Below are 72,089 nucleotides of genomic sequence, written 5' to 3'. Positions count from 1 at the left end.
CTGTATTATGTTAACATTTAAATGTGCTTCCTTCATAGAATCATCAAAGACAAAATCAACACCAAAAAATGCTGTCAAGCTTGCTGAGCAATCGTGAAATTACATGTGCGTGTATGGAGTGCAGCTCTTACATAACAGGAAATTATCTATCAACTATAACAACAGAATATTGTGGCAAGTGTGGGGATAAAGTGAATATAAACCAGCCTGTGAAGGGAAAAATATATTCATTAAAGAACCAGTGGAACATCTCGGATCAGCAAAGTTCTGACTCACATTGCAAAAGAGACCTTCCTAATTCTCATACTACATCCTTCTCCCTGGGTCACTAAAAATCAAATCGAGTAGATCTTCCAAGGACTTAATAGAGCATCTCATTTCTTTATTTAATAAATAACACTGGATATCTACTAATTATTTCAAGATCTATTAAAAAACAAAGTTTATGCCTTCATAGAATTTGCATTCTAAATACACAAAATGCCTGAAAATGCTATGAAGAAAAAAAAGAGGGGAGAGATAGAATGATGGAGTCAAGGTACATTTTTCGATGGGGTAGCCAAGGAAGATCTCCTTACAAGGGGGAAGTTTGAGGATCAAGGAGAAGGTATAAAATGACTGTCTGGGGAACTGAATTGGTAGAAGCAGGAAGGTTACTGAACAACACTGAGGAACCACCTCAAATCTGTGATCATTTTAAACTGTGACCAGTCAGTATGGCCATGGATTATTCTCTAGCTACACAGAGCTGCTCAGGTACAGGTGGAGAACAGACAGAAAGATGGATTTCATCAGGTTTGGGGCAAGAACTTCAGGAGAAAGAAGCAAGGAAGCTGAGGGTGATTTCTATGACTGATCTTAGAACCTGACACAATGAAATGAGGTTGGGATGGTATGATGGAGAGTGAAAAGGAGATTGGGCAATGGTTTAAAATTCCTGGTGTGGTTGAAGTGAACTTGGAGTATTGCCTAGAGACCTGAGAGATAACTTGAATTCTGTGCCAGAAAAGGCCTTAAGAAAGTCAGAAACTCATGCTAACTAAACACGGCAATAAAGTCTTTCTCCTGAGTGCCTAGTCAAGCTCTCAGGAGAAGCAAGCAAACAAAAGAAACAAAACCAAAAAATAACTGCTTTATCCAGAGAAACCCAACCATGATCATTGCTTTTTGTCTCCTAGTGACTGGTGTTGGTGAGTTTAAAATACATATGTAATAGCCTCACGCTGCTAGAAACTGAAATCAAAACTTTACATTTTGGGCTTCCCTGGTGGCGCAGTGGTTGAGAGTCCGCCTGCCGATGCAGGGGACGCGGCTTCGTGCCCCGCGGTCCGGGAGGATCCCACATGCAGCGGAGCGGCTGGGCCCGTGAGCCATGGCCGCTGAGCCTGCGCGTCTGAAGCCTGTGCTCCGCAACGGGAGAGGCCACAACAGTGAGAGGCCCGCGTACCGCAAAAACAAACATACAAACAAAACAAAACAAAAAAAAACTTTACATTTTGATTGATTTCCAGGTGAAATTCAACAGTGAACCAAACTAAAATATTCCATTTATCTGCATTCTCGACACAGATAATTTTTCTAGGTGAGTTACTTTCTTTTTTTTCCTAATCATGATGGTTGGAACTTATTAACTGGACTAAAAACTCATTGCCTGTTCTACGTTTCAACAGTGAACCAAACTAAAATATTCCATTTATCTGCATTCTCGACACAGATAATTTTTCTAGGTGAGTTACTTTCTTTTTTTTCCTAATCCTGATGGTTGGAACCAGACTAAAAACTCATTGCCTGTTCTACATCACCTACCAAAATCACCTTTTTCTGTGATTATTCGATCCTAACAGTGGCAGTTTGCTTTCTCCCTCCTTTTCCTTCTTGTATATTTTAAGTCCCTTCTCAAGTTTCATGTTTTGAAAGATAATTTCAATGTCTAGATTTTCTCAGCAAGTGGGGGAGTGACTCTGAAACTACTGAATAAAAATTACATATGCTTTCTCGACCTCTAATTACGGTTCTGAATATAAAGATTTATGAAAGTATTCTCAAGTTGAGTGAGATATGTAAGTACATTGTAATGACAGTGAGTCAGCTCACCACATCTCCCCTCGAAAGCTACTTTGAAATTAGACGTTCGTCCAAAAATTGGACGGATGTTCTGCTCATTATGGATGAGACTAACTAAACATATGAGTGCAGGGTTCTATGTACTCCAATCACAGTGGGTTAAGTCTCATCAGAGTATGATATAATTGTAGCCGAGAAAGATGTGCTCTAATCAGTGCGTTATTTCAGGCCTAAAGAAAAACTATGTAACAGAGAGATATACCCTGGAACCCCAGCAGTGACTCTCACCACCACCCAACCGCCTGCCCTGTTGCAATATCTGACAGCAAAACAGTGGAAATTTACCCTGAATTTAAAAGGCAAACACTAAAAGCAAACACACATATAAGATAAAAGAATTAAGGCCCCAACTACCTTGTATACATAGTTGCAGTGGTGGTTTCCTTCACCTTTTATGAGAAGCATCTGTACCCTTGCAGCAACAAAGCTAGTCCTAATGAAGCCTTTTCCATTTTACAAAAGTAAACCTATGCTAGTTTTTATAAAATATTTTTTATGATAAAACAAAACAATGTATAGAAACAATAGAAAATCATATAGTAGGCATCCACTATCCAGACTGACGTGACCTTTTTGTGCTCCTTTATCTCCCTCTCATTCTCCCTCTCTTTCTCTCCCCCGAACCCTGCTACCCTTTCTCTCATCTCTTTTTCCTCTCTCTAACATTGAATCTTGGGACTTCCCTGGTGGTCCAGTGGTTAAGACTTCACCTTCCAATGCAGGGGGTTGCAGATTCGATCCCTGGTCAGGGAGCTAAGATCCCATATGCCTCCCGGCCAAAAAACCAAAACATGAAACAGAATATTGTAACAAACTCAATAAAGACTTTAAAAATGGTCCACATAAAAAAAATCTTAAAAAAGAAAAAATAAAATAAAATCTTCTTCTCTCTCCTTGCAAATATGGCCATCCTCTTTCCCTCTGTTTCCATTTTCCATACTCAGAAATAGTCTCCTCCACCCCAAGGTTGTTATCCATTATTCCTCTGTTATGTTTTTGTTCATTTACTACTTATGGATTCCTCCATAAACAATTCGACCTATTGTTTTGTGTGTTTTTCAAATATGATCAATTATATCAGATTGTATGTATCCTTCTGCAACTTAACATATTATTTTTGAAATACACGTACACATATTATGGAAATATATAAAAGTGCTATGGCCTGAATGTTTATGTCCCTGCAAATTCGTATGTCAAAGTCCTATAGTCCTCAGTGTGATAGTATTTGGAGTCATAGCCTTTGAGAGTTAATTGGATTTATATGAGGTCATGAGAGTGGAGCCCCCATGGCAGGATTAGTGCATTTATAAGGAGAGACCAGGGAGCTTGTCCTCTCTCTTCATCATGTGAGAATACAGCAGGAAGGCAGCTATCTCCAAACTAGGAGGAAGGTTCTCACCAGACCCCAGATTTGCTGGCACCTTGATCTTAGACTTCCCAACCTTCAGAACTGTGAGAGATAAATGTTGTTGTTTCAGCCACCACTAGTATTTTGTTACAGCAGCTTGAACTAAGACAGAGAGGAATACATTTCTATCGAATTCATTCATTTTAACTGCTGTAGTATAATATTCCACCTTACGAACAAATCACCCTGTGTTCACTCATTCCTTTTTGAGAAGGGGTGCCAGGTTTGGCATTCTACTTCTTATGGACAATAATGTTATTTCCACATTTTTACTCTTATAAACAATGTCATAGTAAACATCCCTGAACCCATGAATAAATTGGTTGAAGACAGACACCAGAAAAGAAACTGCTGGGTTGAAGTACATGAATATCCCCCTATATTAAGTATCATTAAATGCTGGATTTAAGTGTATGAACATCTTCTTATACTTGGTATTCTAAAATTGCTCTCCAAAGGGTTTGTAATTGATACTCTAACAGCAACAGCTAAGGGTTCCTGTTTCCCCCCATCTTGACTATTATGGTTATTATTATTAAATTTTCCATTCTGTTGGAAATGAAAGGGTATCTCATAGTTGTTTTACTTTGCGTTCCCTTGGCTGTTAGTGAAGTCCAGCATTACACTTACCTAAGCAATGTATTAAGTAGTTCTATAGAATAGTTACATGGGATGGCACATCAGGATATTATGCTTCTCCTGTTGTTTCATTATGTGAGCACTACGAATGGTTCCGGGTAGAGGAGAGAGGTGGTCATAGTCTCTGAACTCCAAGTCTTAGGGGATGTTGACTAAATGAGAACCTGAAGAAAGGAATGAAAATTTAGTTGTGAAGAGTCCCTCAATTCCCCTAACAACCTCAAAGGGCTTGCATGACCATGTGAATGGTCTTTAATAAATTTAATTTCCAGGTTGTACAGAAGTGAACTATTACAGCTGTCTTGCTTGTACAACAAAGACTAATAATTAACTCATAGCTACATATGGGTGACAATAAGCCTGATGTTACCTAGAGATTCCTGAAGAGGACAATGGGCTTTTACAGTTTATCAAGGCACGGCATAAACTAGGCTGTTGGTCTATATCAGTTACCATCAAGCCCCTGCCTCGGCCTCCAGCTCAATTCTGAAGAATTTCCTTTCTTATTAAAGTCAGCAAGTATGTATGATGTAGGAACATGGAATGGACTCCCCTCTTGCATCAAAGCAAATCTTCTTAGCTTCATATCTTATTTCAGCCACTGCCACAGAAACCAGGCGTGTAACAGAGGGGCAACCTGACCACATCTTACATCAGGCTTGGCGGGGGGGGTTCTTTAGCTTTCATCCAGCCAGGGGCTTCTTTGATACCACGTTGTAGGACACCTGAGGGAACCCACTTCTTACTCATGCACTCGCATCTTGGAATGCAGAGGAGCTGAGGATTTATTGGGCAGCGCTTGACCAATGGGGATGGGATCCAATGGATAAATGCTTCTGTCTTTCTTTCCCCAGGTGAACTCTCTTGACACATACTTTATAAGGATCTAGGAACTAGTCTTATCTTTAAGGTAGATAAACGTTGGGGAATCCAGCAAAGCCAACTATGAAGGTGATGCAAGTGAGATAAGAAGAAAACCAGGAGAGGGAAAGGAATCATTGTGGGAGCAAATTCTTAAGGAGGCAGGAATGAGATGCAGTACATAAGTGGAGGGGATGACTATAGATTGGAACAGGGGAGTGCGTCCATTGTATGACGATAAAAGTTAAAATGTATGAGGTAAATATGGTAGCAGAAGGATAATGCTCTCTTCTGATTCATTAATGCATTCGGGAAAATTTAAAGTATTGTCATCATCTAAGGGTTAGAAGAAGAGGTGAGGTTTTCAAAGTTTGAGAAGAGAAAACATGTGTAATAGTTGATGAGAAACAGAAGTCCTAGAGAGGGAGTGAAGTGATTAGGGAAAGAAGTAGAATTAGTGGCAACATCTACCTTCTTGATATATTTCCCATGCACTATCCAATTTAAAAAAGACATTTTCATAATTATTACAATTTTAAATCCTGCATTCTTAAAACATATTAGGCTACTGCAGTGGTTCTCAAAGTGAGAACCCTGGACCAGCACATCAACATCACCTGGAAACTGGTTAGAAATGAAAATACTGAGGTCTTCCCTAGATCTTCTGAATCTGAAACTGGGGTGGGGTCCAGCAATCTGTGTTTTTAAAAGCCCTCTAAGGGATTCTTATGAGAGCTAAAAGTCAGAATCCACTAGCTACCGTATGTCCTTACTCAATTTACCTTTACACAACTTAACTGTGTATATTTGATTTATAAAAGTATTCTTTTATAATAAAAATGCTACAAGATGAACACAAACTTTCTTTTTAGAGTATGGTAACATCTAGAGCCACCCACTTTCTTTAAATTATAAAGTCAAAATATTTAATAGAACACCAACTATACTACTTTTCAACCAAAGCTATTGTAACTACTATGATTTGAGTTTGAGGCATTCCAAAATCTTATAAAATGTAAAAACATTTTTTCTATATGTGTTAACTGATGTACAGCCTAATTTCCTTATTGCATTTTTAAGAACTGACAGCTGTTGCTTCACATTAGATCACAACATTGGAATTAATTCTGGATGTTAATGAGGCATACATTTGCCCAGATTTTACACTGATATTTTATAATGGAATTGAAATGAATTTATTTTTAAAAATGATGATACTGAACATTTCCTTCTATTATTTGACCTTTTGTTATGCTAAATTACTAACCAATTTATATGTGTTTTCAATGCCATCAATATGCTTAAGAACAAAAACAATTAGGCACATTCTACAAAATAAAAAGAACTGTAAAGTAAATAAGACATTTTTATTACCATTGAAATGCATGTTGAAAAGAATCTTTATTTCAATAGCTTGACACTTAAAGGCATAATAAAGGTGCAGCTCTATTATCAGTAGTTATTGATGAGAAACACAAAAGTATATGAATCTAAAATACCCATTTTATCAATCTCAGTAAAGTGGTTTCAATGTGGGAGTTATTTGGCTACTACATAGATTATCTTGAATATAATATACAGCATACAAAAGATTTCTTCTGCCAAGAACACCTCCCACGGTACACTGTAAGGAAACGCCCCCTGTATTTGGTCAGTAATGAAAAAAACAAAATAGTGCTTGATATCACAACATCATCAATGACCCCCAATTTCTTACCATCTGGGGACTGCTACAACCTAGTCTATCTCCTTCAGTGTCTGATGCCCACTCAGGAATTATTTGCCACACATTTTAGGGAAGTCATCGTCAACATAATCATTGTAAAGATATATTAAATATTGATTTCTGTACAAAATGAATAAAAGAGACATGTTTTTTGTCTTCTTTGAGTAAAACAAAAATGAGGACTTTTCACTGCATTTTGCTGGGCTTTGTTTCATATAATTCCTGTGTTCCCTTCCTCTTTTTTTTTTTTTGTCTAACTGTTTTTATGACATTCTAATATAAAATAAAGTTTAAAAAAGACCAGGATGATCTGACACAATATCTGATTTGCTACAAAATACTCCTGTGGTGGGCATGGAGCAGAAATGGGAGGATATAAATGAAATAAGATTTGACATTTATTGATAACTGTTGAACCTGGATCAATGGGTCCATAGAGGTTCGTTGCTTTTTTCTTACTACTGAATATGTTTGAAAGTTTCCACAAGAAAAAGTGAAAACCAACTTTAATCACATTTAATTTTGTTTGGGAATTAAGAACTTTAATGCAATCTTTGAAATAACTGGAGGCATACTGGAGTGTTGCAAAACAAAGATTGAGAATTAATGTTGAAGCTTGTGGGACAAATTTTCACAGTAAGAATTTTTTAAAATATCTTTCTAGAGATTGATAGGGAAACAGCACCAATTTTCTCATCACTTTCAATTGGTGGTAATTATGAATAATTCCCAAGTCTCTCCAGGGTGTTTCTGGTGTGATTTGACATCTGAACTGAACCCAGTCTCAGATACAGCCAGTTACCATGGAAAATAGCTCAGCTCCAGCCTGAGATTTTGCTGTCTACACAGGCATGTTCTTAGACAAGGCATGGGTGGGTATAAAGCATAGTGGAATGAGATGACAGAATTTTGAGAGAGAAATACACCAACGAGCTCAATAACTGGATGAAATCACAGAGCTTTCACAGGTATCCTACAAAAGCGTACTATACACAGACTTTAGCGACAGCAGGCCTGTGTGTGAATTCCTTGTCTGTCTCTTAGTTTCTGTGTCACCAGGGATAACTTACTTTCCCTCTGAAGCTTTGTCTCTGTTTCTGTTTTTCTTTCATTTGTAAAATGAAGATGATAATACATATCAGAAAAAGGTATTGTAAGGATTCAGTAATATTTGTGCATGTAACATTCCTGAAACATACTAGACAATAAAGCAGATGGTAATGATTCATCCTAACATGTATTACATGCCACTATAACTGAAATCAACTAAGCTCTGATTCCCTGACATTCATGGATGCAAGTGATAGGAAAAGAGACACCCTATTCCCACATATGACTGTGCAAATTCCAACTATCCCTTCAGTGAGACTTTGTTAACCAGAGGTTCAACCAGGCAGGTTCAGACCTGGCCATGGTAACATTGTCTGGAAATGCAGCTTTTGGATGGTTTGGTTAAGTAGAAAGGGGAAAATCCTAATGGGAACACTGGACATCTCTCTAATATTGATAAATCTAGACAGATTAAGGAGGCGCTGGATGGCAGACAACACCTATCTTAGACTGTCATGGAGCTATAAGGCAAATATTTTGTTTTATGGGGTTTTTTTTTTAATACTGAAAGAAGACCTACTTACTTTAGACAATAAGAAAGTAGATGGTAATCTTGGTGTGAATAATTTTTGCTTACACCTTAAGAGTGTCTTGATTGTTGTCTACCCAACACCTAATACTGACATTTAGATCTTATCCATTTATTCATTGATCAAACAATTACTAAGTGTGTACTAAGTTCTAGGTACTGTTCCAGGCGCTGAGGATACAGCAGGGAATGAAGTAAAGTTCCCTCATAGAGCTCATATTCTGGAAGCAAAGGCAAAAAATCAATGTTGGGAGTTTGGTATTAACTACACACACTACTATAATGAAAATAGATAACCAGCAAGGACTTACTGTATAGCCCAGGAAACTCGGCTCAGTATTCTGTAATAACCTAAATGGAAAAAGAATTTGAAAAAGAATAGACACTTGTATGAGTATAACTGAATCACTTTGCTGTACACCTGTAACTAACACCTCACTGTTAATCAACTATACTCCAATATAAAATTTAAAAAATTTTTAAATTAACCATCAGAAAAAAATCAGTGTTTTCTAAATTAATGGGTACTTTAAGAAGCCCCTCCAAAACAGGCTCAAAACTCCGCAGAAAGTAAGTTGGAGCCTGTTCGAGACCCAGCTTTCTGCACTATCACATGAAAAGAATAATCTTTGTCTGAAAGATTATTTTCCAGCAGAATTTTCCCAATGCCTAACTGTATGATTAGATTTTGAGCAGAATTCTCACTTGTTTAGTAAATCAAGATCATGTATTTCAGGTACCTACATAAATAAGTAAACCCCTCGACCACTACCTTTTTTAGTGTAATTCATCTAGATGCCAAAATTTTGCTAAATATAAATTTAGGTTTGTTGCTAAATAAAATGCACATGATCAGAAAAATGTGAGAAAGTTAAAATAGACCTTCTTTTAATTTAAAGGTGATAACTATTTGAAACCAATATTTACATAGTCACTAGTAAATATAAATAATAGTAATTGTTAATATATATGATATTTAATTACCAAGTAATAGGTATTGTTTCAAGCACTATAGATACATAAACTCTCCTAATCCCCACAAAACCCTATGAAGTAAAGACTCCTATTATCTCCATTTTATGGATGAAGAAACTGGGGCACAGATGGGATTAAGTTATGTGCCCGAGCTAAGTAAAGGGATGAATCAGAGTTTGAACCTAAAGTCTGTGCTTATAGTCACATTATGTATCCTCTAAGAAGATAAACAAGTACATTTCAACTGGTACATCCACAGATCACAAAGGAAGTACATTTTAACTTTAATGTGATAACAAAACAAAATATGTTTATATTGGCTTCTCTGACAATGACTCCTTGGTAGATGTTGTTTTACATGTACTCTTAAATTATTTAAGTGGCTTTAGTAAACTGCTTCAGATTTAGAATTTGCCTAATTATTGAGTTTATTTTGAAAATTGATAATGCACTCTAATCTAGAAACTTGTTTTTCTTATTCAGAAAGGAAGAGAAATTTTATTGAGCATGTATTGTGTGTTTACACTAAATTACCTTATCTCATTTAATCCACAAAACAGTACTGAAAAATAGGCACTGTTCCCTGTATTTTATAGAGGAAGAAAATGAGACCCAGAAATATCACAGAACTTGCTCAAGATCATACAACTATTAGTTAAAAGGTCTGAGAGCTAAACATATGTCTTATGCTTTGCCTGAGTTTTTGAATCAAATAAATTTTAAACTTTGGTTATATTTTACTTACATATATTGTATTACAACTACACAACTGTTGCAAATTTTTACCAATACACAGTTACTCAATACTAAGGCATCAGAATTACACAGAAGAAATCTATGATCTTACAATTATGTTACGCTGATTATTTGAATCCTAAAAACATAAAGATGAGAGTTTTGCAATTACATTGTGCATTTGAGGGCGGCCCTTTGTATGATGTTTGACTCCCCAATTTTTAAAAATATGTTCTAGAAAATACTAGAAGTGTTCTAACCTCTCAACATGTTTCCAGTCAGCATGGAAATAATTTGCTAGGAGTTTTGGGGAAATGGTCATTTTCATAATTCAAACACATAACTCAAATACAAACTTCTACATCCCGCTAAATATTGAACAAAATGAATGAATTGATGAAGCTTTTTTCTTCTTTGAAGTCAATAAAACTGGCATCTCCTGACTACCAGTTATATTCCCTAGAAGATTCTAGCATGAATGAAATTAAGCTCAGAGTTAGAAGATTCAGTTTCTCATTTCAGTTCTGCTGCTAGTTGGCTCTATGACTTTGGGAAAATATTTCAGATATCTGGGACTCAGTATTCTCCTCCATAAAAGGAAGGAGTTAAATAGCAGATTTGAGGGTTTCTTTCATTCTATACTGCCTGCAGTTTACTTTAGTTTTCATTTTGGAAAATTATCATGCTCAACTTCCTGTTGAAAATGTATTTGATATAATGTGACCAGATCTACAAAATCTATGTTAGTCTCTCAGATTAGCTTCCTACTCAGTTCTATCAAAATATTACATCTGTAAAAACGTATCCCACAGATATACACTACAAGAACGTATGACGTATATTAGAATGTGCAAAACAAGAACACTGTTTAATTGCCTAAGCTCCATTTGCTCCTTCCCCTCTCCTTCCTTCATCCCTTCCTTCCTTCCTCCCTTCCTCCCTCCCTTCCTTCCTTCCTTCCTTTTTTCTAAAATAGTTAAGTATCTGCTCTGTGGCAGGAACTGAGAAAACCCTGAAAATTTATATATAGTTAAAATTCACCACAGTTTGTGCTTTTATCTGTAGTTCTTTTCCTTCCTGCTAGAATGTAAATTCCAGGAAAGCAGGAATCTTAGTTTTGTTCATCGATGATCACTGGTGATACTTTTATTCTATGCTTTAGTGACATTTCTTAAATAACTGCTCTGAGCTTTCTCTATTAGTCTCCTTGTTCCTGGCAGTTTCAAGGATGATTCACACACACCAATAACTTCAGGGTACCTGGTATTATCCAGAGTCAGAAGTCCTTCCCCATGCTTGCCTTTCACACAGTGAAAATTCTTGGCCATTTATCTCTTTTTTCTTTTCTTCATGAGTTTATCTACCAAATCACCATTTTTCATTAGTTGGTGATTCTTAATGTTTTGAAGGTCATTATTCCTCTGATTAAAATTTGGGGTAATATCCTTTGAAAATGCACATATTCATATACATTCACAAAAATTTGGCATTTGATTTCAGGGGTTTCAGTGAACCCCAAAAGCCTCAGAACCATGGAACCACAGTGTTAGGAAGTTCTGATTTAAAAGTATGGCATGGTATAGGTAAAGACAAATGAAGACAACAGAAAGAGTTTTACACACACACACACACACACACACACACACACACACACACACACACCAGAAATCTACAGTATGTTATTTTCATTTTCTCAAACTTCTACTTCTTCAGTAATGCAAAATTAACCCATGACAAACGTAAAATCACTCAATTCATGGTTCAACTTGTATATCTAAATAGTTTGGAAGCAGTAACTATTAACAATTACAGTAACGTTTATATTCACAGCTGCTCTGATTGATGTGAGATTCATTTGTAGTTGTCCATGTATGAAAGTGATATTGTATAAAGAACTGTTCTCTGTTGTACCAAATCCATTTAGTTTGAAGCTGTTTCCTTCAAAACTCCTTTGTCAGATACTGAAAATGCTTCTAGTGTGATTCAGACTGATACTCCAACTGATATTCCTGATAAGAATTACAATAGGAACAACTTAGTTACAAAACAATAAGGCACTCCTGTTTGTTCAAAGTGCCCTAATGTTTCCATGGTAACTTTCTCTGCTGTTTCCATGTTCAACCTTCCCCACCCACTAATGATACTGTGAAATTTGTTGATTTATTAGTCATCCTCCTTTTCCTTATTTTATTGGCTTTTTTTTTCCTTTTACTCTTCCCTCCTTCCGTGTCTTCCATGTCCTGACCTCATCCTCACATATCTCTTTCCTACTCTGATATGTATTGATATTTGTCCCCCTTCTCAGTCTCTAATATCATTTCTTTTGTTTCTGTTTTGGAAACAGTGTTCAATTTTCTACGATATATATATAGATACAGATTCCAGTAGAAGTCCAATTATTTTCAAACCAGTTTAACTGGCAAAATGACACTTCATTCATGAAGTCAGATTGTCATGTTGCTAGGACAACTGCAAACATGATAAAGCTCAAATCCTTCCTCATGGAACACTACTCATGTTGTCATGACAACCTATAAAACTCAGTTTAAGTGTCATTTCTATACGGAAGATCTGCATATACTTTGGTTAAAATCAGGAACATTTGACAAATTTCTGTAAATTTTTACACTTCAGATTCACTTCAAACTTCCAAACTAAAAGTAATCAAATCTGGTAGCAGTTTAGAATATGAGGATTTTTACCATTCTACAGAGTCAAAAAGTGATATGGAATATATAAAGCAGTGGAAGTTATGACTTATTGTGATCTTTTAAAAGCTACTGGTAACTTGTGAATTGTTTTGCCTGATTAATATTTGAAATTTGGGTGTGTAATGATGAAACCTGTGGGTCCTTACTATCTATATAGTAGTGGAGTAAGTTCTGAATCAGTGGTACCTATTTCTTAAATCCAGTGATCCTTCAAATCATAATACATAATGAACATTAAATGTTAAAAAAAAGGAAGTTTTGATAAGAGTGAAATTTTATTGCTCTGCTAATTGTGTCTCTCTCTTCTAAAAGGTTTCAATGATTCATTGATTCAGAAGGCTTTACATGCCCTTTTTTGTGATCTAAAACCTTTCTTTTCACTTTACTCAATCTTCTATTACTAATATCTACATTGGATACTGAATTGCTGACAGAGTAAAAACTGCATTATAAATCTTTCTACTTAAAAAAAATTTTATTCTCTGTTCTTTATCATCTCTAGAACATATCCCATGTCACATTTCTTTACAAATATATCAATGGTGGCTTTTGACTATTCCCTTTCTTTTTTCCTGTTTTATAAATCTCAAATTAATACCATCTCCAATCCTTTAGCATCATTTCTTTGGCACTGATATGGAAGAATTGTGATTCAAGTAATACTCAGTGAGTTTTCTAATGTCACACTCAACCTTATGCTCTCAAGAGCCTAATTACATGAATTCAGAGCAGAGCTCCTGGGAGAGTTCATGGATGGGCTTCAGAGTGTCCAAAAATGTGCCTAAAATTGTATACAAAGTTTTAAGTGTATGTTCACATGTACATCTTTATGGGAGAAAAGCCCACAACTGGCATAGCATTACAAAAGGAAGTATTACTAAAACTTATTAAGGAACATTACTTTAGGGCATAATATGGCATTGCAAAGTATTCATGATGAAGTGGAATGAGCTGATTTTGAGTCAAAAGAGCTGGTTTTTAAATCCCAAATTTTCCCTACCAGAGTGACACATATGAGAAAACATATAGGGATTATGTATCCTACTATAAATTTTAGAATATACTAATGACTGATAATTCTGGAAAACAGTGAAGTCTATTACAGGAAATTAAAAATTAAATGCAGGTAAAATCATTAATAGTAATGCAGTTTAGAGTCTTTCATTGATGCAAATTAACTTCCATATAATATTCTTCAAAGAACTGTCAAGGAAGATGTTTTTTAAAGGACTGCATTGTCTCCAAGGGACAAGAACAGAAAAAAAAATACTGGAAAAAACTGAAAATTTTAATATGGTATATATTAGATTTTTTTAATATAATTTTATTTACTTTTGGCTGTGGGTCTTCGTTGTGGTGCATGGCTTCTCACTGCAGTGGCTTCTCTTGTTGCAGAGCACAGGCTCTAGGCACATGGCAGGTTTCAGTAGGTGTAGCACGCAGGCTCAGTAGGTGCAGCATGAGGGCCCTAGAGCGCATGGGCCTTAGTAGTTGTGGCTCGCAGGCTATAGAGTGCAGGCTCAGTAGCTGTGGCTCATGGACTTTGCTGCTCCGTGGCATGTGGGATCTTCCCAGACCAGGGCTCAAACCCATGTCCCCTGCATTGGCAGGTGGATTCTTAACCAGTGCGCCACCAGGGAAGTCCCTATTATAGATCTCTAAAGAAGTCATTGCCCCTAGGTTATAAATTCCTTAAAATGAAAAACTTTAACAAACATCTTTATAACTGCAATGTATGACTAGCATTAATTGGTTTAGTAGGTTCCCAATAAATCAATGGACATACTTCCTAAGGGATCTTCAAAATCAAATTAGGTGTCATCTCCCTCCACATGAACAACTTCTCTTGCACATATGAAGAACAACTGCCCTTAGGTAAACACAGAAAATGAGCTTTAGGTAAAGAAAACAGAAGCAATGGAAAACCGTGTAACAAATACCTACTACAGTGCCATAAACAGATACCAAACCAAAGGAAATAATAACTCAAACTCAGTGGCATCTCAGTGGATATGGTGAACATTAAAAAAGCAAAAGATTGGGCTTCCCTGGTGGTGCAGTGGTTGAGAGTCCGCCTGCCAATGTAGGGGACGTGGGTTCGTGCCCCGGTCCGGGAAGATCCCACATGCCGTGGAGCGGCTGGGCCGGTGAGCCATGGCTGCTGGGCCTGCACGTCCAGAGCCTGTGCTCCGCAACGGGAGAGGCCACAACGGTGAGAAGCCCACGTACCGCAAAAAAAAAAAAAAAAAAAAAAAAAGCAAAAGATTAGCTAATGGAAAATATATGCCCAAGAAAATGATAAATCAAGAAGAATACCAAGTTAAGGAAATATTACTTATATGAAATAAATACTCCTCTGAACATTTTATTTACTAGAGGATTAAGCTAATGTTTAATTTAGCACTGAACTTAGAACTCCACCCAAGTAAGTTAGTTTGGAAGGAGAAAACTTTTGTCTCAAATCACCTGGTTTGAGTATCTCATAAACATGCAGGGGTTTCAAGAACAGGTGAATGACTGAAATCATAAGCAGTTTGGTGGTGAAAACTGAAGGGGGCGTGTTTCCCTAACACCATCTACACTATTACTATAAACATTTGTTCTTTGTCTCTAAAATGTATTGGATGCCTCCTACACATATAGCATTGATATAAACAATTGTTAGAATGTATCACAAAAGGTGATGTGAGGCTGGAAGGAAAACGGGAGCACCGAGAATACCTTTGACCAAGCAGAGTCAGGCAAGGATATTGACGCCCTAGCAGCCAGCATACATGGGGCAGTTGACTCAGGGGCTGAGTCAGACTAAATTAGCTCTCAGCCTGGAAAGCCCTGACAAAGAGTGAAGACTGAGAAAGCCATGGAAATGGTGCCAGAGTGTTCCAGCTCAGGCATGACAAGCCAAGCTAGCCTGGGCTGAGAAAGATAAATACCCGGTCAAGTGGACTGTGGCGGTAAAGTGTAAATTAGGAGAGCACAGCTGGCCAAGGAATGAGAGCTTCTGCAGTGGGTCAGATCCAGGGCAACAGTAAATAGAGGAAGTAAGTTTCTGCAGCAAGACCTGAGGTTAAGAAACATTCACGACAGTATTTTTAGTGGGGAATAACTATACACAATGGAAGCCCTCCTTGTCTTAAAGGAACCACTTTGTAAAGGTGAACGGGACCTTAAGATAAATTTCTTTTTTTTTTTTTTTTGAGCTCAGAGAACATCCTTTTTTATTTTTTTTAATTTACTTTTTAATTTTTTAATTTATTTTTAAATTTTTTATAGCTCTTAATTGGAGTATAATTGCTTAACAATAGTTTGTTAGTTTGTGTTGTACAACAAAGTGAATCAGCCTATTCATACATAATCAGCCTATGCATACATATATCCCCATATCCCTCCCTCTTAAGCCTCCCTCCCACCCTCCCTATCCCACCCCTCTAGGTGGTCACAAAGCACCAAGCTGATTTCCCTGTGCTATGCGGCTGCTTCCCACTAGCTAACTATTTCACATTCGGTAATGTATATATGTTGCTGCTACTATGCGTTAGCATACGGTATTTGTTTTTCTCTTTCTGACTTACTTCACTCTGTATGACAGACTCTAGGTCCATCCACCTCACTACAGATAACTCAATTTAGCTTCTTTTTACGGCTGAGTAAAATTCCATGTATATATGTGTCACACCTTCTTTATCCATTCATCTGTCAATGGACATTTAGGTTGCTTCCATGTCCTGGCTATTGTAAATAGTGCTGCAACGAACACTGTGGTACATGTCTCTTTTTGAATTATGGTTTTCTCAGGGTATATGTGCAGTAGTGGGTTTGCTGGGTCATATGGTAGTTCTATTTTTAGTTTTGTAAGGAACCTCCATACTGTTTTCCATAGTGGTTATATGAATTTACATTCCCACCAACAGAGCAGGAAGGTTCCCTTTTCACCACACCCTTTCCAGCATTTATTGTTTCTAGATTTTTTGATGATGGCCATTCTGACTGGTATGAGGTGATACCTTATTGTAGTTTTTATTTGCATTTCTCTAATAATTAGTGATGTTGAGCATGTTTTCATGTGCCTCTTGGCCATCTGTATGTCTTCTTTGGTGAAATGTCTATTTAGGTCTTCTGCCCAATGCAAGGATTCTTCAATATACGCAAATCAATCAATGTGATATACCACATTAACATATTAAGGAATAAAAACCATATGATCATCTCAATAGATGCAGAAAAAGCTTCTGACAAAATCCAACACCATTTAAGATAAAAACTCTTCAGAAAATGGGCACAGAGGGAACCTACCTAAACATAATAAAGGCCATATATGACAAACCCACAACAAACATCATACTCAATGGTGAAAAACTGAAAGCATTTCCACTAGGATCAGGAACAAGACAAGAATGTCCACTCTTGCCTCTCTTATTCAACATAGTTTCTAAATAAACAAATGGGACCTAATGAAACTTAAAAGCTTTTGCACAGCAAAGGAAACCATAAACAAGACAAAAAGACAACCCTTAGAATGGGAGAAAATATTTGCAAATGAAACAATGGACAAAGAATTAATCTCCAAAATATACAAATAGCTCATGGAGCTCAATATCAAAAAAAAATGGACAATCCAATTAGATAAATTTCTAACAGACATAAGTCACTGCCCTTGCTGCCATGAAGTTCCAGAGACAAGACACATACATAAAAAAGCACATAAAAATGTTATTGTGCTTGTCCTGCATATAAGACATCATGTGAAGCCTTTGTAGAGGATACAAAAAAAATGAGATTAACATGATCACTACCCTTAAGTTTTTATAGTTTAATAAAAAGCTAAATATGAAGACTACATTCATGGTTTTACAGAAGTGCCAGGTAAGTGGAAGTAAGTGTAAGGCCAGGTCTAAAATGACAGAACTGTGAACAGCTAGGAAACTACAATGGCACTTAGATCACAGTGGCAAACACTACTTAAACACAGGGTTAATCATTTCAAACACATGTTTCCTTCATGAAAAGAAAAGTTCTGCTAATAGCAGATTGATACCTGAAAAGATTGCCCATTTAGTTAAGCAGTAATGGAAGCTAGAGCTGTTGACTTATCACTTCAGCCACACCTACATCAAGAAACATGACACCTGAGCACAAAGTGTGTGTGTGTGTGTGTGTGTGTGTGTGTGTGAGAGAGAGAGAGAGAGAGAGAGAGAGAGCATTCTTAAAAATTGACAGTCTTCCTTAAATACTTCCATTCCTGTTCTCATTATCCAAGAGAGATTTTCTTAACCTCTAATTTAAAGACATAGTCAGTTACTGTATGTTTGCTCCCATTTACTTTCTTTTTTTTCTTTTTCCAGAATGGAAAAAAATTTTACCTGAAGATTCACAAACTAGTTTTCTTTGCCACTTCTCTCCCTTCCACCAAGAAACCATCTTTGTGTTTGTAAGCAAAGTATAAATATAAAATGCCAATGAAACTCAGATGGACCATCTGAAAATCAAAAATTGAATCTACATAAAGCATAATTTCTAAACAGAAATTGTGCTTTCTTACTAGTTTTATACTGTACTAGTGTCAACATATACTAAAGAAAGAGTGGCAACTTGGTCAATGTGATTTTATATTAAAAATTCTAATTAAGTAGTTGAAAAACTTGTTCTGAAGTATGTCCTAAAGGAATTGGTTTAACCACAGAATCTCTAAAGACTTCAAGTTCAGCTGTTCAAGAAAGTCAATACTCTCATGAATCAGAAATTATGGGTGCGGTAATGGAGAAGTATAAAAATTGGAAAGAAAGAAAAATTATTCCAGAACACATAATTATATAACTGAAAAATGCAAGCAAATCAACTTAAAAACTTCTATGGATGGAAAACGGAAAGGGAGTTAGGACTCACATACCTGCTGTAGTAACTGAAAAAAAGTTCAAGAATTGTCAAGTGAGCCTGTGTGGCTTATGTGGAGGTCTGATACCATGTCCACAGATCTTCACCTGGTCAGTTCATTAGTTTCTTGCCATGGTCATATTGACCATTTTACACTTTTTGAATTGTTTTTATTCTTAGCCATATATTAATTAACATATTCATGATGGATTGTGTATTAAAAACAGGAAACATGAATGTTGAAACACAACCTCTTTTTTGAAGGTTGTAGAAAATTTGGTATTTTTGCACATCTACTTAAGATAATTCATTCATTTATCAACAAATACAGAGTGAATGACATCTACATATCAAGTATTGTGGTAAATTTTGGGCCTAAAATGAACAAAACAAAGATACTCTCATGGATTTTATAGTTTAGTTGGTGAGGAAGAAAAAATAGGAATAAATATATAATTATAAACTCTTATGAGCACTATGAAGAAAATGAATAAGGTACAATAAGAACATAACCTAAATTGGAAGTCAAATAAGATGTCTCAGGGCTTCCCTGGTGGTGCAGTGGTTGAGAGTACGCCTGCCGATGCAAGTTGTATTGCTATAAACTTCCCTCTTAGAACTGCTTTTGCTGCATCCCATAGGTTTGGGGTTGTCATGTTTTCATTGTCATTTGTTTCTAGGTATATTTTGATTTCCTCTATGTATAGCTGATTCACTTTGTTATAAAGCAGAAACTAACACACCATTGTAAAGCAATTATACTCCAATAAAGATGTTTAAATAAATTAATTAAATAATAAAATAAAAAATAAATTGCAAGTAAGATATCTCTGAAAAAAATAAATATTTAAGATGAGATGAGAATGATGGAAATTTGGAGACTCTGGAAAAAGGAAATGAAAAAGAGGTTGGCACAATTGGGTAACAAAACAATACCACTGGGGCTAGAGTGTGGTATCCAGATGAAACTTGCACTTAGAGAGTTAGGCAGTAGAAGATCTTTATTGTCCCTAGTAAGTAAATGAACTTTTATTCTGAGTATACTTGGAACCATTAAGCAGTGGAATGACGTGATTTGCATTGTCAATGATTATTATGACTTCTATGTAGAACTGGCTAACGGAGTGGCAAGGATGGAAGGAGGAATAACACATAGGAGGCTACTGCTGTATTCCAGGGAAGAATTTACTTCGGTAAGTGCAACAGGCAAGTCTACAGAGTGACTTGGACTATGGTGGGGTCAGTGGGGATAGAGAGAACTGGATATATTTGAGAAAGTTTTGGCAGTGGACTGAACAGGATTTAATGATGGATTTTGCAAATGGAGGATAAGAAAAATGAAGAGGTAAAGTTTATCCTTCGTTGAATGTCCAACACCTAGAATAATATCTGGCACAAAATACTTAAAAATTATTTGTTGAATGAATGTATGAAGTTCTTGTCCTGTACAACTGAATCAATGCAGGTGTTATTTACTAAAATGAAAAACACTGGAGAAGTTTTTTGACAGACAATGAGTTTGATATGTCTGTGAGAATTCAGAGTGGACCATTAGAAATATGTCTGGAGCTAAGAAAAGAGATCAGAATCCAAGGTATGAGTTTTGGGAGTCACAGATATAATGATGGTATTTAAAGCCAGTGAGCACACACAATGAGAAAAGCAGAGGACTCTAGATTGAGCCTTGAAAAAGTCCAATATTTAGAGGATGGGCAAAGAAAGAGGAGTTTATAAAGAAGACTGACGAGGAGTACCCAAGTAGGGAGGCAACATCCTGGATAGTGCAACATCAAGGATGCAAAGACAGACAGTGCTTTAAAAAGGATGGAGTAGTCAACTCTGCTAAGACATTTAGTTATACGAAAAATTTAACGTCCATTAGATTTTTGCAACACTGAAATCCTTGATAACCCCTGTGAGAGCAAGGTTTATGAATGACAGAGGCTGAATAGTGAAGGAGGGGTAAGGAAGTGGGAACCACATAAGTGGCAACTCAATTATGTTACATTTATCTGATTCAGACTCTTACCTAGCATATGCAAATGTTTCTAGAACTCTAGAAACTTAATGTAATGAGATAATATAAGAATGATTACGTGTAGCTTTTATTTATTGGGAAGAACAGCTATCCACATTTAAAAACCATTTTTATTTTATTATTTAAAATCAAATCTCAAAAAAAATAAAGATCTATTTATGTTCTAAAACAAAATTTCAGATTTTAAAATATCAATCACGAATGCTATTTTTGTCTATTTTTGATGTTGTAACTTGTAGAAAATAATAAAGCGTTAGGGGGTGGAGGAGTAAAAACAGAATGACTGTGGAGCAGAGCACGGCTGCTTATTAGAATGCTTGGCTCAGACTATCACATATGAGAGACAAACACTTACTGAATTTTAAAGATTTCTTCACAGTCACTGAGACTATGACAACTAATACACTGACCTCAAAATAAAATATTTCTTACTTAAACCATTTGTTTATCATATAAAGTGCAAAAATAATTTGAACTTTTTTTTAATTCTAGAGTTTCTGAGATTTATTTTACCATGAACTGGTTCAATAAATGGTTGGGAAACTTAACTCTGGAGAAAAAGCTACAATTTTCTACTGCTGAGATTCTAGGAGATGCCCTGGTTCCTATCCTTTCTGTGACCTCTCCTCTCCCTCAAGTCTGTCCCTCTATTTTTTCCACATAAGCTAACTTGTGTTGGCTCCTTGCACTGCCAAAAATTTAACCAATGAATTGTTTTTAGAAGCAGCCAAGAGAAGAAAAACAGAGAGGCTGCATTCTTTAATACTAGCATTTGGGAAAAGGAATCCTAAGAGACTAAGTGACAACAGTTGTGTTAAGGTCTAAAATTCCTCACACATACACACCAGATGGAGAGCATGAGAAAATGATCAGGAACTGTGGTGACACTGAAAATGAACTAGTTGAATTGATCTTCATGACAGTAAACTGATATTTACTTCCCTCAATTTAGTTAACTTGTTTAATGACTTCTTAATCCACACTTCTAGTTTAAATTTTCATTTAAATGGAAAGATAAATTTTAAAACCAAACTGTTTCCTCTTAGTCTTATCTTGTGGCATTTTAGTTCAAGTAAAGGCACATCTATAAATAAGAACAGACAAAACAGAATACACTAAAAAAAAATCCCTTCAACCATGGTTTCTTCAAACAACATCAAAGAATAGTTAAGGGTTACTGAATCAAAACAACTTTTTTCCTGAAGTTCTACAACAGGAGAAAAATGAATTACCTGAAAGAATTAACCACTCTATTTTACATTCTGCTTGGGTGCAAACACAAACACACATACACATAACTATCCACGCAAACACACACTCACACTATTTTAAAGTTTTACTAAAAAAAGATTGTGAATAGTCCAACCTTTCTTTCACTTTAATTCAAAAGATTAGGTTGCTTAAACATAGATGGTAAGAGCAGTACTTCACCAAGATCAGACCACACTTGGAATATTTTGCCTAGTTCTGGACTACAAAATTTGGGCAGACATTGACAAAATACACATGGTTGACGGACTATGTCATGTAAGAACTGATTGATGGGACTAGTGTCATTTAGTCTAAAGAGGGGATATAATAACTATCCTCAAACATTTGTGAGGCCATCATCTGAAAGGTGTCCAGCCTCTCTGGCCCACAGCAGGTACCCCAGGGAAGTGAGGTCCGAGTACACTATTAGGGCCCTCAGATTCTGGAAACACTTGTTTTAAGACTGCAGCACTTAGAGCTGATGGAGACAAATCAAAACTTGTCAAAGCTTGGACCAGTGCTGGTGGCCATCCAAACAAGGCGTTAATCTGAATGGACTACAAAGAAGAATAAATTGAACACAAATGTTGGAGCTCAAATGAGGTCAAAGTTTAAAGTTAAGACAGAGGTGGAGGCCTGGCTTAAAATCAGCTCGATATTTAGAACCAATTATCAACTTTGCTGAAATTTGATTTTTATGGTTTCAGAAAGAGGTGGTGAGGGAAATCCCCAAGGTCTTAAAGGAATGCTTGGGCTTTGATGGAATAAACTCAACACATTTTATAAGTTACTAATTACCAGGCATTTTACATGTATTACTTCATTTAACCCACACCACCATTTTAAGGTCACATGTACTATTATGACTGTCAACCTCATTCTACAGATGAGGCTTAGCTACTACACCACACTACCTCTCCACAAGGGATTGAACGATTACATACGACACGTGTGAGGAGAACCAGGGCCCTATCCACAGCAGTACAGAAAGAGGCAAGTTTTAAATAATTGTAATTCTCTGTAGAACTTTCTGAAAACGGAAGAAGCTGCCTCAGGATGGAATGAGGTTCCCATCATTTAGTGGGTTCAAGAAGAGCTAAGAGATATGCAGAGAAGTTATGCATTAGGTTAAATAAGAAAGTCTTTAAGGTTCCTTCCCATTTGAAGATTCTAATTCTACAAATGGAGTAAAAGGAGTTAAGTGTTTAATTATTTTAAGCAAAGGAATTAGGTTAAGGTAACCTGGATCCAAATCTTAGGCAGTCTATCCACTGCCAGCTGTTTGATTTTGATCGAGTTACATAACATTCTTAAGCACCAGTGTCCTATCTTTACTGATGGAGAGAACAGTATTGACCTCACAAAGGTGTATATAAAACTATGAGAGACAGTATAGGTAACGTGCTAAGCATAGTGTCTGATACACAATGAGCATCACTAAATGGTAGCTGGAGTTCATACAGTTCAACAAATTACACATGGTTTAAATTTTGTCAACAAACAAGAACTTTCATGACTTTTTCATGATTAAGGAGATGTAAATTCTGGCTTCAGAGTGTCTAATTCATCATAAAAGTTGAACTTGAAGAGATCTGGGGTAACAAGGGGAAGAAAGAAGAAAGAAAATAATAAAAGACAGTAGGCCTTTGTGAATCTTCCCATCACTCATCTTGTTCAGATTCCCTGAGTTACCTAAATGGTAGTTTTCACTGATAAGGTAATCAGATGACACAAAACAATGTGAAACAATGTGGAAGCACCACAATGAGAACCAGAATTCTTTCAGCCAGAAATTAACTATCAGGACTGATACTATATGATAGCAAGATATTTTCAATTTTTTAATAAAAATCTTGTTCCAGGAAGAAATCATCTTATTATTCTATATCAATTTTGATCATCCCTTTTTAAATTTCCTCTGTTTTTTCTTTCCAGGATATCTGTAATCACAGAATCAGCCATTGCCTTGAATTTTTTTTTTTTTAAATTGCAACTTGAGGGAAGGGAGGTATAGAGATCTGATACGCAGGAAATATGAAGTAAAACACTTCATTATTAAATCCCATAAATAAAAAAGAGGGCTTCCCTGGTGGCGCAGTGGTTGAGAGTCCGCCTGCCGATGCAGGGGACACGGGTTCGTGCCCCGGTCCGGGAAGATCCCACATGCCGCGGAGCAGCTGGGCCCGTGAGCCATGGCCGCTGAGCCTACGTGTCCGGAGTCTGTGCTCCGCAACAGGAGAGGCCACAGCAGTGAGAGGCCCACGTACCCGCAAAAAAAAAAGAATTACAAAGGAAACAATACAGCAAACACTTAACCCACTGATGTTAAAGAATTCCAAAAATGCCTATCTTTGTAGATATTTAAACAAAATCAAATATAATAAGGAAACTCAAGCATCCAGCTGAGAATAAATGTTTAACTTGGAAAGGGGAGCTGGGTAGCAAGTAGTTTTCAGCTACAACTAATTTTAATATGTACCCTAAGACCTCTGGAAAAGATCTAAAGGTACATCCTTGGAATTATACAAAAAGAGTTCAATTCATTCTGTTTGACCATAGTGAACAAATCAAATTCTAAAGCACAGAGGGGCTTCATTCTGATAGGCCTCCAGGGTAGTAGTATGGTCACTGACGTAAGACGTCTACTTGTGTTGGAATTTTAGGAGAGATGAAGAGTTTAGAAACCCTCGTTGGGTGGCTTTAATAGAGTTTATGACTTTAGAGGCTCTCAGTTCAATGGAGATACTATAACAATCCATTATAGTTCATTGAACCTCCTCTGCTCTGTATGTACACTTGGTTATTGTTGAGTTTCTCAAATGAGTGTCCCCAGGGACACTAGCTGGCCCTGCAGACCATTCTCACTGGCCCTGGTCTATACTGACAGGACATAGTTTACTTCTGACAATTTAAAAATCATTATTTAATCAAATTGAAAAATTCATAATATTGAAAGAAAACTATAAAAAGAGTATCAAATAGGAATGTGTTTACTTGTAAATACCCAAAATTAATAATAGTAAGTATAGGGACTATAGAAAAAGGAGGGTGTTATTTATCTCACAATCAGAAGGTCAAACCTAGGTATCTAGGGCTAGCGTAGCAGCTAAATGATGGCATCAGGAATCTCGGCTCTTTAAATTTTTTACAATCCTTAAAAAGTGGCTTCTGTAAAAGGGAACCTTCTGGTACTTGCTTTAGGACTCAACCTAATGATACTAAGATTGATGCACAAAGTTGCTGTGTATTAAGTGGTTTTCACTTTTATATAGTAAAATGAATGCACCACTATTTATTTATTCATTCACATATTAATGAGTATTGGGGCTGTTTCCAGTTTTTATATTACCGACAGTGCTGCCATGAACATTCTTTTCCATGTCTCACATTGTCCTTAAGGACAATTATAGTATTTGTTCATTTTTATCCTCATTATCCAAGGTTTTGTCACCTAGTGGAAACTCAGAGAGGAAAAAAATATATATTCCCATTTACTTCTAACTTAAAAGAAAATAAAACTATGGGGTTAAAAAAAAGATGCTGTATTCATGGAAACTCTGACATGGTACAAATAAAAAGAAAGACTAATGGAAGCCTGAAAAGTGAAAAAAAATCAATCAAGGTAATCTGTATTCTTGTCTTGTGGTTGTTAAGATACAGTCCCATGCTAAATAAATAACCTTATACATAAATATTCTCATAAATATATGAGAATAACCTTGAAATCTTTTCAAACATTTCCTTCTCATTAACTTCTAAGAGTCTTTGGCATTAATGCAAATATGAAGGACTGTCACATTACCATGCCTGTTCTGCCTTTATTGTACAAGTACATCCAGGAGGTCATAGAAACTTGGAAAGTACTTTATTAAACCATAGGAAAACCCTCTTGTTAATCCTAATACAATTTAATGTGCTGCCACTGGTCTTCATTTAATTCAATTTTTTTCCTGACTGATTTTTGTTCTATACCATCTACAGTTTTATGAACCTCTGTCATGTGAAATAATTTACATCTGAATTCTCAGCAAGCTCACAGTGAAAGCTTTTCACTTTTATACCTTCCTCCTTAGAGACTGAACAATAAATTAGCTTCCTTAAAGTACCTACGTCCTTAAAGTACCTTGTTTCTTTTTCTGCGGTACGCGGGCCTCTCACTGCTATGGCCTCTCCCATTGTGGAGCACAGGCTCCGGACACGCAGGCTCAGCGGCCATGGCTCATGGGCCCAGCAGCCCCGCGTCATGTGGGATCCTCCTGGACCGGGGCACAAACCCGTGTCCCCTGCAACGGCAGGCAGACTCTCAACCACTGCGCCACCAGGGAAGCCCGCACACATATTCTTGATTGAATCATTTAGTGGCCTAACCCATTAGAAACCATGGAATTCTTTTTTCCCCAATATACAACATTTCCAATCATGTTAGGTTAACAGGAAGGAAGAACCATGTGACTGAATGCCACCAGTATATTGCTAGGGAAAGGGAAACTACTTCTAAGTTGTTGGCATTTAAAAATGTATATTTTCAACAACTGTTAAAAATAAAAGCTAACTTGGGAATTCAAATGTCAAGGCTCCAAGAATGATGCCGTGAGGGAACACAGTAACTCTGTTTTCATTACCATCAGTAGATATTCTCTCAGTCTCTAAAAAGAAACAAGGTTAGATACCTCAATTTTAGGTAAGACTTAAAAAACTATTGCCTTTTGTTACATTAATTTATACCTACCAGTTGGAAGCAAATTGTGTCAGATGTACTTCAGAAAATCCCATTTCTTTTCATCAAATGTTCATCTTACTGTAAAGGGAAATCACTTACTGTAAAGGGAAATCAAGAAACTTCTACATATTCATTTTTAAAACACAGCATCCTTTTGAAATTGGGCAATAAGAAAACCAGACATAAACATTCTGAGAGAATTAAATTACCCACTTGTAGTGCCTACTACAAAGTTTTTTTGTTTTTTTTTTTGCGGTATGTGGGCCTCTCACTGTTGTGGCCCCTCTCGTTGCGGAGCACAGGCTCCGGACGCACAGGCTCAGCGGCCATGGCTCACGGGCCCAGCCGCTCTGCGGTATGTGGGATCTTCCCGGACCGGGGCACAAACCTGTGTCCCCTGCATCGGCAGGCGGACTCTCAACCACTGCGCCACCATGGAAGCCCCTAGTACAAAGTTTTTAATCTTTAATGCTGACATACAGATGGTATTCTCTTCTGTTTTCTTAAGGGTCAGCAATGTAGGAATAATTCTTCCTAAGAACGATATTAAGTTATAAACTTTTGTGATACTCAAAAGTCTTGTACTTGTAATAAGCCTTGCCAAAAAAATAAACACCAAAACAAACCAAACAAACAACAACAAACAGACAACCAGGAAAAAGGAAGGAACATTCACATTTGAGTCCTATTAGAGGGATTTAAACTTTTTTAACTTGATAGTGCTTTGCAGTAGCTAGTGTCCCTCCATTTGATTATCTGAGATAATGTGTAGGTAGGAATTGCCTGTCTCCTAATAATCACTCATTAAATGACAGGTATTGTTACCATTTGTTGAGTACTTATAACGTACATTATAATTTCAATTTGTCTTTCCAGATACGACTATAGGACACGCCTATTATATCTTAATTATATAAAACAAGAAACTGAGGCTCAGAGACATACGCTGCCCAAAGTCTCACAGCCTAAAAGTGGCCCAAAGTCATATTAAAAACTCTAGAGCCCTAACACAAAAGAGATTTTAGTGCTTTCCCTATACACATCCATGATATGCTGAAAATTAAAATTCTAGGCTATAAAATAAGTGTTCGTTCAAAAAAATCTTATGTTTTCAAGATGATTTTTTTCCCTGAAATATCAAATTCTTTCATTTGGGAGGTGAGACTGAGTCTGGACTTTGGATTCAGATGCTTGAGTCTAAATTCCTGCTCTGCTGCTTCCACTTACTCATTCTGTGACTTGGACAAGAAAAAAACCTCTTGGTGCCTTTGTTTCTTGAGGGTAACAATAGTATATCTTTATAGGACTTCTGGGAAGGTTAAAAGAGTTAACCTATAAATCAAGTGCTTAGAGTAGTACCAGGTACATGGTAAGCCCTGAATAAGCATTAGCTATTATTAGGAATTTTTACATTTTGTCTGATGTTTGAGGGACCCGGCTTTTCCCATGCCCCTAACCAGGTGCCTGGTCTGCCTGTTTATAATCCACCTGGAGCACCGATCTTGCATGCAGCCATTTGGTCTTAGCTGATCTACTAGTAGCTGAATATTTTGAGACACAGGAACTCAGGGGCTGTGGAAGATTCATCATCGTATTTCAGGAAACTACAGACTAAAGGTGAGATTAGGAAGTGAAAGAAGACAGGAGTTGGGTTGAGGTTGACACTTTCCCAGGGTGGAGAGAAGCAATAGGTGAGGACACGATAAAGAAGGACTTTCAAGACATTTCCTTGAACTTGAGAGTTCCAATGTGACTTTTCACATCCATCCTGAAATTTAGATCCTCTGATACCAAACCTTCCATAGGTGTCTAGTTGTTTAAGCTCTGGAACAAATTCTCATAAAAGTAAAACATCTAATTTATGGTGAAGGAAAAGATTAGGATAAACAAGGAGATGAGGGTGAAAGATGCTAACTTGTTCAATTCATCTGTTCAATCTGTCTGGTAGAACTACGAACCCCTTACCCCCCATCCCTGTACCCACCCCTCAGGCCACTGTATACAATTAGAAGTAGACTACGGTGGGGGAAAGAACAAAATAATAAGAGGCTTCCTTTAGCTTCTTCAAGGCTGAGTTAGATGGTATCTGTAGGCATTCAAATTTATTTTTCAAGTCAGGTCAGTGGACCAGTGAAGGTAGAAGGTAGATGAAGAGTTAAATTATATAACTTTTCCCACCAGCTCTCCATGTCAGGCACCCTGACCTCCAACAGTATCTCTCCAAAACACTACTCTTAAAGCACAGGCTCCAATTACTTATTACTTCTGAGAGCTCTAACTCATGGGAGTGATGGACCAACAGAACAAACTGCAAAGGGACACTCTTGCTTGAATTTCTGTTAAGAGACGTGTAAACATCTATGTATGTTGGGAAGAAATACCCTGACTCTGGGTATGTGTAATAAAGCACACATAAGTTCCCAGCTACAGAATCAGAACTATATGTGGGGATGGAGGGGTATTGGTGCAAAGGGACAGGATGGTAAAACCCACTGAGAGAAGAAAGAGGCCTTTAGAACTCACAAGAGTTACCTTTCTAGCTGAAGACATCAGAGCACGAGGCCTTCTGAATAAAATAAAGCCTTCTTCTGTTATCTATAAAACCATGATGTTAGTGACATTGTAAGGAGAATATTTTGCTTCAGCACTGCTGATATCAGAATATTTATTACCTTTCTATTATTTATTGACTGTCCCATTTGCTATATATGCATGTATATTGGAGGAATACAAGTTGATCCAATAGAAATAATTTTCCAAATTATTGGCACAGCTAAACCCAGGAATGATACAGTACAAAATGATATTAGGAAAACACTCGATTACTGGTATCAAACACTCCCTCTAGCAAGCTTGTAGAAAAAGAGACATTCTATTCAGCGAACACAGAAGTGCTTCAGACTATCCACAGATAGAATAAAAACTAATCTCAATTAGAGACTTGAATGAGAAAATGGAAAATTCTCAGGAATCCAGGAAGTATGTCTTTCTTTTACTACAACTGGTTGATTCTTCTCTCTCTAAACCTTGACTGCCTTTGCCTCTCTAATTATTTGGTATAATGTCTGTCTTGCATTTGCAAGTTTCCATGTTCCAGATCCACAGAGAGTGAACAGCTCTCTCTCAGTCCCAACTCCAGCTTCTGGAAACAGAACATGGACATCCCAGCTTGAATCTGATGTGACCTCTGGTCCAGTAGGTTACGGACTGAGAGGAGAAAGTGTTGAAATCACACACATACATGATATCTCTCTGACTTAGGAAAGTGTGCCTTAGAAAAGAGAGGGGGAAATAAATAACTCATTGGCAAAAAAGACCATCTAAAACTGTTAGCAATGACGGTAATGATGTTGGTGGTGGTGGTGGTGATGATGATGATGACATGACGTTTAAGAATTCAAGCGCTCGATAAAGTTTCACAAACATATTACCCCTTAACCCTGCAATTTAACTCCTGAGTTTCTATTCAAGACAAGTGAATGGACATTCTACCAAAAGACATAAACAAGGATGTTCACAGCAGTTCTATTTATAAACGATGAAACCTGGAAGCAACCCAAATGTCCTTCAACAATACACTGAATAAATTGTGATATAATCACAACGGATGTCTGAAGATATTTAAGAACATCTCTGAAACTATAGGACAATGTCTTTAATCTCAACAAGGAATTGGAGGGAAAAAGTTTTCTAAATAATATAAAAGTAATTGATAGTACTTTTCCTCTCTGCCTGGCTCTAAATGTTTTACATTTATTTAGACCTCAAAACAGTTTTCACAGAAATTCCATTTTACAGATGAGAAAACTGAGGCACTAATTACTTGCACAAATAAGTAGTGGGACCAGTATTTGAATCCAGTGGAGACTCAGTCAGAGTTGGGATGAGTTTGGAAGATTTCTACTTTGTACTTCCATCTACAGTTATGGTTTCATCTAGTAGTATGTGACACCATGTGGAGTAAAAAGAGTTCTTATTTTAGTACATAAAAAAATCCAAAAGACAGCCAGTAATAACTGGTCTCTCTTTTCCCAAATTATTTCAGACTCAACATAATGCTTTCCTTTCAAGGACTGTATGCAGGGTCTTAGGACACAAATGTTTAGGAACAGCTAATGTCTCACCCAGAGTCATGGGGAGATGACTGCTATGCCTGGTGGCCACAGGGTGTACCAAGCTGCAATATTCTAGATGCATGAAAACTTATGCATCCTGTCCATTCTACTAGGGACAGATATAATTAGGGAACTAATTAAAGTGCATAAATATAATCATTCTGCTTATTTTAAATTTTCAGATAATAAATATATGATTTTTCATCAACATACAAAAATATGTATATTTCAGAAAATATTTTATTTTTGAAAATAGTTTGTGATATAACTATACATACTTTAAAAATCTGTCAGGAAATAAGGAAATATTTCAAGAAATTGTGTGACATTACTGATGCTTAGTACTCTCTTTGGGGCAATGCACTGTGTAGTTTCCTACCTGTAATTCTGCACTGCTTTACCATCCACCTCAGGCCCACTGATCTTTCTCTCAGCCTCACACTGACTTAGGCATTCAGCTCCTTTTAGTTGCACTTGAATTGAACTTGGGCTTTTTAGGTCAAAAGACCCACAGGGCATTTAGACCCTTGATGTTGCCAAGATCCTGGGACAGTTTTATGTTAAAAAAGTTGGCATCTCTTCCTCTGCCTTTATGAGCACTACCAAAGGGTCTTTGGGGCTTTCTCCTGGTCCTAGGAGATGGAGGAGAAAATAATCTATCCAACATATACAGACAGGTGAATAGACACAGCTTCATATACATCATGTTTAATGTATTATCAATCACTTTACTTCAAACATTCTTGTAAAAGATTGTGCTTAAATAAATTTCAAAATATACACAAAACTGTTATCTATAAACTTACCACCTCTACTTTGGTAAATGTGCCTTCCACTCTCTCTTGCCTCATTCAAAATGTTTCATGTCAAGATACTTCAAAAATATTTGACGTCTCTTTTAATTCTGTGTGGTCACTAAAGTGAGCAATATTCCATTTCACTTAAGCCCCAAATACTGACCTCTCCAGCCATTATCTTGGAGGGAAGCCACTCAAATGGAATTTTCAAACGTGTGTGCATTGTTAGAAGCCATGCTTTTGCTTCTCACTCATCATTTTAGCACTCTGGACCATGCACACAATACAAGAAAAACAGGAAAGTCTGCATGAGGCTCGATCAAGCACAACATGTCAGTGGAAATATTTTCAAATTCAAACTACCAATCACTGCTGGATATGACTTGTTGACACCCAGTACCATCCCTGCCTTCTGAGCTCGTCTCCTGAGCTTGCAGGAGTGTAAAGCCTGCAAACTACATTTCCAGATTCTTTTGCCAGCAAGGATCTAGGGAGAGTCCTTCAGTGAGAGGAGCTTGTGTGAGAGCTGGAAGGCAGAAAAGAAGGAGAAACCCTTGTTCTCAGGTCGCAGTTGGGGCAGGTGTGGTCTGGTCAGAGGGCTCAGGAGCTTTTGCCCAAGGTTTTGGGTCATTTCCTGAGATGTACGCGTGTTCGTTGCTACAGGCATCTGAGACTGTTGGCCCAGCTCCTCTCAAGTTCCGCTTTTTCAGATTCCCTACATTGCACCTCCTTTCTACAGTAAAGACCTAGGGTGGTTTCTACTTTCCTGACCCAAATCACTTACACATCAAACAAATACACAAATGTTCAAACAACAATTCAAATTATGATCTTCCTTTCACATACACGGTACTGCACTGCTACAGAATTACACTCACCGTGCTGTACATAAGATCCTCAGGACTTACCCTTCTTCTAACTAAAAATTTGAGCCCTTTGATCTGCATCACCCCACTTCCCCTGCCCCCCAGGCCCTGGCAACCATCATTCTGTTCTCTGTTTCTATAAAATCAGCTTTTTTTTTTAAGAGTACACATATAAGTGATACCATACAATATTTTCCTTTCTCTTTCTGGCCTATTTCACTTAGCATAATGCCCTCCAGATTAATCCATGTAGTTAATAATATATACTTGAAAGTTGCTGAGAGTAGATCTTAAGCATTCTCATCACACACACACACACACGCGCACACACACACGAAAAAGAGTTAGCTATATTAACTACATGAGGTATGGATGTGTTAATTATCTTGACCTTGGTAATCATTCTGTAATGTGTGTGTGTCTGTGTATAAAATCATTATGTTGTATACTTTAAATATATGCAATTATATTTGTGATTATTCCTCAAAAAAGTTAAAAAATAACTTTCAGTTCACAGATTTCACAACACATCTTCATCCAACCTCACAACAATCTTACAAAATTGATGTAGTTGGTATTAGTGGTCTTATTTAACATGAGGAAACTTAGACACTTCTAGGCCACACTGAATGCGTGCTTCTCTCCTTTTTCAATGCCTAACCAGATTAAATGATAAAGTATATAAGATGCAATGCAAGGATCCACCTGCAATTTCATCTAAGCTCTAACTTTTAACCTTGTCTTTGTAAGCATTCCCCATAAGGTAGAAGCCCTCTTAACTGACCTTCCTTTAAGTGGCCCACTGGGTTCACATTAATTAACAGTTTCCATTTCCATCAGTAGTGTCTGATATGATTGCACACTGAGTGATCCCAGCTAGTATGAATCCCACAAGTTAAGTTTATCACCAATCAGTTGTGTTTATTCCCAATCTTGTTTTACCAGCTGCACCCCCTATTAGACTTATGCAATTCAATAAATATTACATAAATAATTACATTGTTAGCAAATATTTATAGAGAAGTTCCTATGCTCCTGGCACTGTTCTATATACTTTATATAAATTAACCCACTTAACAACCATCCTATGTATTATCTCCCTCTTAGAGGTGAGAAAACTGAGGCCCAAAGAATCTAGGAAACTTTTCCAAAGTCATACAGATAGTAAGTTGCAGATTTAAACACAAACAATCTAACTTTAGAATCCATGCTTGCTCTTAACCACTATGCAAATAAGAGTTCAAAAGGAAAGAGTTGTTTCTATTAAGACTAAACCACAAAAGCTCATAAAGAAATGTTCATAGCAAAATTATTTATAATTGTCAAAAGTGGAAACAGTTCAAAACACCATCAACTAATGAATGGATAACAAAGTATGGCTTATCCGTACAATGAAATATTATTCATCCATAAAGGTGCAGGCAATGCAGATACATGTTACAATATGGATGAATCTTGAAAACATGCTAAGTGGAAAAGCCAGGCACAAACTCCAATCATATAAAAGTTATGACTCCATTTATTCAAAACGTTCAAAATAAGCAAATCCATAGAGGTAGAAAATAGACGGGTGGTTGCCTAGGGCTAGGGGTTTAGGGACAAATGGAGAGTGGTTGCTAATGGATATGAGAATTCCTTTTTGAAGTAATGCATATCTTCTAAAATTGACTGTGGTAATGGTTGTATAATTCTTTGAATATACTAAAAACTACTGTATTAGGGGGAAAAAAACCAATTAATTGCTTTGGAAAGGCTTTAAATAAAGGTGACCTGCTAAGAGAAATATCAATACAGTGGAAATACAATGCAAAAAAGACTTGGGAAAAAAAACATAAAAAAATCTATAAGGACTCTGCCACTGGAATATTTCAAAAGTATTCTTACCTCTTGCTTCATTTTAAAGAAGCTAAAACTGGAAATAATAAACATTGTATTATAGATGTGGGTAATACAAAAAATAAAAGTCAAGTCCTAAAAAGCAATGCATGAAGCACTGGGGGAGCCCTGAAATGGGGAAGCATGGGAACTCAGGAAAGGTTTCACAGAAGGGGTGACACTGAATGTCTTCTAAACAGTTTCACGAAACCCTGAAAAGTGCAGATGGTTTTTCAAACAGGAGCATGAAAGTCATGTGATCAGAATATGGTTAAAAGCTCTTATGTGCCTGGAACACGAGGCAGGTGCAAGAGAAGGAAAGAGGAAGGAAATGCAAATGGAGAGGTAAGTCAGGGCAAAGATGTCTTACTAAGGATTATACACCTTATTTTGTCAGTCCAGGAGATCCAACAAAGAGGTTTAAGTGAGGATCAAGCAGTGATGCAAACCTGCATGTGTTAAAGAAACAGGAGGTTCTGTCAGCAATGCAGACTGATTGGAGGGAAAACAACGGAGGCACAGAAACCAACTTTGTGGCTATTCACTATCAAAGCAGGAAATGCTGAGACCCAAACCACAGCAGTGACTATGAAGACAGAGAAGAGAGGATGTGTTGGTATCTTTATATAGAATAGAAAGAGCTGAGTGACAAGAACAGAGGATAAACTCCATGAGGACAGGAAGCAGGTGATTTTGCTAACAATTTCACCCCCAGAGCCACAACAAGTGTTCAATATTTATGAAGTAAATAAGTGACTTCTGAATGTGAAGGGGGGAAAGAGAAGGATGATCATTTTCTTCATTTTCTAGTATTATTTTCTAGGTTTGATAATGAGATCTTCAAATGGAAATGAAGATTGCAAGAGAGAGATCTCAAAGGGGAAATGGTAAGTCTGGTGGGACAGTTTGGGATTGAAGTACCTGAAAATAAGAAACTGGTGAACATGTACAACATACAACTAACTGAAAATACGGGACTAGAGTTCCAGAAAGAAAGGAGGGTTGGTGGATATCTCAGGAGGCCTTGAGGTAAATGACAGATAAAACTGAGAGAATGAATGAGCTCGAACCAGCTATGTCTTCAATGAAAGAGAGAACGTTAGGGGTGGTAGCTTGAAAAGCTAAGGAACAGAAGACCAACCAAGGCATGTAACCAAAAGTGGGGTCTGGCTGCTCACCGCTCAAAAGCCAATAAAGAGACCAGGTTGGTGGAAAGGAAAGTTTGCTTTATTTTGGAAGCTGACAACCGGGGCAGGGGGGGCGCTGATGCCTACCCCCGACCCCCGCCCGGACAATCAGGAGGCAAGAGCTTTTATAGACAGAGGGAGGGGGCCGCATGCAGAAACAGCACAGTCAGCTCTGACCGTCATCTTGAAATCGGTCATCGGTGGTCTGACCAGCATCATCTTGATCGTTTTAGGTACAGTTAATCTTCAGTTCCAGGGTCAGTTTGTTTCCATTTCTTTGAGGTCAATTCTCGGAATTGTGGCAGCCTATGTCATGGCTACAGCCTGGTCATCATGTAGTTAACTTCTTCCACCTGGTGGGAGTTTCAGTATCTATAAGACAGCTCACAGGATATGGCTCAGAATATTATCTACTGCCCTTAAGGAGGAACTAAAGGTCCTTGACTATGCTCAATGACTAAACTATTATTATTTGGTCTCTTTGGACTGTTTTCCTGTTTCTGCATTTTCTCACTTCTCTGATTAAACTTATTCTTTGGCTAAAGTTTTTCCACAGACAAAAGCAGGCTGAGGACATGGGGGTGGGGGGGGGGGTAGGACCATAGGGTCCTGCTCCGTTTCAGGCAGACCGTAGAGGAATACTCACTGAATTAGTGCGGGATGATGTGAGAAATTTTGAGAAGAGCGTTAATATTGGGGTTTCTAATCCTGAATGCAAAATTAGGATTCTCTGCATCCACTCAAATCTACATGGTAGAAAAAAGACTTGTATTTATTTATCATTCCAATCATGACAACTCATTACCAAATATCAGGGTTAATCCAATTCTTGGATTTGAGAACCCACTGAATGAATTCTGAGTCATCATCCATCAGGAGTATCCTCAGCTAAACTGTTAGATTTTTTTTTCTTTCCAGATAAGTTTGCTGACCTTATATTAAAACAGTGCCTACCGTAAAGCATCATTTTTTGAGATTTTCATGTTAAGGTAGAAAACAATTCAGTAAAAAGACTAGCCTCTTTGCAAATTAAATCATGATGACGAGCATGTATCCAAAGAAACAAGAATATAACTGCAGTAAAGAAACACACTGTCAGACATGTTTCAACATAAGGAGATAAAGATGGGCTCAGAGAATGGAAGCTAGAAAAGGGAGGACCAAAGGACAATGAAGTTCAGCTTCTCTCTAGGCCAGGCCTAAGGGAAAGTCCATTGCTTCCAGGTATCCATTCTCATCCTATAGACAGAAATAGTTTTGAGGTAGGGAGGAATAATTCATCACAATGCCTAGAATTGCGCTCAAGATCATGCAATTTCCTTCATTATTATTTGATGGCTTCCAGCCAAGTTCTTTACCTGTAATTGTTTCTGGAAGGACCTGCCCATGTCTGGTAAGTTTCTGGTGAGGCTCTGCAGCATCAACCATAATCTCCTTCTCTAACTTTAACATCTTTCCATAGGAATACACAAATCTAAAAGCAGCCGCACTCCACCTCATGTCCAAGTTGAGTCATCTGTTCTCAACATCAGTAGCCTAAGAGAAGAGTCATTCATCAAACAATTTTCTTGGCTGTCTACTATGTGTTAGGCATTGTGTCAAGTGCTTTGGATACTGGATACATCAGAGGTTAAAAAAGAAATCGCTCCTCCTTCATGGAGATCAGTGAGAAAGAGAGACAAGGAGGGAAAAAGGATTAATTAACTTTCATATTGTGGTAAGTGTCGAATCAAAAGCTGAATCCACTCCACACTCACTGGCCCTTCACTGTTCCTCAGACATACCAGGCACATGCCCACCTCAGGGCCTTTGCATTTACAGTTTCCCTGCCACTGTCTGGAATGATCTTCTCCCAGTTATCTGTATCATTCCCTTTCTTCCTTCACATCTTTATACAAATGTCATCATATCAGGGAGGACTTTTCTTACCATACTACTTAAAATTGCAATTTTCACTCCTGAACTTTTCAACCCTATTCTCTGCTTTATTTTTCTGCAAAGCATCTACCACCTTCTAGCATACTATACAATTTGATTATTTTATTTTCTATACTAGAATGTAAACTACTTTTGATTAGAGATATTTGTCTGTCATATGAATTGATTTATCCCATGTCTAGAATAGCTGCTGGCACATAATCGATGCTCTTTCTAAGACAGATAAAGTGAGAGTAAAGAAGGAAAGACTATTTTAGATTGGGGTGAGGATCAGAAGGCTTTGCTGAGAAAGTGATATAAAGAATAAAAAAGAGCTAGCTATGCAAAAAGAAGCGGTAGTGCTTTCAAGGCAAAGGCCCTGAGGCAGGGAGAGGTCAACAAGGTGAGGACCTGAAAAAAGGCCAATGTGAAAAAGTATAACGGGAGAGGGGCTGGTGGTCTGGGGCAGGGTCCTAGAAGTAAGCAAGGGACAGATGATGCAATGCCTTGAAGGTCAGGATAAGGAAAATAGATGTGCAAAGAGAAGGATTGCAGGGAGAAAGGAAGGGAAGTAGACAAACCCTGACTGTACTATGAAAGCACAGATTGGAGGAGGCAAGAATGAAAGGATAGAGGGCCAGTTAGGAGACTGTTGAAAATTCCAGGCTCAAGATGAAGGTGACCTGGACAAGCACACACCAGTGGAGATGAGAGAACTAGAAGAATTTAAGAAATGTTTGGGAGATATAATTGACCACATTTGCTGATGGATTCTACCAAGGCATAAAGAAGAGTGTGGAATCGAGAATGACTCCTGGGTTTCTAACTTAAGAATCAGATTTTAGCATCAGCATCTAGAGATTCCAGCAAGAATAAATTGCTCTGACTGTCCTGTAAAATGAAAGGGACATAAATGAGATCAACCATTTGTTGAATGTATTGAACATCTCTGAAGTCTACTGTCTAACTTCATTAAGTCTAAGTTAACTTGCATTTCTATTTTAATCTAAAGATTTCATTGAGTTTAAGCTCACAGCCCATACATAGTGTAGTCTGTCAATGTCTTATTCTACTCAAAGGAAAGATTAAATGTTCAACAGGTGTTCCTTGCTTCCTCTTTTATTTTGTATACACTCGTTGCTTTACTGATGCTATTTCATTCTTCCTTCTCAGCAATCCTGTTGTGCCTATATTATTATTACTTATGAGGAAACCAAGGCTCTAATATTTGCCGAATATCACTGAGCTAGTAAGGGTTGGAGTCAGGATTCAAATCCAGGCATGGTCATTCCCAAACTGCTTTTTCTTTATACTATGCTACTTCCGATGGTTTGAATTATCTGAAATTCAAAAGAGCAATTCATCCCCACATTCCTGCCATTTTACCTTCAAATGCATTATTTCATTATTTTTACAGTACTTTTATTCACATTTAGATTAAGATTAAAATAGTTGTTGGGTTTTCCTGGGGGAATGCCACCTGGACTAGGTGGAAAGCTAAGGATAAACCTACCCTGAGATTAAAGATTGACGCTGAGTCTGACGATCCTTTTATAAAAAAATCTAGAACAGACTGTGGCTTATTTATTAATCAAATCACATAGGATAGTACAATCTTATTAAAGAATTTTCTCCTATGATCTGATTATAAAAGAGGATCTCTCTATTGTCATTTAAATAGGGCACTTTAATTAGGAGCAAATGATATTTTATCACCTTATTTTCATCTCTAATGTCTAAATGTCTATAAAAAGATATCTGATTGGAATATAATAGCTCTTAGCCGCGGGAGCATTCGCTGTTTACAGGGTTATTATAGCTTACACATACGAAATAAAGGAGAAAAGAGTTCCTTTCTTCATTTGACTTGGGATATAGTGTCATCTGATTCCATCCCTTTATATTTAAATGAAAATGTTCAAATTCAGAAACACATGGTGTAATAACAATGTCTGTCATTAACATAATGCATATCTGAATTCTTTACCTAAATTTATAAATGTTTAGTCTGACCAAAATGAAGCAAAATTAATAGAAAACTGTCTTGAGCTGTCTCCAAATTTGAAAGTTCCATCAATCAGTTAACATTTCACTTTCTTTTTACATGCTTCTATTATGAATGGTATAGAGAACCTTAATACACATATTTATTAATTTTTAAAATGCATATTAAGATTAAAACAAAAACACCTGGAACCCTGGATACTGATCATAATATGCATTATTCATTGAACATAAAAGATTATATGTGAAATAATTTATGCTTGGGTTGTCTTAAATGACACCTGAACTAACATCCCTTTCACAAGTGCAGGCTGGGGGGAGGGCAGGAAAGATTACTTTATTATCATTATTTTTTAAATGACAAGCAGTACTTAAATTACCAAAATAAAATAAGGCATACAAGCATATAATATTGTTTTGGGGCATCATAAATGTATCTTAATTGTAACATTATAACTAAGAAGACATAACAATGGGCTTCTAGTAGTTTAAAATTATATTGCTATTCTAACTCATCTGATTCTTCTAAATAAAATTTAAATATGTGAAAAATTGCTTCACATTCCTAAAAGACGTGCAAGTATATATTATTCCACAAGGTGGTGCAAGCATGCCATGCATTGTTCTTTTGTTCTGGCTCAAAACGTGCTTTACTATTTAATCCTCTTTATTCCGTGATCATGGTGTTTTCTGTTATAAAGAGTTCACACTTCAAAGTGCCATCTTTTTCTTAGGCAGTGCTTGCTGGTACACAAGCTATTCATGTGACATGCAAAAGGACAATGGAATCAGAGCAATTTTAAGCAAATAAAATTGCAAACCTCTTCTGAGAGACTACAGTTATCGCTTTGACTTTATTGTTCTGGACTCTCTCTGAATCCCAGTGCAGCAAATGGTTTGCATTTGCAGTTTTAAAACATATTCTACCAAAGGTATTTAGAATATTCTCCTTCACTTGTGTCTCAGGTTAATATCGATTACGTTTCCTAATAACTACAAACCACAGGTCCTCAGAGGCATTGTGATTTGAAGTGACCAGAAGAAAGCTACTTTTCTCTACTGTCAAAAAACCCATGTTTGTCCCAGCTAACGGGGATAAAGTGCCTAACATCCCTCTTTTAGAGAGTGATTCTTTTTTATTTTTTTTGCGGTACGCGGGCCTCTCACTGTTGTGGCCTCTCCCGTTGCGGAGCACAGGCTCTCAACGCGCAGGCTCAGCGCCCATGGCTCACGGGCCCAGCCTCTCCGCGACATGTGGGATCCTCCCGGACCGGGGCACGAACCTGTGTCCCCTGCATCGGCAGGCAGACTCTCAACCACTGCGCCACCAGGGAAGCCCCAAGAGTGATTCTTTTAGGTAAAATATTACCTTCTGTACTCGCTCTTCTTTAAAAACACAAACCCTTCTGTTAGGGTAACACTAAATCTCTAGCATCCCCCACTTACCAGCTGTGTGATGCTAGGTGAATTACTTAAACTCTCTGTGTTTCAATTTTCCCATATGAGAAACAGAGGAAATAGTAGAAGCTATCTCATATAGTTGTTCTGAAAATGCATGTATGAATAATTCACATAAAACATCTTGCTCAGGACCTGGCATACAGCAAGGACCCAACAAACAGTAGCTATTGTGATCATGGCATTTTTCTTAAGAGATCTTTTGTTCATTGACTGCAATAGGGCAATGGAAGATGAGAGAGAGGCAGTAGAAGATTGAAAAGTAAATTCTGTGTGGCAGTTTTGTTCAGCAGTGACCTGTGTGCTATGATGTTCCTACATTGCTATGACTTCCGAAAATCTCAGTGAAGCCCCTCTTAAACTTCCATTTTGAGGTCGGTTAAGTTTCCTCTCTTCAGATCCTACCTGCACCTACTCAATAAGAAGCCTGAACTCATCTAGAAGAACCCTGTCTTTCTGTTCTTTCTATGACCCCTCTCCCCAATCTAAAATTCAACCAAGAGCCTCAAAGGTCTCTGAATTCTGCAGGCACTCAGTAAATGCCTGCCAGCTCAGGCATTTCTATTCAACATGCACCAATAGCTAAGAAGGCTTTTGTCTCCCAGTCTCTGCATATATCCAAACCAGTATATAACGTCAATCCTAGCAGATAGTCTGTATGCTCACATCTCAGTATTAGTTCTGTCTCACTGGGTGCTCACTGTTAACTTTACCAAATAGGGGCCATTGATTAGCCTTATTAAGAAGCCAGCTGTATCCTCCAGAGCTACAATAACTTGGAAACTTGGATTTAACTATATTGTTACTCTTTTAAATAGGGGCAATATGTTACAGTACCAAGGAAGGGGGATTTCATTTTCATGTCTTTATAAGATACTTCATATAATTAAGCTAAACAAATAAGCAAAAGAAATAAACCTATGTTAGACTCAGCCTCCTGATTTTTTAGCAAGAAAATAAATTCATAATGTTATTTCTTGCATGATAATTTTAAAAAGATGTAAGAACAATGGTAGAAGAAATTTAACTGCTGACGTTACATAATTAAAGTGGTGACACTACTGTAATCTGAGATGAAACCTGCCCAGTGAGACTGACCATTACATGTGCTATTTCAGGGCTCTGGATAGGGAACTGGTGCAAGTCTTGCCAACTTAAGTGGTAAAACACTCTAGACCTGCACACAGTTCTCAAAATATGATCCACGGACCTTTGGAGTCCCCAAGACTGTTTAGGGGGTTCACAAGATGAAAGTTATTTTCATAATATAAAGACATCGTTTGCCCTTTTCATTCTCACCTTGTCACAAATGTACTGTGGAATTTTCTAGAAACTATATCATGTGAGTAATGGCATCACTCTGACAGTTAATGACTGTGCTTGTGTATTCTCACATTTTAAAAAGTTTTCAGTTTTAATTTCTAATATGGTAAATATTGCTAGACATATTTATATACTATAAAAATCTACATAATCTTCATAATCTATATGAAGTTCTTTGAGATCTTCAATAATTTTTACATGTTCCTTTTTTTCTGCTAAATAAATTTTTTCTCTACTTTTTGTACTTACATAATTAACATCTGTCTTGCTAAATTTCCTTCAAAGAAGCTTCTACCTCTTATAGTATTCTATAAGATCCATCATTTTAAATCATTCCCATATTGACCGCTGTTTCTAATATGTGCTATTTTCAATAACAGTAAACATTCATATTTACATGCTTATTTCCCTAGGATAAATTCCACTAAGTAAAATTTTTTAGGGCAGAGAAATGAATTTAGTTAAGCTTCTTGCTATAAATCAGAAAATGGATTTCCAGAACGAGTGTACCAGCTTCACTCTCTCCACCATCAATATAGGACAATTCTGTCAGACTACACTCTCAGCAGTTCTAAGAATCTACCTATTTTCTTGTCATTCCAGTTTGATCAGAGAAGTATGGAATGGGAATTCCCTGGAGGTCCAGGGGTTAGGACTCTGCACTCTCACTGCCAAGGGCCCGGCTAGGGGACTAAGATACCATAAGCCGCGCAGCGCAGCCAAAGAATAAAAAATTAAAATAAAAATAAAGCATTTAGGGCTTCCCTGGTGGCGCAGTGGTTGAGAGTCTGCCTGCCGATGCAGGGAACACGGGTTTGTGCCCCGGTCCGGGAAGATCCCACATGCTGCGGAGCGGCTGGGCCCGTGAGCCATGGCCGCTGAGCCTGCGCGTCCGGAGCCTGTGCTCTGCAATGGGAGAGGCCACAGCAGTGAGAGGCCCGCGTACCGCAAAAAATAAATAAATAAAATAAAGCATTTAGCACAGTGCCTAATTCATAATAACTGGTTAATAAATAGCAACAACTACCATTATTATTTTTAAAAAAGGAAAATAAAAAGCATGGGATCACATTGGTTTTCTCAATTTTTATTTCTTTGATTACTAATGAGGTCAAACGTTTCTTCATATTTTTATTAGCTATCTGAATATCTCTTCTTGTGAACTGTCTGAACATGACTTCACGCCATGTTACTCTTAACACAACATGTCAAGACATTTTTATAAGCAGAGCATTCTGGTATAGTAAAGAAAAGGGTGTTTTCAATTAGCCAAATATAAACTATGAAGATGAATACCGTTTATGTAACCCAAATTTTAGACAAAAGCTTTATCTCCAAATTTGGAAATAAAGTAAAAAAAAAAAAAAATCTTAAACACTTTATGCTGATCATTCTCCATTTGCCCCCAGATCTATTCTCTGTCCATCTCAGCCCTGCTCCGTGCCCTGGGAGGCTGACCTCTACAAAACACATCACCTACTCTCCCTGGCTCTCATGCTCCTGATTGGGTCTGGCCAAGAATGTTACCAACAGGAGGTCACAGTGCAGGAAGAGAGAGGTTAAACTATTCAGTCCTGTCACCTCTTTCCTGCTTTCACTCAGTTCTGGTGTGGCTACCTAGACCACTGTTTCTGTTAGCACCTCCTCTTGCTGGTTCCAGCTCTCAGCTGGGCTCAGTAACTCTTGTTTCTGCCCTTGACTCCTTGGCCTGCACAGGTAATGGCTTCCTCTTCTTGTTAGTCCAAAGGTGCCTCAACCACACTTGGGTCTTTTAAATCTGGCTGCACTTCTCTAAAGAGTAGCTGCATTAAAACATTTCTTAAACAGCACCACTGAATGCGTTTGGTTTTTGCTGGAACTCTGAAAGATACACTAATTAAATTCACTATTCAATTTATCTCTGATATTTCATTTATCAGAAACATCTGATATTTCATTTATCAGAAACATCTTATTCGGTGTTAGCTGAGTATTTACTTTGAATCTGGCCCGGTGGTAGGGTCTGAAGTCACATAATTCACATAAACGTGCCCTTCCTAATTTGGGCACGTTTTTTGTTTAAAAGTAAAAACCGTTAACATTCTCCAATTTCCACAGCATCAAATGAGATGACATTTAAACTCTCTATAACCTACCTCTTTCTTACCTATCTGATCTGAATCTCCAGCTCCTTAATCGTGCCTGTCTACCTCATAGAACCCATCTCTGTCTACTGAATATGTCAAATTTCTTCCCCACCTTCAAAGCATGTTCATGAAGTTCTTTTTTTCAGTTGCTAGGACAATTTCACATTTTTTTCTCCCTAAAATGACCTAATGTTTAAAATACTATTCTTTTCCTACCTTCTCTTTCAAGTTTTAAACATGCAGTGGTGGTTTTTCTCTTATATTTTTCATCTCTAGCTTTAAGCTGGCCTTAATCAAGTGCAGGAACATGTTTCATGCTTATATCTTGGGTGTCTTTAAAGTTAGAGAATGAGTTTTTTTTTATGCTTTACCAAATTTGGTATGATATTGAGTGTATAACAGTTGTTCACAAAGACGTTTTTAGCTATTGTGAGAAAGGAGTTAGTCAATATATAAAATAATAAAATAGGAATAGAAAATGTAAATTATAAGAATAAATCAGTATTCGGCAGAGAATTTAAGGGAGTAAATTCTGACTTAGTGTAGTATAATATCAAGTATATGATTTCATTTTCAAAGATACATGAGCTGATAATTTAAAATAATTGATAAAAGGGAAATTCTCCAGTCCCCAAATACAGTTAGAATCACACAGGTTATGGATGTGGTTATTCATATGGAAATTGACTAACATAATCTGGAGGCTATTTTAATAGAATTATGATTTTGAGACTTAAGTGAGACCCATCATGAAACTACAGTAGCTAACATATCACAAGAAACCTGGGCCTAAGATTTTTCCTTCAAATTCCAGAGCACACATCTGTGTGTGTTCAGAATATGGAGGTTACAAGAATCACACATTCACCACTGAATCCTAACTCAGGTCAGATTCCAGAAGATGCTACAACCAGAAGCCTCTGCAGCTGCCTCCTAACAATTTCCTAAGCAGCTCTCACAGCTGCATAGTAAAATGTTGGAGGGTTCAGGGGAAGCACAGCTGTGCTCCCAGACACAGCTGTGCACCAGAAAAATTACTGGGTGGGGCTATACTTAGCAAATGCCACCCATTGTTATAGACCCCAACTAATGGGACCTGGTAACTTTGGTTTGCACGAGCACAAATATACCTTTGAGGTTAGTAGCAAAGGGCGTAAACCCACAAAGTTGTATTATGAGCTACTGTTTTGTTCAGCTTCAGAATAGAGAATTAAGTGCATTTTCTCTTTCCCAAACAATACCACACACACACACACACACATGCTCTATTTTGTTTTGTTTCTTTGTGGAGTTAATCTCACTGGATTATCACTTGAAATGACACTAGTTTGAGTCTGCAATGACCCTGAAGGAAGCTTTACACATTGATCAGTTATATCAAAAAAGGGTGGGGGGGAGAGGAAGAAAGCTTAATCCTTCCATGTATGTAGCCAAGAAAGCACAATCTAAAATTGTGCAGATAATAACCACTAACTCGGCCTTTAAGTAACAGCTAACTTTTCTGGAGAACTCTTGAATCAACACTGATTCAGAAAAATATTTATTGTGTGTCTACAATGTACAAGGCACTCAGAAACAAGTCTTAGATTTTTTTTTTTCCCATTGATGAAAAGAAAGAGCACTAAAAAGAAGACTGTTAAAAATACTTCTCTTACATTAGTGAATTTAAAAGCTCAATCTGTGAACTTTATGAAAAGATACCTTCCAGATTAATTTTTACATGTTTTAGCTATTTAGGCTTTCAGTTAACAAACTTTCAGTTCATATCTGTGCTGCTACTAGTGCAAAAAAAAAAAAAACTCATATATGGTATACCTGAAGTTTTGGAAAGTTTAAAAGAAATACTTACAGATTTAATTTATTCTGGAGCCTGCACTTTTAAAAGCAGTAAAACAACTAGTGTTTCCTTCATGAAAGAATCCCAAACATGTGACGAATGTTAATTATTTTTTTCAAAATCTATTTGATGTGACAACTTTAATCACTAATTAATACGTGTGTAAAATGATACATATAAGTCAAAGGATATAAATGTTGAAAAAGTAAATGGAATACTGGATTAATAACATCTAATAATAAAAGCAAAATAACATTTGCCTTTTTTCTATCTGGTAACTATTCCCCACCGTTTCCTAAAATGCTATTTGGCATTCACCTTGCCTAAAATTAGTGTCATGACAATTATTGGATTTATCATGCTGACCTGTGTACCAATGCCTCATTTGGTCTTTATGCAAGGTGCATGAATATCGCTAGGTAGGAAGCTGGCTATGTGAGACTGCAGAAGAGGTCTATGTTAGGATTAACCTATCAGTAGCTGTGCAAAAAATTATGCAGAGGGTCTTGCAAATCAAAGCAATTTTTTAAAAAGATTGATAGTAACTAGTAAAAACTCCGGTTATACACCCAAAGAAAGCATTCATTTGGCAATGCCTACATTTTATATATCTCAATTGACATTAGCATTTTTTCTCTATTCTGTACCCACTTTAGGTAGTGCTGTCATTATGAGTTCATCAGCCATTACATTAACAAAAATATTCTTTTCTGCTTTTTCCTGGCATAGGCTTCTTCCTCCTCCCTTCCCACATATGCACTCTTCCAGTAACTAATCTCTACAACCCTGGCAGTAAGAATCTGAAATGCTTAGTGGGAGATTTAAAAGAAAGATGGGAGCATAAGTGCCAGTGTTTTAGCTCTAAAGTACAGAATTAAAATCATATATCACTCTCTCCCACAAAAGTCTTTACTCATTAAATTTATTTTAAACATATCTGTTCTAGAAATAACCATGTTGCCATGCATCAGAATGTAGATGAGATTTGAAGAGCAGACTCATATAACTTTAGCAACAACTTGAACTGCACACTGCTCTATGAATGAGAGCATTACAGGGATGACTGTTTGACACAACTGAAATAAAAAACTTTGAACTTTTGCCCCTCTCTCAAACTGATGATCATGCAAGAGGAGATTATGATGGTCAGAAAGAAAAACAGATGTCTATAACTAGATCTTGATTTCAATGGAAGGCAACAAGAACATTTAAAACCAACATTGGGATTGATATATATACACTAACATGTATAAAATGGCTAATAAGAACCTGCTGTATAAAAAATAATAATAAAATTCAAAAAAATAAATAAATAAAACCAACACTCATCACCTGGAGAACAGTGACTTAATGAAATAATTAAATCCAGTGGAGAATCCATGTTTGGCTTCCAGTGCAGTATTAGGTGCTCTCCTGTAATGACTATAGGATGCTCCGGGTGTGCACAGAGTGGAAACCTAAGGCTTTAGTTCAGTGAATTTCTATAATAAACACAAATAGTAACATAACTTGCTGAAAGAAGAAAGGGAATAGAAAAGACATAAAATGACCATTAGCAAATGAGGCAAGTAAAGAAAGCATCAACTGACATAATGGCCTAGAAGAGAGAAGGCTTGAAATTTTTAATTAACCTTTTCACTTAGATGGAGATTTAGAACACACATTCTTTATATCTTTTAATGCTCTTTTGCTTCATCAATGGAAAAAGACACTTACCCTAATATATATGTTATATATAGTTTATATATATACATATATATATAATAGTGTATATGTATATACACACATCTATATGCATATATACTACCTATATGTATGTATGTATATATTACATAGATAACTTAGTATGTATGTATATATATTTTGCTAAAAGAAAACCTTCCCTATTGGTTATGACTGTTAAGTACTTAGAATGTATTACCATAAGGGGTGGTCAAAATTTATTTTTAGTATTCTTTTTTTAGTTTCTTATCTGCCTGAATATATTGAGATCCAAAGAGAGGGATGAACTGGTTAAACTTCAGTGTTTTCAGTTAAATTATTAGGGGTATAATGATGTTCTGAATCATAAGATCTTGAAGGTACACGTTACCATGAGCCCCCAGTCAAGACAGGAAAGCAGTTACATATTGGGCCAGAAGACAACTTAATCCACATGACGTGGTCACTTAATGAGTTACTTTCCACACTTTATAAAAAAGAACCAAAATAGACTCAAGTAATTGCATTAATGTGCTGGGACATTTTGTGGCCAAAATCAACATACACAAATGTCCCGCTGCATTAAAAAAAAAAACAAAACTATTTTAGTGGTTAAGGGTAGCTTATAAGTCTGAAAGTTTCCAACCAATTCTTTGTCTTTCACCCTAATTCATCACTAGTTTGCCAACCACTATTAAAACACTTTCACATCTAAACGTAAAGGCCCATATCCTGACATTGATCCAAGTGCAGAACTCCCATTGAAGTCGATGAGAATGTTGCATAGAAATCAATGACAGGATATGGACCTCAAGGCTGGACCATCTCTCCCCTGGAACCTTTTTTTCATTGACACTCGGAAATTTGAGAGTATTACAAGAAACAAGACACATAAAGCAGAACATTTGCGGATGGGCTCCAAGGTTCTCTGTTCCTTCCCTCGCAAAGTTTATTGTGGGCCAGATGCCAATTGTATTTTTAAAAAGCGGGGACTGTAAAAGTGTCAACTTCAGCGGCAGTGATGTGCTTAACTAGAATTTCATCTCTCACTATGCAGGTGAGCAGGCCTTGTTTTAATCACAGCCTCTGTTTTGGCAAAGACACTACCTTACAAGCTAAATGAGTTATTTTCCAGCTCTGATGTCTGAATTGGCAATCATAAAATTTTTTACAAAGTATACTTCCTATTCAAAACTTGAATAATATTGAACATTTTATAGTCTAATTTCCAATAACAAACGATATGAATTATTCTGCTGTGCCATAAACACTAGAAATAATCCTTCAGATTTAAATTGAGTCTTTCTTCCAGTAAAAATGCAAAGCATTTCAGGCATATTGAAGGTTATTCTTTCATTTTTTCAGTCTTGAACACGGTTTTCAAAGATCTTCAAGAAAATGCAAACATCTTAAAATAAAATAAAAGTCATTCCTTCCTTACCACCACTATAATATCCTCATTCTCTTTACCTACAAATATGAAGGGAATAGAAAATTACAATGTATGTTTGGTCTAGTTCAAGTTTTAAACAAGTCAGGGAGTAGTTTTCTAAAAGGACCGCTTTGATTTATGTTGTTGCTCATAATATTAACCCATGTTTAAAGTGAACAAGCCAATTTCTCACCTTGGCCTTGATTCCCCTCTAGGTTAAAAATTGGATAGATTGTCTAGAATCAGTGGTTCTCAAATTTTAGCTTCCTTTAGAATCAACTGGACCCCACCCCAGCAGTTTCTGATTCAGTAGGTCTTGGGACAGATGGATAATTTGCATTTCTAACAATTTCCCTGAGGATACAGATTCTGCTGGTCTAAAACTACAATTTTAGCCTTTAGTAGGTGTAAGAATCAGCTGGGAAGCTTATTAAAATTGCACTGCCCATCTCCCTTCACCCCTAATTTAGACTGCACCCCTAATTTAGACTGAACTGGTATGGAGGCGGGGAGTCTGGGTATTCTCTCCGTAAGGAGCACCACAGCTAATTCGGATGTGGTTGATCTCAGAATACTCAGAAAAAAACTACCCTCTAAGTCCCTTCAAGCTGCGAACAAGTATGACGTTTTTTGTAAGTCAAATTAGGAAGGCTAAAACAAATAGCCTAGGGACAGAAAACAAACACCAGAGACAAAGACATCACAGAGGTAATGCCATAAGAGGCTCTACACAGGTAATCTTTTAGATTCTTTATTTAGTGGCAAAAATCAATGACCAGACCACCTTCCATTCTAAGCTTACCCTTTGTAGCATTTTATGCATTTGTAGTTATATAACTGCCTATTTATAAGAAGGTATATAATGTCTATCTTGTCAATGGCAATAGGATGACCAGGTTCCATCATTTTTAAAATGTGCCATTATATCTATTAGGTCTGACATATGGTAATACATTTGGGTTGGGACTACTTTCTTTGGTATGGGAACAGTAGACACCTTTCTTCCTACTATATGGAGACATCCTATAGACAGAGAACTCAGCAGGATTTATAAAATTACTTTTGAGTAAGCTGAGTATCTACTTAGCAAGTGCAACTATATACTTCATTAACAATATTCCATACACGTTAGGATTATAGAATCTAATGCTCCTAATTTATTATCTATTACATTGAAAAAAGTTAGTCCACATGAAAAACAGAAATACTTTGCCTCACTGAGAGCTCTTGTTTGAGGAACTAGAGAAACTGTTCAATACCCCTGGCCACCTTAGTTCTTCATAAGAGCACCATTTGTCAGGTTCATTGTTTTTGACTTAATGGTGAAATAAAGGGTTCCTTCCAAATTCAGGGCACTCATTCTTCTGGTAAGTCACTGAACACTGAGAAAATTACAAAATTTTCTGTAATTCAGCTCTTTATTTGCAAAGGGGAGATGTTGTTGGATTAGGTGATTTCTAGGGAAGGCCTCTTCCAGTTCCAAATTTTTTATGGTTTATGAGTTAGAACTACAAAGTGGACCCAAATGTCTATCACGTCAAAAATTCCATAATGATACATGGTTTATATTTAGTGTTAAATTTCTTTTTTTTTTAAGCTGGCAAAGCAATAACTCAGATCCTTATTTATTTGTTCAAGTCAGATATGAGCAACTACATAGATTTGATTCCTGATTTTGAAATTCAGTCTACACAGCAGAATATGAGAAAATAACATATATTTAGTGTTAAATTGATATTATAAATTATTTCATTCTTACTCAGCCTTCTAAATTCTTTCATATTTCTTTTTATCTGAAATTAAATTATTTCTCTATGGGTAGATCTCCTGTTAAGTGTTCCTACACAATACAAACAAATGATAATAAAAAATAATGTTTCTCTTTGAAATTCAAAAAAAAAAGTGGTCCTCTTTTTCAACCACTTATTAGCATTCTTCACATTATGGTTACCTAGTAATTAGTTTTTTTTTTTAATTAACCAGAATAACTGGGTATAGGAAATTAATTTCTCTGATTTTTTGTATATTTTTCATATACTACGTAAGTCCCTGTGAGTGCTATAATTGTAACCCTTTATAATTGGCAGACATTAATTACTGAAATTGTACTAGAATTTCCATATAATTTTATACCAGAGCCACATGAATACTGAATACATTCATCATGTTTAGAATACCAATGGGAGAAATTAATCTCCAATTATTAAAGTATGCAAGAACTTGTATGAATATGATAAGGATGAGATATGCATATTCCTGAGTCCTATGTCACAAGTAATGTGTCTGTGTATGTTCAAGTATATTAAATCTAGAGCAGTGGTTCTCCACTCACTAAAATTAATCCAATCCTCTCTTGCTAGAGGGTTCAGATGAGTAGAAGAAGGCGAGAAACAAACCATGAAAGAGCTCCCAAGAGTGGAGGGTACAGAGTAAGAGGTGATCACAGCTGTCCTCAAGAAACTCACCTTACAGATATCCCTACCTTTGCAGTTCTCCCAAACAGCCAAGCTTATTACCTCAGAGGCATTTTCAACTCCCTACTTACTCCATGGCACACATGCTATAGATTCAACCTCCATAATCTCTTTTTAGATCAGGATTTCTTACCTTGAGGTCCATGAATTGCCTCACAATGTCTGTAAACCTACTGGAATTACATGCAAAACTGCACACCCATGTATGGACACCCTTTCTGAGTGACGGGTCTACAGCTTTTATCAGATTCTCAAAGAGGGCTGTCACGCAAAACATTTAAGGGCCACTGGGCTAAACTGTTTCATCCTTTTTCAATTCCACTGCCACCAAGCAAAGCCAGGTCCAGTGCTCTCTCCTCTGAATATCAGGGTTCCTCCCATCCAGTCTCCTGGCTCGTTCCTTGTCATCTTACACGCGGTGCTTTCAAAGTCATCTTCCTGAAGCGTATGATCAGTCATAATCAGTAAGCTCATTGATTACTCCTGTTCACTAATTTTCAGGGCTCCCTGCTGCTCACTGAATAATGTCTAAATTCCTGGGTGCAGACACCATGTCTTATTCATCTCTGTATCTTCCGTATCTAGCTAGCCCAAGAGATTCATGTTTTCAAGTTCTCCTGAAGTCAGAAACCTTCTGTGTCCCAGCTCCTACCTCTCTACTGTGTTATCTGCCCCCATGTCCTTTCATGAAGTCTATGCTACAACCAATTCAATCATCTGACCTCCTGTCAGTTCTCTGAACATAATCCATGTTTTCTCTCTCTCCCTGCATCTTTTAATCATGTTGGGTATTTTTTTCCCTTTGATTGGGGTGCTTTCCTGACCTCTCCACACCCAGATCACTTCTATCTGATGAAATCTCATCTACCCTTCAGTGCTTAAAAAAATGCTTCTCCATGAAGCTTTCTAAGCTCTGTCTCCTTGTGAGAAAGTATCGCTTTCCTCTCTAACCTCTTTGAGCATTTCTTAGGACTTTACTTTTATTAAGCACATAGAACTCAAATTTTAATATTGAATAAATCATTTATATAGTTTATATATTACAAGACACTGTATACTCCTTAAAGGCAAGGCTGTATTTTTTTTCTCTTTCCCACAATACCTAGCATTGACTCACATACCATAATATGTATTTCAAAAATATTTGCTGAAGAAATAAATGAAAGAATAAATAAACACAAAGTCATTGATTTTTCAGATGCTTCAGATGTTGATGAGAGGTCAGTATTGGTTTTACTGATGAAGAACATGAGGTTCAGAGAGGCAGAGAGAGCAGCACAAGATCACACAGCAGTCACACAGTGACTGGCCAATTTGGGCCGGTGCTCAGATCAGATATTTGAATATGATCTAAGTCTCTGCCTCCCACACGAGGATGCTCCTTTTCCGGACAAGAAAATGCACTTAGATATTTTATTTTTAAGCAACTACAGTCCTGTAGTTTTTATAATTCTAATTATTGGCTTTACCATTTATTACCTGTGTGACAGTATTTTACTTAGTTTTCTCATCTATAAATTGAGGGTCTAAATTTCATGCTCTCTGTGCTTCCTTCCAGCTGTGAAGTTTGAACTGCTTCTGTCACCTCACCCTTCTTTCTCCAGCAAAGAAGGTAACTTCCCAGGTTTTCCCAAGTTTCACGGTGCTCCACCTTCCATTCTGTGTTCTAAGTGACATCTGGTTATCAGTAGGTGGTAATGACAAATACAATGCATGGGACTAAAGAATTCATATGCTAAGCCCAGAAGTCTTTTTTTTTTTTTTTTAAATAAAAGATCCTTTAAGATATTTAAAAATTCAAATAACTAGGTAAAAGAAAGGATACTTCCACAGATCTGATACTTAACCTATAAGGTTCTACTACGCGAAGCTCCCATATGTTTCTTCATTGTGACAAATACGAATCGCAAAATAAGGTTTAAATCTGAATGGCTCTGAGTGCTGCCCCAACAATCAAAAGTGAAACTATTTTTCTTTCATTCTTAATATTCCAAATATTTTCACTTTGTTTTCCACACACGGCATTGTTGTTTCTTCCAATTTATATATTCTACCCTAAAAGGCATTCTCACCCCCCTCAATTCCAACACAAAGTCTTGGGCAAAATCTGGCATTACCACCAAGTTCTGTAATTCCCTATCCTGTTTTTCTTCTAGTAAATCTTATGTGAAAGACTTTAACAGTGCCTGCATTTGTTCCTTGATAATATGAATGTTTGTCATACATATAGTCTTCAAAAGAACATGCTCTGTCTTCTTTAAGGGCAACATACACTGGAGGGAACAGTATAATCCGTGTTGCAAAAAGAGGGTCTCAGAATCCGAAGAGGAAAAGTTACTAGATGAGATAAGCATTATAGAGAAACAAATTGGCCCACTTATTAGTAAAGAGACCAAGTGAATCCCTTTAAGGCCTCTAGATTTAGCAGAGGGCACAAAATCTCATGCTTTCTAAATTTGCTTCACAAATTTATTACTTTCTCTCAGGATACGTTGATTTTCAGTTGACTTGATACCAGAGTCTTTAAATCTAATCTAACTTATTGTATTTTTCTGTCATATAGAAACCTGAGCAAAACAATAACAGGTGATAGTAAGGGAAATTAATCTTCAGTGTCATTTTAAAATAAACGGCCTTATAACTCAAAACGCTACCTCATTCATAGTAGCTATTTTGCTATTATATTCTCCCAGAGGAGCAAATAATAATGAAGATAACATGACAATTTATTATGATAACATGGTGCCTATGCACACACAGGTAGCTCAGGGTATTACATATGGGTATTTTGGATATTCTTTACCCTCTTTAAAGTACATATATGTATACTTATGTTATATATTATTTATAAATTTGCATAAACACACATACTCCATAGCGTGAACAGAAGAGGATACCTATGTTTCAAACTGTGATAAGCCCTATGCCAACCAATGGTGTTCAATTCTTGTTAAGCCCTGTAACACAGGTTAACTCATTGTTACTTTCTTACAGTTGTTGCTACATAGTTGCAGCACTGCCACTCAATTCTGATTTGTACTAGAAATTGTACTAGAAGTTGAGATATTGGGGCCAGGTGACCTTGTGCAGTAAAGGTAATTGTGGCAATGATATACAGTAACTCCTGGAGTTTTGGGGTGATGATGTTGAGGTACAAGAAACTTAGTAAGTCCCACATAGGCTACAGAAGACCTCACCCCAGACAGGTGAAATGCCCTGCCCACAACCCAAGCCCCCTCCCTGAGGACACGACGGACACTTGAGATTCCCACTCTCTGAACTTCCCCACCCTTATGTCCTCTGCATTCTTTCAGCTTTGCACAGTACAAATAACGTATAGAAAGGTATGTGTTGACACACCCACTTTTGTCAAGCCTCTGCAGGGCTAATTCACTACTGGTTTTAATTAAGAACACATTGCTAAAAACGAAAAAAACAAAAGAACCAAAATATCATCAGTTCAATAAGTCAGCAAGGATTATGCATTTTACAGCTCTAAGATACTTCTAACATTTGAGGTATAATTTATATTATATAAAAATGGGCAGTTTAGTTTAATTCTATTAAGTTTTCAGCTGGGTCCATCCTATATATATATATTTTTTCTCCTTCTACAAGGAAATATGATTCTCCCCTTAAGACTAAAGCAAGTTAGGCAGCGAGTATGACAAAATGGTTCAAATCATCCAAATTATAGCTTTTAATGAATGCAATGTTTATGTAAACTCTGAGAAACACAGCTGAAAGGAAACTGTAGGGAGATGTGAGGAACCCAGAGAAGACGGTGCCACACCAGCTGACTTGAAGCAGTTAAAGGGTCTTCACTGCAAACAGAATTCAAAGACAGGAGCCTTGGCCTTGGGTTGGTTACAGACCTGAACCTTGAGAGACAGTTGGAACTGGGAGGTAAGTTAAAAGGTAAAGGAGAAAGTCCAAGCAAAGGTTTGAAGACAAAAAAACAACCATACTGCACAGAAAATCCCAGAATGTCCAGGCTAAGGAGTTTGGATTTTAATCAATCGTAAATGCGGAGCTATTGAATGTTTCTCAGCAGAAGGGGGGATATATTCCGTTACAAAGGAATCTTAGAAAACATATAGAATGAATTAGCAGGGAGAAGGTTAAAGACCAGGAGGCTGCTACATTTATCCAAGTGTAGGGAAACAAGAGCCGAACCTGAACCATGGCAGCAGGAAGCGATACACGTTGATGAATGAAAGAACAAAGAATGTGAGTCAGTGCTCATGAGTTCACTCCAGGAGGGCTGTAAACTTAATCTGTACCTCCCATAAAGGAACTATAAATTGGAAATTCTAGGGGATTTTGGACTGAGTGTATTTGATATGAAATTTTGACTTCAGTTAATAAACATGTCTCAAAGAGAGAAATACCTATGAGATTTTATAACAAATTCTATTACAATTTCATATTGGACCCACATAATATCACAAGAATTACACTGAGATGGGACTGGGCTAAGTTCTCTGTACCTCCTTACATACAAAATGCAAAAGCTGTACAAAATAATCACTGTATCAGTTAAGGATTGTGTTCAGTGGCTAACAACCAAGATACAACCAAAAGAGAAGTTAATTTTGTCTCATGAAAAAGAAGTCTGGTGCAGGTATTACAGTTTTACAATATTCCTGGTGTCCCACAGTCCTTATTCTTCCGTTTCATCATCCTTGTTGTGTACCTTGAATCTTCATGGATGTAAAATAACGACTGACATCCTGGCCAGCTTATCTGTGTTCCAGGTGGAAGGACGGCACCGCCCTCTTCCCAATGACTTCTACTTAAGATTCATTGGTTGCGCCTGTCTGCAAGGGAAGGGTGGACAGTATATTCTTTCACCTGGGTATATCGCCACCATGACTGAACCTGGGTTCTGTTAGTAAGGCAGAATAGGGGGTATTGGGTGGGTCACTAGCAGTCCCTCCCACAGTCACAGAATTCCTCCCAGCTCTAGAATTTTGTGATTACAACTCCACACAGAACTCATGCACAAAGAAATAGCTACTAATTTTTTTCTAGTGTCTTCTTTGAAACATTAGCCTGCTTTTTGCCTACTGAATTATGGAAAGTCTGTTGTACTCTAAACATTAAGCCGAAAGAAACTCCACATACCACGTTCTACCTACTAACGTGGGATTTTTTTTTTTCTCACTTATGGGCAAGCCACTCTGCCCACAGATAAAAGACTGCCGCTTTTCTAAACTGTGCTGGACACTGATACATTATGATACAATGCAAATGTACTGTGAAAGCTGTCAGGGAGTATCCATTATTTGCACGTGGCAAATTTGGAACTAACTGTATAGTTTTTCAGCATCAAAAGCCAAGGTCTTTGGGTTAAAGTCATCTATTTAGGAACTTCAGGTTCCTGTCAACCTGCATATCTCTAAGGTCTCTTGTCATCTGAGATCACCATTGCCTTTAATATTTAAATAGAATGCATGACTACCCACCTCAGAGTTTGTGGGAAACCTGTCCTCCCTCACTGCATACACAAACCTATAGAGTTTGTCGAAATGCTTATCATCTCCTGGTCACCTCTTGATCTGATTTTCTGCTTTCATTCAGTTATCAATGTCCTCTGTTTCCTGTACTTTTGTGTCCCCTATCGCATTCCTTTGCAGCTTTACCCCATGTGGACACTGCCTCTATTCATTAAATCCCCCAAAGTACTATTCACAAAATGCTGTCACTGGTAACCAATGTTTCCTAATGATTTTGAGTAGCAGAGAGATGTTAGAGTGCAGGACAGTACAGATACCAACTGAATGTTTGACAACATTGTGCTAACAATGCATCAGATTTTCCCTGGGCGAAGAGAGATTTCTTTTTGACTCAGTCCATCTTTCTACCTTGCTCATTGCCCACATCTCTTTGGCTCTCTAGACCCTTCATTTCCCCTTCTCCTCAGCCTCCCTATTCTCTCTACTCTCTTATGCAAAGGAATTTAGGTTTCACTCCCTGCCTTCTTAAAAAAAAAAAAACAGAAAAAACCCAGTAGCATGGTCTATATCTGCAGACTGAAAACCTTGTTAAGATGCTCTGCTAAGTACAGGACCATTGATGCCAGGCCTCTCCTCTTTCTATATAATAGCAGACATTTTGAAATTATCAGCTTATGTTTCTTTTGTATAACCACAATAAAATCAGAGACTGATATAGCACAGCTTAGGACAAACCCAAGTTCTGAGAATTGGACCAACAACAAAAAGTAGTTCTAAAAGCATTAAGACATTTATTTTCATCACTCAAAAACCATCATTGTGAATCTAACTCATAACCCATAGCACTATCTCACCAGACCCTCTATTTTCCTTCTCTCCAAATCTATTATACCCCAGAGATGTATTTGGGTCTTTTACAATTTAAATTCCAAAGTCTCTCCCAGAAATTCCATTCCTGGTAAACTTCCTATCACTTTCTTTCCCTTTTTCTTTCCTCCTGCTTCTCCAGTTCTGCCCCTCTACCTATTCTTCCAATTGTGCATCACATGCCCCCCCCCCCCCAAAACTGGACAGAAACAAGTGAAAGAAGTTGACAACCACACCTGCCCCTGAAACAGGTAGTCACTAGCTAGAAATATCTCAGTATAACACTGATGTGCCCAGAGCCACCTAAGAAAGTGACCGATCCTTAGAAAGAAAGCCAAGAATGAATAGAAACCCACTGGTAAAGAGGAAATGACAGAGGACCATTCAAGAAGTACTCATGGCCAGCAGAGAAAGCACATAAAACATATTAGACCCAGTTATAGTCCAACTTTAAGCCATGAAAAGTCCAAGGGACAACAAAGGTAGCAGGAGAGTTTAGAACTATTCTGCAGTTCTTGATTGTTGGCTTTGATAATCACAAAATCAAATAAACAAAACAAACCTAAGAATAGGTTGGGTAGAAATTTTCCTATTGCCCAGGAACTGGCAAATAATTTGGTTTGTTTGTCTTTTTGTTTGTTTGTTTTTTTCAGTACACCGGCCTCTCACTGTTGTGGCCTCTCCTGTTACGGAGCACAGGCTCCGGACGCGCAGGCTCAGCGGCCACAGCTCACGGGCCCAGCCGCCCCGTGGCATGTGGGCTCTTCCCGGACCGGGGCACGAACCCGTGTCCCCTGCATCGGCAGGCGGAGTCTCAACCGCTGTGCCACCAGGGAAGCCCCTGGCAAATAATTTAAAACAACAGATTCAGTATACTCCCACATTCTAAAGAGAGCAGTCAGCAGTTGACTGTCATGTCCCAGTCAACACCTATGAGCTGTTATGAGAAAGAGTAGAATCAGCCCTACTAAAATCAACTACTGCCCTGTCCTCCCTCTCCCCATCCATAATATATAAGAGGGAATAAAGAGGGCAATTGAGAAGTGAAGTCTGGGTAGAAGTTATTAGCCTATACAAAATGCAGTGATCATTGTTAGAGGCCAAGTGAGGTGGAGCCTCAAAGAGAATCATTTTTAGCATCTGGGGGAGGAGCCTATAAGAATGGGAGAATGCGAGAATGCATCTTTTTCTCCAACTGAATGCTTGCTGGAGGCCCTCTAGGGGCTGCCTTCAGAGGAGAGTGTAAGGAGGGCGTTCTTAGAAGAGCAAGTCAGATTCCCAAATTTGTACATTGTGATGTGTACATTTGCATAGACAATGGAGCTTCCACTTCTAAGGAGAGCAGGCTTGCTGCAGTAGCCAGGTGGAAAAGAGCTGCTAGTTCTGTGACACAGGATGCCTATGAAAAAAATGGGATAATCCTGAACCTTGTTCTATTTTTCTGCACCTCTCAGAGGACAGCAGTTCCAGCAGTTTCACTTCAATTAAAGAACACAAGAGAATTGGAGCCAGTAGACCAAGCAACCATACATCGACATTTTCAAATGTCTTTTTTCTAGATTTTTCTAATATTCTCCATCTTTCTTTTTTATCTTTCATTTTGGCTCTGATACGTCCACTTAAATGTGCTAGAACCCATGCTCAGGTGGTCTGCTAGGTAATCCAGCATGGCTTCCTTCAGCATTTTGCTTCTTGAGATCACAGATGCAAAATTGGCCCCCATATGTGTCTACTTGTATCCAACTCCACCTTGGCCTAGATCATCACCATCTCTTACCTGGAGTTCTTCAACAGTCTCTGAAACAGCCTTCCTGCTTCTAGTCTTGCCCGTTCTCCTCCACCTCCTCTCCATGTTGCAGTAGAAGTAATTTTCTTACAACACAAAATGGATCTTGGCCTTGCTTTGGGCATAGAATAAAATCCAAACTCCTCATTTTGCCTTATAATACCTAGCATGATCTGGCTTCTGCATTCCTCTCTGACCTCATCTCCTTGACCAAATGGCTTATTGGGTGACCTTCTAGCTCTTCCTGTGCCACTCTCCAGCCACAACGGTCTTCTAGGAGCTGTCATATGTGAAATTCGTTCCTACCTCAGAGCCTTGATTCAGTCTGTTTCTTCCATTTCTCTCTTTCTCTCTCTCTCTCTCTCTGCATAACTGACTCCACTTTTGGAAGGTCTTAGGGTCTTTGGAAGACCCTTTGGAAGGGTCTTCTTCTCAGACCACCCAATCAGCAGTAAGCTCCTCCTGCTATCCTCTGCCATAAAATCATGGAGTTAGTGGAGAGACGATTGTTCATATTATTCATCACAATTTTTAAATAAATTTTAGAACATATATATTTATTTTCTCATCTTTTATTTCTCATCCCTAATAGATTATAAATAAAATTGAAGATTTTTGAAAATTTGAAAGTATGGGAAAAAGAGAATGGTGATGGATTAGCTGACTGATGGAAGAAGGTCTCTGAGAAATAGGTGAGATCACCAGAAGAGTTCTTCAACATGAGTAAAGAAAACGAAAAAAGAAAAACAATGCTTTAGATGTAAATATGCCTTTCAATGAGGGTGCTGGGGAAAGAGAAATGATTAGTATGGATGATTGCCAGCTGACAACTTCTATCTCTTCAGTGAGGGAGGAAATAAGAGTGAGCATCAAAATCGCAAAGCACTGGGCTTCAGAAGGATGAAAAAGGCTAAAAGTAGCTGCTGAAGTAAATGGGACAGAAAGCTGATTAGGGACGTTCCAAATGGATTTGTAGTGCCACCAAATCAAGTCTTCATTAAGTTATCCACTCAATAAATATATACCGGGTTCCAATTCAGTACCAGGCACTATACTTGTTTCTAGCATCGCAAAGACAAATAGGCACCACCTTGTGAAAATTTCTCTGGATTTGAATTAGAGGATGCTAACTGTGTAGCCTCCAAAAGGTCCAAACAGCCAGCCGTCTCACTTGGTTCCCCTTGGCTCTGGTCAGAAATGAGGCATTGGTCACTGACCTGCCCTTGCTCAAGGTGGGCTCTTGCATTTCATGAAAGTCTTTATTGTATGGAACTTACTCAATGGAATTTACAAATCCTTCAATATTGGAGCTTGTGATTTTTGAGGATTTTGCAAAATATCCCCATTCCTCCTTCACAGACCTACCTCTCCCACCATTTCCATGGGACACAGGGGCCTTTTGGTTCATGCCATCCAAGGAAGAGGAACAACTTAGGTGACCTCACAGTTTTCTAAGAGAGATATCTAAACTAAATTACAATAGCAATATTCAATTCAAAAAAGTAAAACAATTATGCATATTACACTTTAATATAATTTTTTTAAAATAGGTAACACTGATACAAATCCTTCTATAATCTGGCCATCACTTCACCTTTTCAATGGATCTTAGCTTTGCTGCAGCTCAGGTTAACTTCTCCTAGACTCTTGAACGAGCCAAACCATTCTTGTGGCTGACTAAGGCCATATGACACCAGCTGGGAATTCTCTCTTCCTCTTCTCCTTTGCAAAGCCTCCTTTTATTTAAGTTTGATCTCAAGTGCTACATTTTTGAGATTCCAAACAGTTCTGGATTATTTGATAATCCTAGAATATCCAAAATTGTTTAACATCTCTTTTAATAATTAAATTTTGAATTGATGGTCCCAAGCTTAAAAGATAACCCACGCCCCCGGAACCTCACAAAATAATAAACCTACATAAACAATTAAAATACACAATCCTTTGAAAATTTAAGGCTGCAGATATATGGGTAAATAGTCTCAGATTGAGATTTAAAAATAAAAAAATAGAATTCAGAAGACCAAAAGCACCTAAAGTTAAAAAGCGGGATATGTCTAGATCTTATGGCTAGAACTTAAAGAAACATTATAATTATGTTACTAGGTTTAATAAATACTTATGAAAACTCATCAAAAAGGCCACACTGATGTTTAGAATTAGCTGAGGCTCTGTTGACTCAGATGGCTTATTCCATCTCTCAGGAATGCAAGTTGTTAATGGCAGCATGAGAGATGAGGTGATCTACCCATAAACACAGGGCTCTGATTCAGCCTGAACACTAGTGATTTTAATGCCAGACACATCCACTTTCAGCTGGAGGGTATTTGTTGAGAGCTGCCGTGGAGAATGGCCACACTTAGAAAAAAATGCACACCCTTAGCAACCACTAATGAATAAAATACAAACCTACTGATCAGAATTTGGAAGTTGCAAAATACAATATGATTAGGTATTCTGAAGTAATAATTCGGGTATATAAACACAAATAGATCTGGCAATATAGGTTGGGTTCTACAGGTGTTACTCAAGCTACCCTTTGTGATCCTCGGAAATTTTTTCCCAAATAAGCTCTGGAAATTCAAATCTTATTTTTTCAAAATCCCTGGAGTGTCTTCCTCAAACCATGTGAACAGCATTTAACAGTGGGAATCTCTTTGGGTTGGCGTATTGAGAGCCCTTTGTCATGCCAACTGATATTTGTCTGTGCAAAGAAGATACACACCTCCGAGAAACACATATAGGAAAATGAGACACCAGTTTGGTGTCTGTCCCAGTATTTCTGACCACTTCCACCTGCTCACCCACCCTAGATATTGGCCCAAATAACTATTTCATGGAGATACCAGGGACTGCTGTTAAAGAAAAAACGAGAGAAAGTGCCCTGCCGTTAAATTATAAGCAGAAGTCATGGTATCTACTTCCATTTCCACCTCTTAAAATGCCTATGACAGGGGGTGGGTAAATCAAGTAACTTGAGTCTCATTTTCCCGACTGCTGAAGCAGGGACTCAAATGTTGCTTTAGTCAACATCTGCTGAGCATTTACTATGCACCAGAGACAGTAGTAGGTGGTGTGCTAGGTACAGTCACTATTTTCAGGCAGTTTACCATTTATTTAGAAAGGAAGACAAACGTCTAAACATACACATAATATGCACCCTACTACATGATACACTACATTTCTAAAAATTACCATGAAGAAAAAGCAAGGAGTACAAATTAAAAATAAATAAATAACACAGAAATGTAGCTTAATCTGGGAGGTCAAAGAATATCTCCTTAGGGAATGATATTTAAGCTAAGACGGTGGGAAGGTAGGGGGTGGAGAGAACATCCCAAGACAAGGGAATAACATATGCCAAGGCCCCAGGCAAGGAGGAGTTTGAAGTGGTCCAAGAACAGCAAGAAGACTCCTGTGGCTACACTGAAGGGGAGAGTGGCAGGAGATAAGGCTCTTTGTGTTGTTATAAGAATCAAAGAGAAATGTGTGTGAACATGCTTTGCAGAGTGCAAAGCCCAGCCCAGTACCACTGTGAGAATGAACACAGTCATCAGTGTTTCAGAAGTCCTGTTCTCAGTGGCAGAAGCAGCAGGTCAAAAAGAAAAAAACACCTGAACATAAGTTTTACCTCTTCTTCCATCCTTCCTAAATTGACTATTTCATCTTTGCCATCAACCGAAGTGTAAGTAGATTTTCGATTTGCATTATCAGAAGTCTTAAAACGAGACCTAAATTTCTCTCCTTCATGTACCCAACTGGGCTTCTTTAAAGCCGGAAGACAAAATTACTGAAGCTTTTTTATATCTGGGCAACAGAAAGCAGAGAGAGAACCTTAAAAATCCAGGATTCCTTTATATTTCCATTTGTGCCACATAGTGACATACAGGAAACAAAACAAACCAATGGAGAAGAAGAGGACACTTCCTCTAACCCGTGTCTCCATCTCTGCCACTCATTTTCCAGTGGAATTTATTTATTTATTTACTTATTTATTTATTTATTGGCTGTGCCTCGAGGCTTGCAGGATGTTAGGTCCCCGACCACAGGGAGTGAACCCAGGCCCAAGGCAGTGAAAGTGTGGAGTCCTAAACACTGGACCGCCAGGGAACTCCCTCCAGTGTAATTTAAAAAATGGAATGTGGGAGGAAGAATGGTGGGGATTATTTCCAGCAAACTCATTCATCCATCCATTCCGTTCATTCAATCAGCACGTATTTATTGAGTATCTATCAATCTCTGTGATGCTGCATATAGGAATTCTCAGAATTGAATTTTATTATACTGATTAAGTTTCACAATTACCCAGAGACATCAAGGATCTGGGGGAAGATTCCCGTTTAAGTTATGACCTTATCTCCTTTACACAAATATACTGTTAACCCATAAGTATAATGTGGACTCCGGCTTCCTGGACAAGGCATCAGAAAGGGACTCGGGCATCAAGATGGCATAAAAGCCAAGGGGCAAGAATGGAAGGAGGAGAGGAGGAGAGACAGACAGACACCAGAGGGGAGCAGTGACAGGACCCTGGTGTGGGCGTGGGGATGGGCATTGATGTGTACAGATAGCATACTGATGACAGTGTGCGTGGACAGTGTACATGAATGTGAGCTCACTTCTCTTCTCCGAAAACTGGCCTCTCCCGTCGCGGAGCACAGGCTCCGGACGCGCAGGCTCAGCGGCCATGGCTCACGGGCCCAGCCACTCCGCGGCACGTGGGATCTTCCCGGACCGGGGCACAAACCCGCCTCCCCAGCATCGGCAGGCGGACTCCCAACCACTGCGCCACCAGGGAAGCTCAGCAGGCGGATTCTTAACCACTGTGCCACCAGGGAAGTCCTTTGGTTTAAGAGATTGGTTTAAGTCCTTTGGTTTAAGAGATTCTTAAACCAAAGTCATCACTAAAGCTTGTGCCCACTTCAATAAGTGCTGTCTCCAGAATGTTTCGTCTTCTGTCTCCTATACACTGAATACCTTGGGAAAACTGAGCTGACAGTGATGCATAACAAAATATCAGGCAATTGCTGCAATGAGAAACAAAATAAAAGGATTGCTTCTGGGAAGTCGCATATAAGACAGGATACAGAATGAAGTAGAGAGGAATTACCATGAATGTGGTTGAGGGAAACTAAGAATGGGGTGCTGTTCCTAGAGGAGAAGTATAAAATCATTTGAAGATGCTTATCTGTAGATGATAAACCTGACTTTTAATTGAACTGTCTAGAAACCACCCAGAAGTACAGAGATATAGAACAGTTAATACATCCCAGAAGAACTTCTCAGAAAATCAGAAAAATCTCTTTTTATAAGGCATCAAGGCATTTTGTCAGCCAATCAGTTTTTGTTCATATACGCGGCTGGAATTAGTGGGGGAGGGAGAAGTTGGTAGATACAGAATCGGACATTTTTTGTTACGTTTTTCCAGAAAGAAAAACAAACAAGGTGAAACATGGCAACTGGGAAAAACTGTTCAAGGGGAATGTCAAGAGCTAAGCTAGCTAGAAATTTGCTCTTATAAAGGAGGTAGTCTCATATTCCCTACAATATCAGGAACAAAAATTCAGATATAATAACACATTTTTAAAGGAGACACAAAAAGTGTTTTGCTAACAAACACATCACATATACTTTACAGAGCTCCTTTCCTGAACACGGTGGGAAGAATACAATAGAAAATCTGGAAGAAGGATTGCTCTTCCTCTGATTTCTTTCTCGCTTTGTCATTTTTGACATTTCAAACACCAGTTACTCTCCTTTTAGTTATACAGCCACTGTAAATAGTGTTGAGGCCCTTACAGGACTCCATCACAGTTATTTCACAATCTGTTCCAAATTATAATTTTGACTCTTTAAAGCTTAAAACAATTAGATGAAATGTTCCCTGAAAACAACCACCACTAGCATTACCAACACAACCACCATTCGTGCCCAAAATGCTTTCAATAAAATTTACCAAGTCAGTGTTAAAATGAGATTAAACTCATGTGAAAGACCCAAGTCCTTGCCACTTGAAGGGAACTGACATCCTTGGTCTCTTTTGGACACACATTAAATATTCATCTAGTTGGAAAAGCCAGTTGTAAGGAAAAAAAGGTCCGGCTGTAGATGTAGCAAATTTAAAAAGTCAAACTCTTTCATATTTAAATATTCATTTTTATCTCACCAGCTAATAGAATTGAGGACTCACTCTCAGATATGTCTATAAAGCAGTTTCAGGTGCTAGTTCTAGGTCACCCTGGGTTGTGGATAGAAGAAAAATCATTTATGAACATACATACATATAAATGGTGCCCTTATACCAAGACAGTACTTTGCTGGAGGCATCTACCTATTGCCCAGATACATTTAAAGCACAGAAAGCAACTGTGTGACGATTTCCCACCAATTTTTGAATTGCTTAGTCAACTCAATCTCATAATGGAAACAAAGGCTTTTTAAAAAATTTGATAGCAATTTATTCATGATGAAATATAATCCTGGCCTCTTTCATCAAAACCTAACTTCTCCAATCAAAAGGCACATTACCATTCCCTAGTTCCAGGCTCCATTCTCTCTGGTTTAGACAATTTAAATAATCTCTTAATTGGTCTCTCTTCCTCTAATCTCTCCCAACTTAATCCAGCCCTCACAGTGTCAGGATACCTATCTTCCTAAAAAAAAAAAATCTAATTAAATTTCTTTTCCTTCCCTATTCATGCTAGAGGATAAAATCCAACTCATCCACATAACATTTTTACTACAAACCTATCCCAACCTGCCTGGCCATCCCATTACCATTTCTTGTCTCTGACCACTCAACCCTCTAGAATACTCATTTGCTTCCAAATGTCCCCACCTCCGCTCTTGCATTCCCTGCCTGGAATACCCTTCTCCTCGCTGCATCTGTCAAAGCCTTACTCCTTCACGACCAAAATATTTGGACAATCTCTCTCACCCTCAGAGCTTATAAAATGTCATTTCCTTTTGTACCCTTTGTCTTTAAATGTTTGGGGTTTTGTTATTGCTGAGGGATATGCCAGGTAAGCCTCTATGTTGAGCGTGCCATATAACAACAAGCCCCAAAGCCCCTTCTGCACACCTCACGTAAGGTGCATTCTGGTGGGTTTTTACCTCGCTTCTATCTACCATTTGTCCCCCAGGGAGGCTTTCTGACACAGAAATTCATCCCTTCTGTGTCAACCCCAGTGCTTGAAAAAGGATAAGAATTCAAGTGTTTGCTGGATTTTACTGATGTGTAAACATCTGCATTGGTAGGTTGGCCAAATTCAAGCTGATTCACAGTCATAGGAGGTGCCCATAGAACAATTTTTGAAGACCATTGAGTCTAACGGTTTTTAAGCATTTTCTGTTTCTTTGTTTGTCTGGCTTGCTTTTAGTAGAGCAATCCTGTTTTCAACAAGAGGTTTATCTGCAAGCCCAAGATGCAGAACAGATAAGAACCATTCATGTTAAAGCCTGAGGAAGCACAACCACAAACTTCCCCCTCCCATCCCCTGCCATTAAAGGGAGTCTGAAGAACACAGTTTAAAATCCACTTCACAAGTTAAAAAGTACAGAGGAGGAAGATACCCCAAATTCTAACACCCAGATCTTACATTATTTCTAAGTTTTATCAGAAGCAGACATTGCACACTCCATATTGTCAAGTGAAATAAGTTCTTAAGCGTATGAGAAGTACCTTATGGCTTTCCAGAGAAGTTACATGGTTTCTAGTAACACTCAGTCTCTAATATGCCTATTTTTCAAGTTATTCTGGAAAGTGACTTGCTTAAAGGCAACACATTGCGGTGTTTATGTGTTGGCCTTTTTGCATGAGCTCATTTTCTGGGGTGGGAGTGAAGCTAGGAGGTCACAAGATGGGGAAATGCTAGACTGCTAGATGGTAAAAATTTCTCAGTTTAGTAAAAATATTGCCGTGTTCCTTGGCTGGATGTAAGGCTGAGTGATCCAATGAACTATGGGGTTATGGGCCAGGATACTTAGGAAGAAAAGCAATAGTAGAATTAGACAAAATAGTATGTCTCAGTCCCGCTGAGAGAGACAGCATTCTTCCCATTTCTCATCAGACCACACTATGACACTGAAGCAGTTAAGACCTGAAAAGAATAAAGCAAGTTCTTAGGACCCCCAAGGATGTTCATCTTTAGAAGTACAGGAAGACATTAGGCTGGCATGCTCCTTGAATGGCAGTGGTGGACACCAAATATTTTTAAGTGACTTTGTTGGTGATGGGCACTAACGTGGCCACCAGATACAAAGTATGTGAACAGACTTGTTCTTGGACATAGTGGAGACTCAAGGCTGACATCCTCTGATGGCAATGGGAACAACAAGCTGGTGACAGAAACACCAAGCTACTCACAGAATGTGGGAATGTTAATGGTTCACTTTCATATTTTCATCAATTATGAGAATTAGGGAATGAAAATAAAGCTGGTAAGTACTCTCTGTAAAACTCATCTCGTTTGAAGGAAAAGTTTTTCTACCTCAGCAGTCTCAACTTTTAGCTTTTGTCAAAAGTTGGTCTGAAGCAATTAATAATGGTGAGGGGGCTTCCCTGGTGGCGCAGTGGTTGAGAGTCCGCCTGCCCATGCAGGGGACACGGGTTCGTGCCGCGGTCCGGGAAGATCTCACATGCTGTGGAGCAGCTGGGCCCGTGAGCCATGGCTGCTGAGCCTGCGCGTCCGGAGCCTGTGCTCCGCAACGGGAGAGGCCACAACAGTGAGAGGCCCGCGTACCGCAATAAAAAAATAAATCAATAGAAAATAATGGTGAGGAACAGTCTACGGTGCATGCTAAACACCTATCACCATATCGTCTCAAAGTTTTGCCCTTGAGATAACCAGAGGGTGCCATCTCGAAGTAACTCACTCTAACTCCCCCACAGAAATGACTTCACAGAGAGCTACTTTAATTTTGTACCGTCGTTTTTTCTTTTCCGTTTTTTTTTTGTTTTTTTTTGGTTTTTTTTGTTTTTTTGCGGTATGCGGGCCTCTCACTGCTGTGGCCTCTCCCGTTGCGGAGCACAGGCTCTGGACGCGCAGGCTCAGCGGCCATGGCTCACGGGCCCAGCTGCTCCGCGGCATGTGGGATCTTCCCGGACCGGAGCACGAACCCATGTCCCCTGCATTGGCAGGTGGACTCTCAACCACTGTGCCACCAGGGAAGCCCTCGTTTTTTCTTAATCAAGTGTTGATGTCGATGACAACATGCCTACTAAAATGTTGATCACTAACTTTTATATAAAAACTTTGCAATAAATTCACCTTAGAGTTTAGAAAAATGGTAGGAGGTAAATGATTTTACTGAAAACATCCATGCATTGTATCTTTTTTGGTTTCATTGTATTCTTCACCAGATGTTCATGAGGAGGGAAGTATCCATTTTACAGATAAACAGAGCAGAGCTCAAGCATGTTACAATTTGTCCAAAGTAAATGATGAGTGAAGGGCAGGACAGAGATCAGAACTGACCTCTGTCTACCCTCACTGTCCATTCTACTCTCCCATTGCCTCTCAACAAAATGTTCATTTCTCCTGTACAGATTCTGAAAACAATGGGAATCTACTGGATTTCTCTTTTTATATGTCTTCTAGAGAATTCTTAAATGCCATAGCTCTGGGGTTCTAATATAAGTTTTCACCCTTATTCTATTAGCTAAATTGTTCTTGTAGCTTTTCACATCGTTCCTAAAATCTTTTTGGAAAGTAGGAGGACATAAGTAACCAATTTACTAAGGATTTACCCTGGAAAATTCTACTTTTAACCTTATGATTCAAACTAGAAAGTAGGAGCTTTATATATAGTAGATAGTATTGGAAGTCACTTTAAAGTCAGAATTTTTAATATACATTTTACATTTGTCATTTTTATCCATCTTTACTAAGAATGGTACCACATATGCAACTTAATGTAGGCATTTTTTAAAAATCTGGAGGAATAAGCAGAGGTGGAGACCAGTCAGAATCCATCTCAAACCAACACGTCTGCTTGCTCACAAAAACTTACCCAGGAATCCTGCTTGGTGTCCTGGTTATCACACAGCTATCCTTCAGTAAGCGAAAGTAGAATGTTCCCCACCGGACTGCAGTTTTCATTGCATCATATTTTGAAATAAGTCCACGTACAATACGAAAGACATCTGCGCTGACAGTTGTGAAACACTCAGAATCCCATAGGCATACACTGGGAGTTCTATAAGAGAAGGACACGGCTGACTAATGGACAGTGTCAGAGCCATTCAGCCTCTGCACTTGCTTAGCTGAGTAATGAGTCAGGAACAGTTAGGCTGGTCTGTTAGCAAAGGTGGACAAACCAGTCTCAAAACACCAAAGACGCATCATCTAGGAATCTGGACTCAGTGGATTGCTGAATACCAGCTGCTGCCTATAAAAACTGAGTCATCCTGAGAAGTTGTCCAGGGAGTGTATTATCTAAGGAGAGCTTGAACCTGAAATGCCATAAAAAGTTTGGCAAAATTCATCTGACCCAAAGATTACACTCTAGTTACATGTGTGCTAAAGAGATTTCATCAGCATCCATAAAGATGAGGGGTTCTAACACCTACAAGGTCTGAGATGACATTCTGGAAACTACCCTTGTAGAGGAAGGGCTTCTATGTGTAAGACATATATAAAGTGGGTGTTATCCAAAAGAATCTTTCAGGAGACTCAACAGGATAATTTCTTTTGTTTGTTTAAGGAACCAGGATTCTTCAAAGCAGAAGTAGTATCTAACACAAATAAACATTTATATGTATTTAAAAGCCTTGGTATTTTAAAAGTTATACCCCAGTCTAATAAAAGGAACTGATTTTAAAACAAAACCCAAACAATTCTTTAAAGACAGAGCTTATCATTTGGTATAGGTTAAGAATGAAATATATTATTTTTATTTCTAAACTTTGATTTCAATAAACATGTGCTCCTTTCTTGGGCAAGAGTTTTGCTTAGGAAAATACAAGTTCAATAGCCTTTTCTTCATTATTCTAATCAAGACATTGCCAAGGGTAGAACCTTTAGGAAATGCAAAAAAGAAAAAAGAAGAAAACCATTTTTTTTTTAAAAGGCTGAAAGAGAAAAGTGAATCCATAGGCTTATGTTACGAAACCACAGACATAACTGGGGAGAAAACCTGGGGACAACAGAGTGCCTTCTGGATTCTCTCTCTCTCCCACATGCCTGCCTTGCTCTGGGTCAGCTTTAGTCCCTCAGCCTGGCTCTGAACGGGACACATCCGTGGGCAGCTCAGAGTTCCCAGCTCAAGAGCTTGTAACCAGAGACGATAAGAAGGCTGCACCACTAACTCTGGTTAGACAAAGTCAGGAAAGGAACCTGGGTAACTCAGTATGGGTCACATATTCACACCTAGACCAATCGCCATAGTATACTCTGCTTAGAACAGCCAAAATCACAGTGACCAGGGGAAGAGGTGAGTCCGATCGGCAGCCACCATCAGAACCACATCATCAGAGTTGAGCAGAAATTCTTTTGAGTAGGCAAAACAATCAATATTTACTCCCCAAAGTATTTACAGTTAACACTGCGATTACCCCAAATGTGTCCTTTATAAGTCTACATACCAGTTTTACATACCCTTGAGTGCATATGTACATATATATACCCTTATATATATATTCTGTGTGTAAATACATATACATCCTAAGAAGCACTCTTTGTATTTCTGCACTTAAAATAAATTTTCAAATTATACACATTTAGTACAAAATGAGTTGTGAAATGTTGTTCTGGCAATCTCTCAAAGACACAATAGAAACATTTTTATGTACGGGACATTTCCTTTGGGTACAAAAATCACTGAACTTTAACATTCAAGATTTCATTCAAAGCGGAAAAATGTGAATTTGGGGACACAGAAAGGCTACTACAATTGTCTTCGTAAATAATACAAAAAAATATGTATTTCTGGTAAATAAGTAAGGCCATATCTTCAAAATCTGCTTTGAAATATTTTGGAAAAGATTATGTTCTATAATATTCCAAACTGAATTCTAAGCTGAGGAGATAAAAAAATTTTTTTAATTAAAAAAAAACAAACAAACATGGGCTTCCCTGATGGCGCAGTGGTTGAGAGTCCGCCTGCCGATGCAGGGAACGCGGGTTCATGCCCCGGTCCGGGAGGATCCCGCATGCCGTGGAGCA

This window comes from Neophocaena asiaeorientalis, unplaced genomic scaffold (genome assembly GCF_003031525.2).
Source record: "Neophocaena asiaeorientalis asiaeorientalis breed wild unplaced genomic scaffold, Neophocaena_asiaeorientalis_V1.1 scaffold86, whole genome shotgun sequence".
Classification (NCBI taxonomy): Eukaryota; Metazoa; Chordata; class Mammalia; order Artiodactyla; family Phocoenidae; genus Neophocaena; species Neophocaena asiaeorientalis.
This window is presented reverse-complemented; position numbering follows the sequence as displayed.